Genomic DNA, 67,438 nt, shown 5'->3' with positions numbered 1-67,438 from the left:
TCCTTTAGCTTAGCTGGTTGCTAGTGACAACTTTGGCAACGGCGCGTTCAATGCACAACAAACAGGACTGACGACGGCGTATCCTTGACGACGGCATGTGACTAACTAAAATTTTATTTGCTACCACACAAAACTTTAAAGCAAAACCAGGCAGCTACCAACACTCACACACACACACACACACACACATGAGACAGCGAGAAAGTGTGAGAGAGAGAGAGAGAGAAAGAAAGAGTCTAGGGGTTGTTAGGTGCTGTTGCTGCCGTCATCAGCAACTGTTCCTGTTGTTGTTGTTGTTGGTAGTAGCTGCTAACAACAACTGTGCTGCCCCGTTGTCGTCTTCTGGCCAACCAGCAGCAACCACCAACGGTGCTACCAATTTACCAATAGCCCTACACACAGCCAGATCCATATGCGACCACTCCCTCATACACATTGCAGTTTTCCTCAGTTTTTTTTTCCTGTTCCTTTCATAGCGTGTCTCGGCTAACCCCTAGCCCTATTCCACTCTACTGACTGTGGTAGTTGTTGTTGCTATTTTACCTATACCAATGCCAGAGCGCACTTTGTGTTATTTGGTAAAACGAGATTGTTGATAACGTGCCACAGCAACAACAACTATTAAAAAAAGAACTCGCGGTACATAAAATTCTTTCTGCCGCCAGGTCCTTCTCCTGCTCCTGCTCCTGCTCCTGCTCCCGCTCCCGCTCTCGCTCCTGCTCCTACTCTAGTTTCTGCTGTGTATTGTGTATTTTATTGTTAATGGGCAGCATTCACCTTTCGATTCGATTTTTGTTGTTGTTTTTAGCTTATTCTTGACACGAAATTGTTGTACTTTTGTTGCTAACGGCATTTTTGGCTGGCTTAAAAACACTTTTATAGATGGCTAAAAAAAGAAGAAGAGTTGCAGCTAAGAAAGTAAAACTCAATTCTATATCAATTAATTTGTACATCTATTTCTTAAAAGAAGAACATTTTGCAGCACTGGGGCAGTTACAATATATAGGAATTCAATTTGATATTTCAAAACAAAATTTACTTAAATCTCTAGCTTGATATCTTTCTGTCTCAATATAGTCTAAATTTTGAGAGTTTATAAAAATTATGCAGTATTGATCACGATATTCCATATCAGAGTTACAAAATACTTGACAAAATTTGAGATTGAGTTGCTGTAAAGATACATTTTGAAGAAAATATACGAAATATATTTTTAGAATAAATAATTAATATTTTCTAGAAATGCATAAAAGATTTGCTTAATATTTATATAGAAATTTTGCAACGAAAATGAATATCAAAAATAATATAAGTATTAAATAAATTTAAAAATTATTTCTGAACTATATTTTCCACTTCTAAACAATAATCTTTTCAGCCAAATGCAATGCGCTTGCAATTCTATATGTTAATTTGAAGAAACATCGATTTTTAAAATGTATATTTTATTTTAATTACGTTCCCTTGCAAATTAAATTCTTAAGTTTCCTTGTCCGAATATAATTGCACTCAAATTCATAAAAATATATGGAGAATTAGTAATAACTATGTACTGTATTTATTAACTTAATGGTATGCCATCTTTTGTCTGGACAATGGGACACAGCAATATTTAATTGCATCTTATTTAATAGAAATAATCATATAAAATATATGACTATAGATATAGATTTCAGTTATTATTCTTTATTTTTCGTAGAACTCAACTAGGTATGTTTTCAGTAAGTTTATTATTCAATACGCATACAACTTTATTTATTACTGGGCATAAAAATGTTGTTTGGCTTTAACCGGCATTGTCCGCGTATTTATAGATTGTATTTCCAGTTTTCCTTTTAAAGGGGTTAAGAATCAGGCTTAGATCTCTCTATCTATGCGAAGTCCTTTCGAAATTTTGTTAATTAAAGTACTAAAAATGCAATAATATTGTGATAAATTCTTAGTTAGACTTTAGCTGTTTCAGGTTTGTGCTAGTCTAGTCCAAAGTTTTCCTTTATCAATGGAATAATGTTAAGAAATAATTAAAAACACGCAAGTTGTCAATTTTGGGGAGAATAATTTTGGGAGAACGCGTGAAATTTTGACGCTTTGCCGAGCTGCGATTATGTAAATGATTGATTCGGCAGCAGGTTAGAGGGCAGCCTGTACTAATTTGCAGAAAGTATGGTTAGCTAGGGTTATCTGGGGGTGGGTACTACTACTCTATAAAACCGTACCTGCCGTTGTGTCGTTGTGGTTCAGCGATTTCACGATATGGCACCGCCGACTTGTAATAAACAAACATAATGTTCAGTAATAATGGAAACAGGACTGTCGTTTGGTATTGTGCTCCTTATACATACATACCATATAACGTACATAGGTATATTTATACAGTCTTTGAGTTAGTGTGGGAAAGTGCAGGACTAACAATTGCCTTGGGACGGTGTTGTACGTCGAGTTTCACGGCTGGCAAATGCTTGGTTATTAATTTTTATTTGGATTTTGGACAGAGAAGCAATTAATGCGCACACATGAACAACTAATTGCCACGCCCATCAGACCTGGCACTAAGTAATTTTATATGTTTCGACTCTACGCTCCCATAGGATATTATAGCTCTAATAATTCGATATAATTTTGGAGTGGATACGATTAGTTTGAATGTTCTGAATTATGATTTAGCCACAAATCGATTTGTATCGATTCGAACTTCAGATAACTTTATAAAGAGTATTGTAGCGCATTAAAATATCTGAACTGTTCCATTTTCAATTGTTTCCAACAATTTTAAGAATAATTCGATTTACTTTATTTTATACAAGTTTTTTTCCGAAAAAAATATATTCATAAAAATATGTTTTTATAAAATAACTAATACATGTCTCAATGACTTAGTGTTCCATTTCGAATTGTTTCAATAATTTTTATTAAATCGATAAATGCTGTACTTTTATTCGTATGATTTTTCGTGTCCTTTTCCACCTGTTTTTCTAATATATTATATATGATACAAGTAATTAGTGAATCAGTAATGCTGATATATTAAATAACATGATTTTTTTAATCAGTGTTCCATGTTCCACAGATTTATACAAACCTTGTCTACATCAATCTGAACTCCTTTAGAGCCCATTTTCAACTGAATCCAATACATTTTTGTTTTGTTAAACTTAATTTTGAAATGCTTCCATGATTCCCTATTTTCAATAACTTTACTCCATCAGCGTTTTATTCCCAGTTGTTCCGATTATTATATTTTCAAACATATACTCATGTAGGTGTGCAGTTTACTTCAATCAGTGGGTGGTGTTGACAACCTTCTTAGCCAAGTTTAGCCCTATTATTTACTCACCTTACGTGCCCCCGCCTTATGATGCATGAACTTGAGTGGCGCCACTTGAATTGGTTTGCATGTGTCGCATATGGAAATTTTGTAATGATAGGGGAGTTGCCTGCACAGGTTAATTGCGTTGCAGTTAAACAGAATTTGTGCTCTGTGCTTAACTGATGATTAAGCTTTTATTATGCACGTTGATTGTCCAGCAGTGATTGTGGTTAGCCAGAAACTCCAAATGTCTACGACGGTGGTAACTATTACATATATTAAATATATAGATACTTAAGAAATACTTGATCAACTCTTGTCTAGAAAACAAGCTCTATTGTTGACCCTGACACAGAATTTTAGCTGATCATTCCACATGTGCTGCGGATCTTTTGGCCAAATGTAACGTATTTTTGACGGTTTCCCCTTCCCGCATTAACAACATTCATTCAGGCGTCAATTAGGGGTGAGACATGGAAGCACTACACTGATAAAAAAAATAATTCTTGGTTCCCGACGCATTACATGGACGAACATTTTTACGTTTTTATAAAAAAACAAGTTGGAAATGCAAAAGTCGAGATCCCGACCGTACGATACCCGTTACTTATTTCAATATATATAAATATAATATAAAAGTACTTTAAAGAAATTAATTGTATTACCAGTCTGATCTTGATGCGTTTCAATGGGATACTAGATAATATTACAAGATAAAGTTAATTACTATAAAAACTGTATTATCTTAAAAACTGTGGGTGTGTTGGTTTGTGAGGGCGGAAGGGGGCATGTCGAAAAATTTAATACAAACTTTACCTGCGTGAGGTCTATAGAAATCTGTGTGCCAAATTTGGTAACTCTATCTCTTTTAGTCTTCGAGATCTAGGCGCTCACACGGATGGACAGACAAACGGACATGGCTATATCGACTCGGCTGCTTATGCTGATCAAGAATATATATGCTTGATATATCTTAGATGCCTTCTTCTCCCTGTTGCATATTTTCCAACGAGCACAATATACCCTTTTACCTTTTTTTTAAGTAACGGGTATAAATATTAATCTTAAGCACATTTAGATAAATAATGCGTTGGGAAACTAGTTTAATTATTTTTAATTTTATTTTTCACATTAAGTTGTTATATTAAAAAAAATCAATTTTTTTAAAAAGGATAAATTTTTCTAGAAAATTTTTTTTTGCAGTGTAGTCTTTGACTATTATAAAGGTAGTAAATAATTACAATAGCAGGGGTCACAGACTACAGAGCTGGGTTTGAATTGTTGCCGCTGCCTGCATTTTACCGCGTGCCACGTTGAACGTTGCACGTTGCACGTTGCACGTTGCAGCTGCAGGTGTAGAAATCAACGAGCGCAACGAAGCGAGACTTTAGACTTCGTCTCCGTTCTCGTCTTCGTCCTCGTCTCTGTCTCCAACTCAGACACCGACTCGCAGAGTCCAGTTGGTCATAGCGGAAGGAAGCTGTTGCGCGGGCCAAAACACTTGTTCCCAACGCATCCAAAAGGGAAGGTCGAGGAACCTGTTTATTTATTCTCTTTTGTGTGTGTGTGTGTGTGTGTGTGGTTGTGTGGTTGTGTGTGTTTTCAGGCGCGCAGATCTTGCAAGCTGTTCGATCGGTTAGCAGGTTGTTCCATCAATTTAGGGGTTGTGCCCCGTTAAGATGCCGCCGGCTGTGTCGCGTGTGCATTGACCTGAAAACTGAGCGCGCCCTTTAATGATTGCCAAACCTGCTGAAAGTCAAAGACATTACTTAAATATCTTTTTGTTCATTTTCTGTTTTGGGACGATCTTTATTAATGCGAAGCTGTTCTGCTGGTTTTTTTTTGTTTGTTTTGTTTCTTGTCTTTTCATTATTCTTATTTATTTATAGCTAATTGTTGTTGTTGTTCTTGTTGTCATTTCGTGTATTTACAGCGTGTTCCATTTCTTTTTTTTTTTGTTAATGTTAATAAATTTGCTCAAGTTGTGTAATTAATTTTCTTAATCTTGATTTTTTTTAAGATTTTAAAAAATTGATTTGCTTGCTTTGCGCCGATTTTTAAATAGTGTCAGATTTGTAATTGATCTATAAGAAATCTACTCTATTGCGTGATGAAGTGTGGAACCTAAAAAACATATATCTAATGCTATTGTGACATTCTTATTTATTTAAGTTAGCAAACAATTTTATTTTTTTTTTGTATATTTAGTTTACTTAGAATTAGCTAAGATTTGCTTTCGTCATTTTTGTTTATTATAAATATGTACTTTAAAAATTATTTTAGTGTTAACTACAATAACAAAAGGAATTAACGAATAGTACTATTAATTATGTTTATTTACATTTTGTTCTTCAGTATATGCATTATGCTGTTATTACAGCTTATAAAGCTTTTGCTTATAGTATGGTTTTTTTTTGTATAGATCATATTTGTTATGCCTTTTCTATGTTATTAAGCCACCTGCTCGTAGCCTTTGCTCAGAGTTATTTAGATATTTTAATTAGTTTCCTTTTAATTATTTTGTATTCATATTTTATTTACAATTCTTTAAAAATTGTTGCTTTTTGTTATTATTTATTTCAGAACTATTATTAATTCATCTGAAGATTTATTTAGGTTTTATAAGTTTCCAATTTTTAGTGCAAGGGTATTTAAACACTTCATAGTATTTAAACATAGCTATTATTTTTATTTAATTATGTTAAGTGGTTTTCAAAAACTTAAGACAATTTTAAAGGTTAATACCCGCGCAGTTGTCTTAACTTCTTTTTACCCTGCACCCATTTAATGAATTAAAATAATATTTGGAATTAATCGTTTAAACTACAGTATATTTTTGAGTATAGTATTGCCTTGCTACATATTTTCAATCTATCACCCATTGATTCTCTGTCAGTGTTAATAAAATGTTAAAACATATTAAAACTAGAGATGATTTATAAAAAGTTAATAAATTTCTTGATAATAGCGTTGACCTTAGCTCACAAGATTGTGGTGAGGTCAGAACGTGTAAAGCGAATCGCTACACCAAATTTTGATGAAGATATGTATCGAACTCTGCCTAAATATGTGGTCTCCATAAGGTCGCGTACTCCGCAAAAATACTTTGGCGATAATCATTTCTGTGGCGGAAGCATAATATCTCCCATATTTGTGATAACAGCCGGACATTGTGTCATGGAGTGGGTAAATATACTTGGTTCTTAGAATTCAGGTAAATATACATTCGGCATTTTAAAGTAATCGCAAAATCATGCATCGAAGTCGAGTCTTGTTGGTCGTCGCTGGAACTCCGAACCGACTTAAGCATGTTCTCGGTCGGACTTTAAATGTGCCGATTAAAAAGATACTTGTGCACACAAACTTCACATTGTATAATACAAACAATATTGCGATCATCAAGTTAGCTCAAGATCTCCCCATGAGCAACAAATATGTTGGCATTGTCAAGTTGCCCAGTAGACCACCACACTATGGTAACCTTTACCGAGTTCTGGGCTGGGGACGAGTGTATGAGGTTAACTAATTGCTATGCTAAATGCATCCTCGTATCTTTATCATTTCTGTTACTTTCCGTTTCCAGGGGGGTGCTCTGGCATCCAGAATTTTGTATATCGATGTGAAACTGCTGGAACCATCGGTTTGTCAATCCTTTATTAAATATTTCTCGACAGAGATGTTATGCGCGGGTAATTTTAATAAGAGTGACGAAGATCCATGTCCAGGCGATTCTGGTGATCCATTCCTTGAGGGCACAACGCTCTATGGCATTGCTACCTATACTATTGGATGTGGTAACTACGACCTTCCCTCGGTCTATACGAATGTGTATCATCATCTCGACTGGATTAATGAGATGATCGCCATGAATGTCAGTCAGAAAAGATTTGAGCAATCTTTGTGCATATTCATATTGCTAAATATTTTTATACCATTTACTACTTTTTTAATCGGATTTATGTGAAATTTGTAGAATAAACGATTACAATTAAACTACTATAGCAAAAATGTCTTTGAAAAGAATTTGTAAAAATGTATTTTACTTCATGCAAAATGGGCACAGGGTGTGTGAAAACTAAATTTTATATTGCTTTCATTTAAAGTTCGTATTTATTTTTATTTTCAGCCAACTTTTCAGTCGTATTCAGCACTTCCTTTTCGACAAGTTCCATAAAATAAAGTGAAGTATACTTTTAGGGTTGCCATATAATAAATCGACTTTCATTTAATGCTTTTCCTTAAGTATGCCTTACAGTTTTAAATGGAAGTAATTCGAAAAAGTAATCAGGTGTGTTCCACAACCTATAACTGCGCTAAAGCAACCCAAATCAATTGTTGATGTTCCTGAAAATAAGAAACCATTGCTTTCAATTGTCTAAAAAAATTCTTAAGAGATTTGACAAAATTAGGTATTTATTAAATTGAATGAAAATATCTTTCAACTGAATAAAAATGCATAAATAATACGTTCGAAAATATGAAATCTCTAAAATTTTAGGAACAACAACACTTTGAGCGGTTGTTTTTAAAAATTTTTCTCTTCAAAATCTCTAGAGATTTCTGGAACACACCTGAATACTAAACATGGCTGGTTAATTCTTTTTGTTAAATATATTGTATTTTATTATTATTCAGGTGTGTTCCAGAAATCACTAGAGATTTTGAAGAAAAATATTTTTAAAAACAACCGTTCTAAATGTTGGTGTTCCTGAAATTTAAGAGATTTTATGTTTTCAAACATATTTTTTTTTGCATTTTTATTAAATTTAAAGATATTTTAGTTCAAATTAAAAAATATTGAATATTGTCAAATCTCTCAAGAATTTTTTAGACATTTGAATGCAATGGTTTCTTTTTTTCAGGAACACCAACAATTGCTTTTGGATTGCTTTAGTTTTGTAGAACACACCTCATTGTAACTTTTATTTGATTTACTGTCTTTTTATTATAAATATATCTTTAGTGGTCTTTGATATTTGATTAAGATTTTTGGTTAGTTTTGTGAAGCTTAAATCAAAATATATTTAAATAACAGAATTGATCTAAGACTTTTCACCACGAGAAACCAGTTAATCTAATGCAAAACTTTTACATGCTGCAATAAACTTGTATATGACAATATGTTTTAAAGAAGGCACCTTCAAATTGTTAGCGGCTTAACATTAAATTAAATAATTTTAAATTTAACAGTTACATTTTCTGTAATATCATTCCCAATCGATCTAATGTTTTGTACATTCCTTGCATTCATTGGCACTACATTTTACTGATTTAATTCAAATGCCGTTTTCATTTTTCTTCAAAAAAAAATAATTTTAAGCAACAAAGAATTCATACTTTGAAAGCTGCTTTTTTCTATATTTATACTCTCTTATGGGACGTGAAAAAGTTTCAATATCTTTTATATTTGAATTTTTTATTAAATAAATTTTCAGCGACGAAACAATTTTATTAATTTATAATATTTTTTATTCATTTTAATATCTGTTTTTTATTTAAATTGCAAAAAGATTGTCCATGTCTTTGTTTTCATTTTAAAATTTTGTTCTTGTATTTTATTATTGTTTTTATAAAACAAGAGAAAATTTGCATAGCTTAAAATATTTTTGCTTGCAAAATGATATATGTCCTCGTTCCGAATTTCCCTTTCAACTCAATTCCACATTCATCAACAAATAGATGACAATGAATATTTACTGTAGAATTGATTCGAAAGCAAAACTCAAAATGAACCCTAATAATTGAACAAATCTACGGTTCTAGAAATATAAAAATTGCAAAAAGCTTTATATACGCATTCTGTATTTGTGTTATATAATAAATATTATTTAAATAATTGGTAACGGTGGCCCTCATTAACCTGCTCAATTAATTAACTGTAATAAATTTGTATGCAAATGTTTTTTTTTTTTATTTTATATATATGTTATTTTATCGTTTTAATATATTTTGTTTTAATTAATTGTTTTTGGTTGTGTTTATCACAAGACTTTAAGGTTTGATTTGGTTTAGTTATTTTTTTTTTAAATATAGTTTTAGGTGTATTTTTTGTTTAGTTTTGGTCTTCTACATGCAAAGTTTGCAGGGCGTTAGTTGCTTTCGAAATAAATTGTATCTAAAATACTTGGGCGTTTTTTCATAGTTGGGTTGGCATAGCTTCTCGAGTTTTAGTTTTTTAAATTTGTTTCTTTACATTTAGATTTTTTTTTATAAGATTTTTTCTATTAGCTTTGATATGTTTCTCAATTAAATTGTTTAATCCAATTCCTGCTGCTACATAGGTGTTACAAATTTACTAGTGCTAGCAAATCAAATCAAGGAATTGTATAGCAATTATTAATTATTAACTAAAGATGTATGCGATATAATTATATAGGTTTCAACTATAATTTTATTTTAATTTTCAATAAATTTTACAAATAAAATAAAGTTAAGAAAAATATCCAATTACTGAGAAATTCATACATTTAGAATCGTCAAATGTACACGGGTCAGATCTGTTTTTTAATATTTTTGAGCAACATAAAATTATTATGATAATATTTTGACATATTTGGAGGCATTTTGAACTAAATTATTTATAATATTAGACTACAATTGTTGTAAATAGATGTATGTATGTATATAACTTCAATATATGTATTTATAAATATGAGTTTCGGCATTCATTTTGCTCTTGTTTTTAACTACGCATAGATAAAGCGGTAAAGCTGATTTGTGGGTTGCGTTTTGTGTTGAGTTTTCGATTTATTTATAGGCTAGGTCTTTTGTTTTAGATGGTGTTTCATTTTGGTACATACTTTCAGCATTACTTTTTAATAAATCGTTTATGTATCGTTAATTAATGCTAAACATTCGCGTTTAAATTTAAATATTTAATGCATTTGTCGAGCAATTTGCAAGTTTCGTAATTTTAATGTAGGTTTTGTTTTTAAAAAAAGGCAGTCGAAAATGTTTTCGTATATTATTAATTTTGCATTAATTTAATTCTCGTAAGTATTTAAATATTAACAACTTATGTTAAACAATTCGTGTGTATATGTGTGTGTTTGTGAATTAAATATTTTAGCAACTCATTCCTTTAATTATTTTTATCTAATTTTTTTATTATCACTTGTTTTGCCTTTTTTATTTTAATAATGTATTAATTGTTAATTAAATTACTTTGTGTTTCCCTTTGTTACATTAAAGTTAAATGACTTTAGCAAGGCTTTAAGAACTTAAAAAACAGCAATTATCCTATTTTCTTTGCGTGATTTTCTCTACAAATTAATTTTCTTTAAATTTGCTTATGCTGTTTTTGCTTTGTTTTTATACCGCTCGCCTTTTGGTTGTGTTTGGTTTGCATTTGTTGGTTGCTTTTAGCTTAATCTTACGAAAATCCTTTATAGTGTACAAAAAAGAATATCAGAAATATGGAATAAGCAGTTGGAAATGTTATTCTAGCAATGACATCGATCGTCTTTGCCACACGAATCGGATGCGGTGGCTCTTTCTTGCGCACTTGAACGAAGCAGGTCTGAAATAAAGAAGAACTATATTAGTAAAGATTCCTTATTATGTAGTACACATAAAGATAGTATTGTTATGAGTGGTAGTTCCTGGGCTCACCTCCGTGGCGCAACCGTTGTTGGCCGAATGGGTGCACGGGCTGTTGCTTCCGCCGCATGTGGTGCATGCCACAATCTCGTTCGGTGCGCCGGCGTCGCGTCGCTTCTCGCCCTGATAGATGGCGGTAAATTTAAAAAACTAATGCGTTAATTGTTGGGTCACACCAAAGTTTATTACAAAATGCATAAAGTTAAGTTCGAGTAGGTAGAAAAAAAAGTAGAATACAACGTTATTATTTACACACGGACACACACATACGCATTCGGTTGCACAACAAAAAGTTGGAAAACGAAAATTGTTGCAGTTGCAGTTTGGTTGCATTTGGTTGTTTGCATTTCGTTATAAAAACACAGCAAAAAGCATTGTTTATTTAAGTACGAGTTGTATATATATAAAAAATAGAAAAAGAACATATTTTCATTAACGGTTTATTGAACATGTGAAGAGTTAATTAAAATAAATCAAAGTTTAACTACAAAATTTATATTTGGTAAAAAGCGCTGTCAAATTGATTTTAAGACTTTTAGCATCATTTTTTTTTTGTAAACTACAAAATATATTAAAGTATTTTTTAAAATGTATTACTCCATACTTACGGGCTGTAATTGTTCATAAATTTTGATAAATAATTTGTATTTTTGAGGCAGCATTTAAAGAAGTGGAAGAAGTAGATGCATATTTAATACGGCTGCTCAAATTGATGGATCAATTCATTAATTTGTAATAGTAATTTGCTAAGATCTTTTTTTTTTTTTTTGCTGATACAACTGTAAGTTTTTATTTTATTTTTATAGTATAAGCTTTGGCAATTGGTATAATTTATTTATGTTATGGCTGACATGGATAATAATGGCATGAGAATTTTGCTGTGGGTCAATGAGATATATTAATTATAAATTTAATCATAAATAATTCATATTTAATTTAAAACAAATGATTTATTTCGATTATTAAATTTCGTAAAATTCGTGTAATGTATTTGTATTATAATGAAATGTTACTGATTGATTGTTTGTGGGATTTGTTTTCGGTTCATAGGATGTGCTGTTTACACTAAGCAATGGATGTTTTTTATATTAAGCGTGCTCAACAAATTTACATAGATATTACGAGAACGGTACACATAGCTAGAGGAAAGAGTTAAAAGTTCTCTTCAACACGATTACACAGGTGTTTCTTTAAGTTGAATTAAAAATAAACATACACAGACACACATAGAATGTAATTGAAACAAAGCAATGTGGGACAGTATAACTTAAATAACTTAATTATAATACTGACTATCTGTTCTGTGATCAATGTCATATAATTTCAAATAGGCGAGAATGTGCAATAGTTTAACTTAAAATTAGAGTGTAATTAAAATTTAGAACATGACTATTTTATTTCCTAAATTCGTTTTTTGTTTGAAATTCCATATAGTTATGTGTTTAATTAGCTTTAGAGTTTGAGTTTTATTAATGATCTGGTGAAGTCAGAGGTGGCAGCAGTTACATAAATAAATCACATAGCTGTGAGGTAGTTGCAAATATATTGCAACTACTGTGGCACGTACTCTGTTTGGACATGATTTTAAATGAAAAAAACGTTGCAGTTTCCTGGCTTAAATAATGTCCAGAGTCAAAGTGAAGGAGTGAGCGGGAACTTAGAAATAGAATTGGATTGCAGTGGGTGTGCCTGGCTGATTTGTCTTTGTTGTGGGGCTAAAGAATGTAACTGCACTCGACTGACCTCATTAGCTGCGACGTGCTGCCGAAAACTTCAACTCAGCACTTGCAGAAAGCTACTTAAATTGTTCAAATGATTTATTTAACAATAAATGTGCGCCAAAGAGGGGTTTGCTCTTATTTTTCTTAAAACCAATTGCGACCCAATTAACTAACTTAACTTAATCAAATAAGCTATACAATTTTTTTTTTATACAGAATAAATAAGTAACAAAAACAATAACAATAAAAAATATATAACTAAGCAATTCCATTAAAATTGTTGTGACATATTTTTCTGAAAAGCTTTTTTTATTTTTAGGTCACTTTTATAATTTTAAACTACTCCCTGTGAAACGCATTAAATTATAGGTATTGCATACTTTTCAGCTGCTTGAAAAATGTTCCCTCTTTTTTTTAATCTAAGCAGTACGCTTTACACTTTTTCCTAAAATACACTCGAAAGTAAAATTCAGAATGTTGCTCTAGATAGATTTCCGAGTTTCGGGTATGATCTATATATTAAAATGAACTCCAACTCCAGAGAACTTTCAAAAAACAGCCTATCGAATCACTGGGGAATTTGTAACACTTCTCATCCCGACATAAACTTAAACAACAATTTAATTTTATTAACACAATGCCTGGTAACACTTGAAAAATGTATGCCAAGTGGGATATTTTTGCACAGTGCAATTAGCACTGACAACATAACTGTGTAGAGTGAAGTACAACGAGAAGTGGAGAGAAGAGGAGAGGAGAAATTGGTGGTTGTGGCAGAACCTACATTCAAGAATGTTTGCTGTCAGCTCAATTCCCCAAAGATTTTGTTGCCTATGGAAAGTTGTGCAAAACTTTGTGTCGTTGACTTTAAAATGACTCGCGAGTTGCTTAAAGTTTTCTCTTAAACCGGGTACGTCTTTTTCGGGGTAGTTCTCATATTTTTTTTTTTTTTTTGACAATTATGATGCATTTAATAGGAATGTATCTTTTGCTTTTATTTAGCTCTTTCCACTTTCTTCACTCGTTTGTCTTCCATTTTGTCGTTTTCGCTGTTTTTGCTTCATGTTGTTTTTCGTGTTGCTCCCAGGCTCATTACGGTATTTTCCACTTTGGGTACTCATGAATAATTATGTTGCCCTGGTTCGAAGCGACTCAGACAACATTCAAGCGCCAACTTGCCACCTGCCACCTGCCTTGGCTGCCGTGCGTCAATTTAAACGCGTATACCATTTTTAATTTACATGTTAATGGCCGAAGAGCATTTCTCGAGCCACCTTCTTGTTGTTGTCCTTTTACTCATGTAATTGTTGTTACCAACAATCCGCCTCTTCCCATGGTTGTTTTTGTTGTTGTCGAGTGTCGGAACTCGTCATGGCATGCTCTTCAAATGGCTGCATTTTGCGATATGCTTTTCATCACGTTCAGTAATTGTTCTGCGTTTTCTTTTCCTTTTTACTTTTATTTATTTTTGCATTTCCGTTGATGATTTCCTTTCTTGATAGTGTTCTCTAGCGATTTCCTTCCGTTTGTTTTTTGTTTGTTTTCTTGTAGTTTTCGTTCTTAAAGCTTTCAAGAGATTTTATTCACTATTAAAAATCGTTTCTCGCAGTAAAGAAGTTTTTGGCAAAAACTTAATAAAATCTTATATAGATCTATGAAGCATTTGTAAGTGCTTGGTTCGGTTTTAAATTTCGTAGGGAAAGAAGAAGATCGTTTTGGAAAAAAAATTTGGTAAAACATTTATATTATCTAAATTTGTATGGCTTGATTTCTAATTGAATTAATATTTAAATAATGCAATTGGTCTAAAGAGACAAGATAGAAATATTGTAAAATTGCTTGAAAAATATTTGAAAACAATATTGTGTATTTCAAATGTATAATTATTTATATACTTTGTAATGATTTTTGTTTAAAATATTTATAATTTGAATAATTGAAATTAAATTAAGTTAATTTAATTATCCCAACATGTCATTACTTTGCCTATTTTTCCAAAATTAAACTTATGTAATTGTGAAAATGTTGTAAGAACGTTTTAACAAACTTTGTAATCTGCTACAACAATCATTTAATTTTAAATGGAAATTAAAAATAAAATTTGATTAATCTTAAAATAATTTCCAATTTATTATCAGCATTTATTACTGTTAAATACTGTACTGTAAACACTTTTGAAATCAGCGCAACCTAAGGCGATTACTCAGACCCCAAATGTTTTTTCTTTTTGCTGGTTTTTCATTTAAAGTTCAATTGCAAGTTGGAAAAAACTTGGCTGTGTATGAGTGTGTGTGTGTGTGTTAGAGAAAATTGCAATCAAAATAACCGCAAGCAATAAAGTTTAGTGGGCAAAGTGGTTTGGCTGCTTTGCGACAAAGCCAAACTACCAAAGAACTGCGAACTGAGAATTGAGAACGGAGAACTGAGAACTGAGAATGAAGAAGAGTTTCCCTTATTGCTGCTGGGCTTTGATTTCGCTTTATCCAAACTTGTTAACATTGTTATAGTTAGTTATTAGTTGTGCATGGGGCAATTATAACAACAACACCAAGAACAACAAGATAATGGAGGGTTAGTTCGGTTAGTTTGTTTCTTTTATTTTCTTGTACTTGGGTCTGTCGTTGTGTCGCAACTACTCACAGTTTCCCTTGTTCTGGTTGTCGTCATCATCGACTCCTCATCCGCCGTGTATACATTGCTCGGCGAATTGGAGCGCGAAGATTTCCTGCGTGGCGGTTTTAATGGCAATGCCAATTGACATTGATGCTCGGCCATTTCGATAGACTGCAGTGGCTGCTGCTGATGCTTCTCCTCTTCTTCCTCTTGGCCTGCCTCTTGGTCGCGCTCGATGCGCACGGCCAGAGCTGGCGTGCTGGTGGCAACGGAGCGACGCAGCGTGGAGGAGCTGGTGGAGATTACATCCTCTTGTTCATCCTTAAACCTAACACGCGTGGCAGCTACAGTTCCCGTTGCCGTTGCCATTGGCTCCTCATAGATATGCTCGGCAGGGATTGGGGCAGATTTCACACCTGGCGATGTGGATGTCGATGACGGGCTTCTTGTGGCTTCGCGGCCGCTTTTACGTTTAATCGAACGTGCCCGCAAATTTTGCACTGCCGCACCAATGATGCCACCGTGCGCCTCCTGCCACCGCATGCCGCCGCCAAAGGGATCCTCCTCCTCCGCCGCGTGACGAGGTGTGCCCGGCGTTGCCGTCGATGCGGCCGTGCCCATGGAAAGCGGCGTATTGGCCATGGCCGGAGTGGCGACGGCGCTTGCCTTTTTTGGAGTAGGACGACAAAGCAGCGTGAAATTCTCTTTCGATTACTTCCTATATTGGATGTGTGGATGGGACAGTTGGGTGGTATAGTTTTGTACTTTATCGGTTTTTTGATTTTTGATTTTTGATTTTTGTTTTTGAGTTTTGTTTGTTTTGTTTTTGCACATTTGAGAGACAGAGAGAGAAAGAGAGACATATGTTGATGTTGAGATTGGAGAGAGTTTTGTCTTTTAGTTAGGATTTTGATTGCCGCATGCTCGATATAGCTTTTTTGGTTAGTTTCAATAGCATTCGATTACATTCAGTTGTTGTATCTTCTTCTCTTCATTTTTTTACTCCATAAATGCCGAGATGTTAATTGCAAATCTCTTTAGTGGGGATGGATTGTGAGGGGAAGGACAATTATGAAGATTGCTTTTAAGTTTGTAGCTGTTGTTGATATGTTAGACTCTGAACAACATAATATTGTTAACATAGATTGTTAACATTTAATTTCATAAATGTTAATTTTTTACTGAACTTAATGGTACATATAACAATAAGTTAATAAGTTTTGTTCCATATCGAGGTGTTTAACATTAAACTGTTATATGACGCTCAGTATGGAATTTGTTATGTTAGCATACACCATTATAATGTTATAAGTATTTGAACGCTGTTAGCAAGCAGTTGTCTGTTAATTAACACATTTAAGAAAGTTCAGTATTATCTAAACCTCACAGCCATTTTATGAAAAAATGTACATAAATATGAATGTAAGTCACTTTATTCAAATAATATATATTAGTTCATATCACATTTTCTTATTTATAGACATTATCTTCATTTGAAATCGCAACTTATTTAAGTAATAAATACACTGAAATTGGTCATTCTATTAATTTATGGCTACATATAACTTATATTCCCGCAAGCTATGTATTAAACTTTTGATTACTCTTTTGAGACAGTTCTCTAAATAACAAAATGCATTCATATCTGTAGATACAAACACCCTAGGCTAAAAAGTCGTTGCCCAATAAAACACAATAAAAAATTTGCTAAAAACAAAGATGAAACACGCACACAATATATATACAGCTATGCTTATAAGTACAGGTATTTTTATAGAGTGAGATTATTATTTCTTTTTTATAGAATATATAGAGATCGTTAGAATGCACAAAATGCACTAAACTCTAATATATGACCACTTAAATTGGGCAAGTGAAAAAGCTTTCAGGCATTGGGCAACTGAAAACCAATAAAATAAAAAGTATTTTATTCCATGTTAGTTCTACAACATACCTTAAAATGTAAACTATAAATTCGAAGTACAATTTTCAAATCGTTCAAAAACAAACGCAAGCATTTTTGATACCCTTTCAGCAGTTTTTTTTTATTGTTTGCAATTTTATTAACTTTTGATTAAAATTGCAGCAGAATCTGGCCTGTTTCCAATTTTAATTTCAAAATCTTCAATAGATTTCAAAGCATATGGACTACTCCAAAACGTTGAAACATGTAATATTTAAAAAAAATTGGAATTCGGAACAGTATTGTGTAGTTCTGCAAGCGTTTTGAATCTTCGGCCAAATCCGTGATTAGCTTCTTCTTCAAAATACAAACGAAAGCGTATTTGCTAGTTGATGTTTATAAGGCGTGTTGTTAAATCATTAACAATAGAACGAAACTTAAAACGAGATTAATTAAGTAAGCAAATATCTTTAATAAATAATTAAACTAATAATATGCTGAATATAAAGTTTAATTTATTGCTCTTTTCGGATTTGTTAATTTTTGTTTTTGTTTTGTAATTACTATATAATAAAGAATAATTTTCCATATTTTCGCATTTGTCGAGTTTCGCTCGTAACATTTTTCCCAATTGTAAGTGATCTTAAAGTGTGTTTTATTTGTTTTATACTTTTTCTATGGAATTTTTTTTATTAAATGTTGTGGTTGTTGTTAATATTGTTGCTGATGATGTAGGTTTGTTAGTTGTTTATTTTGTAGTAGCTATTATCATATTTCAATTTGTAATATTGTAGTTTGTTCAGACTGCTGTGTAGTTTGTAAGTTTTTATTATGATTAAAAAAACAAGTAAAATTTAAACAAAAATAACAAAAACCGAACAAAAATCAAAACAATTAAAGCGTGCTTCTACATTATGTAATTTATTTTAATTAAAGTTATTATATTATTAATTTGATTATTATTTTTTTAAATTTAAATTTATAGGCTTCAAAATCAAATCGAAACACAAATTCGATAAACTAAAATTATAACTTTCTCAAATGCATTTTAAAAGCGAAATTCACATGCCATTTGTTAGATTTGTTTTTCAATTTCTGATTTACTAGTTTTTGGGTGATCTTTTAGTGGCGAAGGAGGAACACCTTGAAAGGGCGAGAGGGGGGAGGGGTAGGTGGGGTGGTTGTGTTCGGTTAAATAAATGTGTATTTCAGTTAAGTTCTTTTCGTGTTGTTGTATTTGTTGGCTCTTCGTTATTAATTTAGTTGATTGAGAGGGGTCGGGCGGGGGGAGGTGCATGAGTTGTGGTTGATAGCTTACCAAAGGACTTGCAAGAATTACTCCGATCCTGCTTAGTACCGCTGGAAGACGCTGCAAAAATGTACACAAAATAATGTTCATACTCGAAAACACACTTTAAGTTTCGATTGTTTGTTGGCTTTTGTTTTTGAATTAATTTTTGGGGGGTTTTTTGTTTGATTCTGCGTTATTTGCGACTTAGTTGCTATTAAGTAAGAAATTCTCGAATATACTTATATCACATATCACAAAAATTGGGAACAATGTTCGATTTTTATTTGGCTTACGCAATTTCTGGTAGAACCCTTTCTTGGTTCATTGCTGTGTTTAAATTAAATAAAATTTAAAATAACTTTTATTTAGATGTTAAATGTATTAAGTGGCATATGACTATGTATTCTTTCATTATTTTGATTTTTATTCGCTTGAAAATTATGAAAATTTGACAACATGTTAGATTCAAGATTTATTCTACCATGAGCATGAGAAAGCGGTCATAAAAATGCAAAGAACAAGTCGAAAAATATATACGAAATACAGTTCTTAATTATCTTAAGCATGCTATTATTTCTGTAATTTTTCTTTAAATTGAATTTCGCACAAGCTTGTTTTATTTATGTTAGCAATATGCCACTTTTATTGTCGGTCAATTCATATGTTAAATATTTTCTTAATGTCAGTACACAACATCCAGGAAAATGCTCAACATGCTAGACTGAGTTTTATTTGTTTTGAATTTTTATTATAAATAAATTAAATAAATAAATATACCTACCTAATGGCATGTACATCAATTAACATCTAATTATTATTTAATTTATATATTTAGATATATATATTTTTTAAGTTTAAATACGGGAACTAAATAAAACGCATTTGTTTGAAATAATCTATTATTGTATTATACAACATTTATTTTCGAAAAACAAATAAAACGATTAACAAAAAAGCAACATGTCAAATATGTGAATTTTCAATAACGAAAAAAAAGAATTTCATGTTTTCATCATTAAAAAAAATGCAAATAAATAAAGGAACTGAGCATTAGCACAATAAATACACATACATAGATAGACTACCCCTCATGTCATACTATATGTAAGTATGTTGAGTAAACATAAAAATTAGTTGAACAAAAATCAAATTGATAGCTTATGTTTACTTTGAGGACATGTATTTTTGTATTTAATTGATTCTTACAGAGGACACACAAATTTACGTCTAATATATTAGAAATTTATAATACAAAATGCTAAAAAGGAAGGGTTCATTTTCAGGGTGGGCGGGGTTTACTTTTTGGGGGGAGCATAAACACAAGGTGAATTTTTTAGCGAGCATTTGTTTGTTGTTTTTGGGCATCGTTTATGTACTTAATGTGTATGTTTAAAACTAAAAAATAATAAATGACAATTTGTTTGGACAGCACAGAGAGATAGAGAGTGACACTAAGAGATACAGCATTGAAGTTTGAAAGAGAAGAAGAAATATTTATAGTAATTTGGTGGAGAAACAGAGAGATACAGAGAGAGAGATATATATTGAGAGAGAGAGAGAGAGAGAGAGAAACAGACGCAACACAATGACTGAAGTTTTTGGGATTTTTTTTTTATATTTCTGTATGACTTTTGCTCAGGTGTTTGATATCGTTTCATTTTGTTGGTGTTAAAAAAATGTACAGGAGGGCATTAAAATTTGTTGTTGGCTCTTTACTGTTGTTGGTTTTTGATGTATGTGTTTTGTTTGTTTGGCTATACGCTTATGTAAAATTTATATTTAATTGCTTAAAATGCATAATAAATCAGCCACAGGCCTCTCGAATGGCCCAACAATTTCATTTGTTATTCTTCATATTTTCTTGACTGTCTTTGCTTGCAATTTAATTTACCTGTGTTACGGGATTTTCGCCGGGCCTATAGACGACGTTGTGCAGCGGACGCTTACGGCCCACATAATTGACGCAAACGAACTCCAGCAAAGAGGCATAAATGAAGCACATACAAACGCCGTCCCACACATTCATCGCCGTTAGATTGGAGACGACGGGCAGGGTGCTGCGGAAACCGTTCGAGGTAGTGAAGAAATTCAGCATTGTTGTGACACCTAATTGTTGCAATTTGCATTCAAGAGAAACAGAAAAACCTTGAATTAGCCATTTGGCACGTAATTACAACCAATAAAATATGTTGCATTCCTTTAGGGGCTAGTGATATGATGGGGAAACATGTTTCATGAGACACTTCTCAGTTCAAAGCAAGTGTGTATAATTTATTTGATTGTTCAGTTTTGTTTTTAATCAGTTTTGCCATTGTTTTTATTTACGTATATATGTACAGAAAAGTTTGTAAATTAAGTTTAATGGGCAGCTTTTTTAGCTGCTTTGGTTATGTTTGGTTTGTATTTAATTTTGTGTAAAGCTTACATACTTAAACAGCTACAAAAATTATAGGCGTAACCACTTTTATTAAGGGAAAATCAGTACAAAAAGATGCACTTGCAACACAATGCATTTTATGGTTTTTCTATGTTGCACATTAAAATTAAAATGTTTTGGTTGTTTGAGCAAAAAGAGTTTGAAAAAGTTAAGGATAAATTTTAAATATTTGTAAAAGTGCAAAAGCTTCTTTTTTTATTGGTCGGACTTGCATTCATTTTAATGATATTTTAATTTGGTTGATTTTTATATTTTTTTTAAATGTTATTATATAGTTACGTTTTTTTAAGTTATTTTTCATTTAAGCATTTTTGTCTTTAATTATCATTTTATAATAATCTTTACTTTATATAATTTGGCCAATATAACTTAAAATTTTCAATGTTATTTATAAAAAAATTTAACTAATAGATAATAATATGTATTTAAAACCATTATAAAATTCTACTATTCTCTTTTTCCACATTTTCCATTAAGAGAAATATTTAGTTCAGTGCTAGACTAATTTCATATTAAATAAATATGTAAGCACGTAACTTGTGCTATTAAATAATGAACTATTTAAGCTTTGCCCTTTTCTTCTATAATTTAATTTATTTAAATGGCTTTTATTGACACACAAAGCGAATTGCATTGAAGTCATTTATCTAATTTGATATTCCCTCGACCTGAAAATGCAATTTGCAGTAGAGCATAATCAATCTGGGCTGTCTAATTAGTTGTGTCAACAATGTGCTAGCTGCATTTGCCAGTAACAAATTTAACTATTTTGGCAGCATGCGAGAAGTATTCAGAGCTCAGCATTCAGCACACAGGACACAGGATGCAGGACTCAGCACTTTCATCGATTTTCAATTTGCCAACGCTGGAAACGAAGTCAAAATCTCAAAGTTGCACTCAAGCGAAATGTGGCAGCAACACAGGCAGCAAAAGCAGCTCAAGAGCTAAGCAGCTCCCAAATGAGGCACAAAGTTGGCAAAGATGTGGCAGAAGAGGCAAGACGCAAATTGCTAGGGGTTGCATTTACAAGCAGCACATTTCGATGTGACGCAAAATTGTTGCTCGACAAAAATCCATCAGCAGACAGCGATTTGGCTAACAAAAGGATAACGTTGACATTTCGACATTAAATTTGCTGAACTAAACTGAGTCGTTTAACTATTTAAAGCATACTCCAGCTCTTTGCTGGCCAGTTGCTGTGGCTCTTAACTCCAATATTCATAAGCCAATGCTGCTACAGCTCTTAACGTGGCTAACTTACAGCATCAGCTGCTCAACTGTCGTTGACAGTCCACGCACAGAACGCGAGAGCTTGCCTATTTGCACATATGGCTGCTTATGCATAAATCATCATCTATAACATGCCCAAGTCGACATGATCATCATCATCATCATTATTATTATCATTATTATCATTACTAGCATTGCCACAGCACAATCGTGTCCATGTCCAAGTGTTATTCTCCCTTTCCCTTTCATTATCCCTTAAGCCCAGCTCCTTAGTTCCATTTGTTGTTGTCGACTTTGTTTTTGATTGTATGTGTATGTGTGTAAATGTGTGTGTGCATGTCTGTGGCAGTTGCAATGTCTGCCAGTGTCACTTTTGATGATTCGGTGTTGACATTCGGTTGTCGTTCTGGGTCTTTTTTGGTATCCGTTTCCCTTGCATTCCATTTTGAAAAGTATCGCATATTCCATAATTGCATTGCTTGTATTTTCCTTGCTTTTGCAATGCTCTGTTTTGATGTTTTCATTTCTTTTTAGACAATTGTCATGCCAGTCGTCCAACACAACAGCTGCCAAAGACATTTTTAAAGGCGAAAACTTGTTAAAATTCTTAAAGTGAGTTCAATAATATTCTCTGCAGTATAATGAAAAATTATTTTCCCCAAAATTCGGACTATAGACACTTTGTTGACTTTTGAAACATTCTACATTACATAAAACATTAATGATTTAGCATGTTTAATGTGGTTAAGTACATCACAATATATAATCCATAAACTCATATATATTTTTTTAAATGTATTTGAAGAATACTTAAAAATGAAATTAATTTGTGTTGTGTTTTTAAAATAATTATTAACTGATACTTTGTTTTTTTATTTTCATATTCAATTATATTATTTAACATATTTATACATTTATTATTTATTGTTAAATATTATTTTTTTATATTTTTATTATATATTAGTCATAAGTTTCTTAATTTTATTCATATAAAAAAAATTAATTATATTTTCAACTATTCAGGATGAACTAATTTGGGTTGATGCTCTTTTCAATTCATATAAATGACTTTTTAATAAGTCGCAAAGAGAAGTTTAAGTAAGTAATAAAGAGTGACATGCAATGGAAAATTTCAAGAATTGATGATTTGAATAAAATTGTGCAAAATTTAAAGTATTTGTTAAACTAAATATAAAGTAGTTCGAGCTATCCAAGTGATGGTGAAAACGGAAACATAAGGAGATAATGAGTGTATTAAAATATAAGAAAGTCTAGCACCTAAATATTTATAAATATATTATTGGATGGTTATCATGAATTTGATGCAATAGGTGGACCTCAGCTGGAAACTAAAGTAGCCTATAATAAACTGTTGATTTAATTATTTGCCAATTGTGTTTATAGCCTGTTGGAAGAGGAGAATTAAGATTGAAATTTGGACAAGGACTCGCTAGGATTCGACTAGCTAAGCTGCGCCTAGGATGCCGCTACATTAGTAATTGTAAGACTACGATTTTTGGTTTGGTTTTTCATATGATCAAACTCTGTTGTACAAGTAAATTTTTCGTTTTTTTTTTGCAGTTAAAATTTTGTTTTGTTTTTATATTGGATTTTGATTTACGTACCGATCATTACCCGGGCTGGCACTGCATTCCATTCCAGCCAAAATGTGATAAACGACGAGGTGACCAATATTATGCCAGGTATGAAAACGGTTGTAAAATAATACGCACGATCACGGGTAAATGTCAACTCGACCTGTAGGCAACTGTAATTACCTTAAAGTACAAGGCCAAAATCGTTGAATTTGGCACACAAATTAAAAATCTCTTAGCACACAAAGAACTGTTAACGGCGAAGGACGCAGCACAATATTTAGACAGAGACAGTGACAGAAACAGAGAAGGACAGAGAGAGAGAGACAGAAACACACATAGACTTAAGACCTAACCTAGCCTAACCTATTCACCTATGGTAAATATTCTCTAATCTAATCAGTTCTAGTATTATATGAGCTATACTTATAAGGATCAATAAAAAACATCAAAAAGTGTTAAAAATATTTGTGTTTTGGGTTTCTGAAATCCTCGGTTTTGAGGGGAATTAAAATTGGCATACAAAAATCTACAAGTAAACGGAATTCATGCAGCAATCCTTACGAAAAAACGATATATATTAAACTGTTCAAGAACTAGTGTCTCATACTTTTGCTGGGAAGTGTTAACGCATTTAAATCAAAGTTTCCTAATTGGTTTTCGCATTGTGTATTTAGTTTTGGGTATGTGTCAAACTACTTGATAAGCCGGAAATTGGAAAAACATAAATTATTACGCAATCGAAATGTGAAATAAGTATTACAAATTACGCATGAAAGGGCAATCAAAAATTATATTTCTACAAAGGCGATAGAAATCAATTCTCAATGGCGTATGCAAAATTGATTTATTTATATTTTATCTGGGTTTTTTGTTTTCGTTTTTTTTTTTTTGTGTGAAAGAGCGAGAGAGGATAATTTTGATATAAAAACAGATATTTAGTTAATGGTATCATTTGGTATTTTATATTTTTTTTTTGTTTGTTTGATATGTATTTATTGGGTTGGTTTTTGTTTGTTACCTATCATTGATCTAGCTGGCACGGCATTCCATTCTAGCCAGAATGTAATAAAGGATGACGTCACCAATATAATGCCAGGTATAAAAACGGTGGTGAAATAGAATGCACGATCTCTGGTAAAGATTAAATCGACCCTAAGACAGCTGTAGTTCCCTATGGAATCGATTTTTCGGCATTGTATTGTGTTCAATATATTTTTTTTTGTTTTTTGTTTGGATTGATATTTTGGGAGATGGCCAAGTTGTTGTTTGTTGTCGTAGCATTTCAATCGTATTAACGTTTTGATAAAGGGTAGACAAAGATTAGACCATTAGATAGACGAAAATATTAAAATTTATTTATTTTAATTGAAGCCAATAAACCAAGCTTCAATCCAGATTACAAGTAAAACTTACAGAAAATACCGTAAATCAAGCCAACTAAAAACTGCACTCTAAACTAAGGAACTAAGAAACTGAAATTGTAGCTGCAAATGTTGTTATTAATTTTTTTTTTTTGTTGGGGCTGCTCAATTTCTTTAAAGCTGCTGTAACTAAGTACGGAGTATAAGACGAAATTAAATATCGGTATAAAGTATTTTAAATACTAATCAAAATCATAGAGACAGCCTTGAAAGCATTACATAAAAATCAAATAGACACATCCACATCAAAATTAAGACTATTAACTGAGGCATAACTTACCTCGCCAACTGTTTTGATCACAGGGCGTCGTTTGATTCTTAATCAAATACGCATTCAATGTGGTCAACGAGGGACTTTTGCGCAGTGTATCCTCATCATTCTTCCAAACGTACTTGATTTGTGCTTCCTCGTAGGAAACTGAAAGAGAAAGAGAACGAGAAAGAGAGAGAAAAATAGAATCAGTATAAGTTAAAGCTATTCAATGCTTGACTTAAGTCAGTTTTGTCGTAAACAAGCTCACGTACACAGCACACGAACGCGACTTTTTGTAAGGATTATTCTTAACGAAACTGTAAGAAAGCAGAAGAAATGTCGATGCACTAATACACGTTGAAAGTTACTATGTGGAAAGCATTACAAAAGGTTTTTGAATCTAAAAATAAGCTAGATATCGATTTATCTTCCTTAGGTTATATTAAACTTTATGTGTGAAAAGTAGTTCAATATTTAATAGAGTCACTTTGAAAATTCCATACCAACTTAAAGAAAGCATCGGTTTTAACATATGTATAAAATCTAAATGTCACATATTTTTTTATTGCTGAGAAGTATTGAATCAGGATTTCGAAGATTTTTGAAGATTATCAATCACAATTTTGTGAATTAATTCAATATTTTAACAATATTTTGATATTAAATAAGTAGTTCTTTATATTTTATAGCCAACTTAGTTTGTTGATTTGCTGTAAGATGTTTTCACTTCTTAATGTAAAACTATACCAAAATTTAAGTTTACATTTTATACTTACAGCTACATCACATTTTAAATAATATGTCTATTTGTTAAATGACTTTTTTTGGTCAACAGGGCTAGCTAAATCGTTTGCCCTTGTCTAATTAAAGGAGTGCAAGCTTTAATAAATCACTTAATCGGGTATCAAATACTCGGAGATTCACACAACATTTGATAAGTCAATTGTGGCAATTAATTAATTTGGTTTTATGTTGGTTGGCGATAAAATGTGTAAATACGTATACGTAATATTCTCTATGTGCTGTGAGTTGCACGACCTTATTTGTTTTGAAATTACAAAGCGGTATTTGTCATAAATTGAATCAAGTCATATTTTTTGATAAAAAAACAAGAGAGACAGGCAACAATAGACGGGAAAAAACACTTTGAGGCCCCCATCAAAGATGAAAATCTCAACGACAGCGCACGTCATATAACGGTGACTTTTCTTTCATTTCCACAAAGTAATTTATGATGTTGTGTTAGCGCTATTATTCTTGTTGTTGTTGTTTTTGCCTTGGTTGACTGGGTTAATAGACATAACGCGCCTATGTACGGGTCTGTGGCAACAACAACTTTTCGAATATAATGCCAAAGACAAAAGGCTAGCACCATGCACAGTGGTGCAATGACAGTAATGAAGACAGTCAAAACTAAAAGAATTACAAATATTAATTCAGTATGTATTTCAATAAAAATACTAGATATTTGATCCTACTGTTTTTAATTTAATAAAATGTTTAAAACCACTTTATAAAATAAATATAAATATAGTGGTAGACAATTAACTGTTAATTTTATTTATCGCACATTTTATTATTATTACAAAAATATCTTCTTAAGTGTTAAATTTCTAGATTTTCGCTTTCAAACCATCAGCTTAGAATCAATGTGCAGCAACGACAACAAAGCAAGGCATTCAGTCAGAAAGCCTGCCAGGCAGTCAGGCAGCCTTGTTAGTCACTTTGTCAGCTTTGTCGGTTCAGCTTCACACATACACACGGACACACACACACACACATTTACTTATACGACGCTACGTCAACACATTTACAGTTACAGTTACACAACAATTTCCCTCGAGTGGCAGTCAACACGGTTGTGCCTCGTTCTTGTCATCATCTGCTTTCATCATCAGCAACATTTTTCATACATTCTTCAACGTTTTCAACACTTTAGCATAATTCGCATATTGCTAACAGTTTCTTTTTTCTGAATATCCCTTTTGTATTTTTAACTAATTGCTTTATGAGCTGACATTTATTTATTGTTGTTATTAAGTTTTATTTGATTTGATTATTGACAAGACTTGTACTTACTACTTTCCATTGAGAACGAGCACTTTGGATCATCGAATGGAAATATGTGCAGGCTGCCCTGACAGGACAATATCAAGTGTCGTCTGCAAACGTACAAAAGAAGTAGAATATATGCATTAAGCAATTTCAAATTAATATTTCATTTTTTTCTTTACAAAGAAAACGGAATTTTCCAGTTGAGCTATACTTTATCCATGTAGAATATTAAAAATGTTATCATACCATATTTATAAATATAAGAGATATTTTTCTAAGAATGTTTCTGATTAAAATTGTAAAATTAGCCTTTTTTTTGTGATAATCAATATAAATTTGAAAACTTTTATTAATTTATGCTAAATGCTCTAATTATTATTATCTCGCTTTGAATTTAGCTCTTTAATCTATACACAGTATCAATTAAAAATGTGGATGTATCTATAATAACGTATACTACTTAATAATACACCATGTTGTTCTGTGCCATTTCATAATTTATTTTCTACAAGCCTGTGACAGTATTCTTCCCCTACCTCTCCCCATATCTCTCTGTCCCGTTAAAAGTTAAGCCCAAGCTTAGGTGCTCTGACAGTTTGAGTCTGAGTTGTCCTCGCTTCGTTCCGTTTGGCTATGCAAACAACAAGACGTCAAAAGACAGAGAGAGAAATAAAAGCGAGAGTAAGTAAATGGCAACTGCAACTTATTTTAATTGCTGGACGACACTTTTACGCTATGCAGTCAATTGGAAAAGTTCTGTTGAATTAAAAAGCAGACAAGCAATGGCTTCCCGCCTCCCTTTTATTTCCCTTTTCTAGCCTGGTCTTGGTAGTAACATGGCATCATGGCAAGATGCGGCAACAGGAATGCTCTAAACGAGACGAGAATCAGCCATGTTGCAACTCGTTGCCATATTGTTACATGTGCAAACTTTGTTTCTGAGTTTTTGTGCATCTGAGTGTCTAGCTGTGTGTGTGTGTGTGTGTGTACAGGTGTGTGTGTGTGTGAGCAAACAGTACACGAGTGTTTTAGTTTTACCTGGCCAGGAGTTGAGTGCACACATGGATCGTTGATAGCCCGCCAGCTTACCCAAATATTTGTTGCCATTTTTGCATTTTTTCATTTTTTTTTCTTTTCTTATACTCTTACTGAAAGAGTATTGTGCCTTTGTCAGAGAATCTACAAAAACTATAAAGATTTTTTTTCAACTTTTATAGTCATCGAAATAAATGTAATAGGCTTTTTCCACGTCCACTCACATTTGCCACATTTGCTCACATTTGAATGTGTCAGATTTTTGGCTTTCCACGACCAAATGTGAAACTGTTAAAGCATTTTCCATTCACCCGAAATAAATCAGCAGTTCGATTTCTGTGCAAAAATTTTATGCTTATTTACTTACTTATTTATTTGTTTTATTTGTTGAACAAAACAGCTGGTTAATTGCTTTTTTCACGATTTTATCGATAAACATCGCGTGTTCGATAAAAAAATACTAAAGTTCGCTGGGGTGAATGGCAAAAAATCTTAACATTCAATATGAATGAGCAAAAATTATCATTCGAATTTTGTACTGAAATGAAGTACACATTCGGCGCGAATGATGAAAATGGAGTCGAATGTGCCAAATGTGCTGTCGGGTAAATAGGCTATAGACTGATGTTAATTGTAGAATTCGAATTAATTGAATTTTCGATGGCTAAAACTGAAATAAAGTTTTCGGATTTAAACTTGATATTAATTTATTGAGATCCGTATCCTTCTAGTTATAGCCGCTAAAGCTCAGTTTGAAAAAAACTGGTTTTGTTATTCTAAATGTGTTTTCAGTATCTTTGAAAAGAAACGCATTTCGCAATACAAAATATTTAAAAAAATATATATATTAATCATTACACAGAACAACATAGCAGTATAGTATACAAGTCAGCATGAAGGACTTTGCTGCTCTGGCTATAACTGTTCATATTGTAATTTAAGATTTATTTCTAAGATACAATTATATAATTTAATAAGTAGTATAAGAGCTTTCAACCCAAGTTGTAACTTTTGAAAATACAAGAAATTTCCCAACTTTTGGTTTAGAATTTATGTCTGAAACTGGAAACTACTTTTGGCTGGTATAAAAATGATTAACACATACATTTTTCAGCTGCCATAAAAGAGAGTATTCTTTATTTGACTTTTCATACACCTTCATTTTATTTTTTTTCTCCTATTCTCTTGTATTCATCTTGTGCTATTTTTCATTACGGCCCCATGTTTGCCAGCTGGCTCACATTTCTTCTCGACTATTTAATATTTCACACTGTCCATACCGAAGAGAACAAAAAATTTAAATTGTACAACGTTGCCCTGGAACTCATCTAATGAATATGAACTTTGTAACATTTGCATATTTAGCGGCCCCCCTTTGGTCCTTTCCCGCCCTGTTCTTTTTTAAGTTATGCGACAAATCGCATATAGCGTAGACATAGGGAATAAATTTATTCATATTTAAGACATAGCAAAAGAGACATACACACCTCATTGCGTACGTAATGGTCCCGTTCCGAAATATTCTTAAAGCGAAATGCATTGGTATGATGGGATCCTTGAAATCGCCATGCATAATGAAGTACGTGTCGGGCGTCCAGATGCTGTCATGATGGTGCAAAGCATTTAAGAAATCATAGTGCGACTTATTGCCATATTGCAGGCGTGGATCGTTCCATTGCTGATTCAATAGAAATTCCACTTCATATTTCTGTAAAAGACAATTTAAACTTGAATGGGCAACCATTAAATTGTTATTCCTGAACTGATCTTACCAAGCTGCTCTCATCGGGCGATGCTAAGCTCAAAAGCAACACATTAACATTAACTGTCAGCGTGCCTGTAAAATTTTATTGAAAATTTAAAAAAGGGCTTTTAATAAATGATTAATCTGTAGTGCTTAAACCAAAGAAATAAAATATATGCAACTTTAAATAGAAATGTAAATATAATATTATACTATAAATACTACAAAAATAAACTAATTCGTAAACTGTGCTAGCTAAAACATAGATATATTAAAAAAATAACAAAAGCATCAACTGTAAGGTCAGTTGATCAGTTTAAATAGTTTGATAGTTTTTGTGATTTGTTTAGGACATTTCACCAACCGCGATTATGTGGTCTCCGTGCATTTTGATTTGTAGCCATATCGGGCGATTGTAAACCACAGCAAAAGTCTTCATCTGTAAAATTTAATGGAGATGGGGCTATACAATCAGGCCGTTAATTTTATAAATTATTAACAAAAGTAGTTCAATTTCCATTTATACTTTAAATGGATTTAAAAAGGCTCACAAGTTGTTGAAGTTTTACATTTATGAATTTACATAAATCCACTTTAATTAATTAAATGATGATTATGCTTTGTTCATAAAAATGCAATTATAAATTCAACTATAAATGGAGAATTAAAAATATCAAACTATATACTTTTATATTAATTTACGGCTTTAAATTAGTTCTCTGTCTTTTAAGATAGATGTGTATAAAGTTTACGTAATTTTTTTTTTTTTTAATTTTATTTCATTGGCATGAAACTTTGAATATTTTATTGCATCGTGTTTTACCCTTAAATTGTTTGTTTATCGGTCTGTAATGCCCTTTAGAATTTCAATTTGCATATCAACAAGTTGTTTTGAAACTTTGTTGAATCTATTTTAAAAACTCATTAAAACTACAAGACTTGTAAAACAGTTTTTCTTTTAGTATTTTGCTTTTTTTAAAATGTTGGAGTATATTAGCCGTTGATAAAATAAAGTTTTTAAAGTTCAAAGTAACTATTTAAAACACGTGCTTTTATCTTTATAGAAAAATACGGAAAGTTTACTAGTTTTTGAATTGAATATGAAACATTAACTTTAAGTAACTTCTTCTTTTTCTACAAATTCTCCTGTCAATTGGTATTAAGCTCTTCAGTTGTACAGACCGTCATAATGGTTACTCGCAATATATAATTATTGTGATGCACATAAGCACACAGCCCGAATTGTAATTACGTACACTTATGGCCAGGCCAATGCAACCACTGACATAAAAACACTCGAGTCATTTTCTTAGCTTCCCACTTGCGAAAACGTTCTAAGAAAATTGCAAGCGTTCTTTGTGCACTCTGGGCCAAGTTGGCTATTAAGTTTAATTGATTTTACAGTGGCAATGCGTTGTCTTTGTCATCGTGGCACTTTGGGATCATTCGGAACATTGGGAACATTGAAATTCCTTCGCTTAACCCGGTAGTTGTCCGTGCAACGTCATTCTTAATGACGTCAGAGACAAAAAACAAAAACAAAAGATAAACGAGACAACTTAATAAGTAGAAGAAAGAACAATGCTTCTTATGGCAGTTGTAGTCGCATCGAAGACACTTAGTTAAATTGAAAATTTAAAGTTGAGAAAAAAGGTTAAAGATGGAAAACTTTGTAAAGTTTTTCTTACCATTTACAGGCGGCAGTAATCGTTTATCATAGCGTTTCTTCTCGAGTAATAAATCTAATATCTCCTTATCAGAACTGGATTCATCGAATCTATATAAGTGGGAATAGTAAAGATTCAATTGTAATTAATGGCTTATCGCAGATTTCAAATAATGTTAGTATATCTCAACACAATAATAAATGTATTTCTCATGACAACAGTTGTGTGTGTGTGTTTCAGTAAATATACATTTGCATCATTTAAGAGAAAGATTTCATGTTAGAATTTTACTAATCATTGTAACAATTGAAAGTCAAGAGAAATTTAAACATGGTATAAATGGAATAGTTTAAATTTTAGAAACAATATTAGAGTTATTGATTAAGTATTGAGGAAGTGATAAATAGTTTTAAGTGGGTAAGTTTTAATTTAAAAAATAGCTGCAAAATTTCAAACTTAATTTTTTTAAAAACAAGAATTAAATAAATAGCAACCAAACAGTGCAATTAGACTTAATGCTATTATAGGTCGTAATAACAAATAGTTTTAAAATACATTCGTTTTTATATTTTCATAAATATATTTATACACCATAAAGTAAGAGAATATTTTTTTAAAGATAATCCTTTTTTTATTAGAGAATATCAGTTAGCATTTGTCTATTGAATTTTATGAAAACTGCTGGCGATGCAGAAAAATAACTGATCTTGTTAGAAATAAGTATTTCGCCTAAAAAATACCTTGAAAACTAACTGAAAGCATTGAAAATAAAAAATGCATGCAATTCACATCAAAATTAGTATAAAATTATTTTAAAAATAATTAAATTTGTGTGCCTTTAGTCTTTTTTGTATGTTTTGGTGTTGGTGCAATAACTTACTTCGACCAATCGATGCCATGACTGAAAGAATTTTAAAAGAAAATAAATAGAAAATTTCGTGTATAAGGGTTACAGGCAATACAGAGATACAAATACAGATACAGATACATTTACATATTTAGATACAGATAATATACAGTTGTAGATAGGGATTTTGATAGTTAAAGAGAGACAGATAAAGAGAGATCATAGATACCGTGTGTAAGAGTGTAAATGAAAATAAAAAAATAAAATGTATTGTCTGCTTTTAGGCTGAGCTCAGCAAGGAGCATATGTGTAGGTAGATATGTATTGTTGGGGCACTTACATGGGATGCTTGTCAATGGCACCCGTCTCCGATTGTGTGGCAGCGGCCGTGGACGTGGTGGTCAGATAGCAAAGCATCAGTATGACACTGGATGCCGCATAGAAGCTGAACGATTGGCTATAATGCTTATAATGCTGGCCCAGATACTGATAAGCGGCAGCCGAGGTGGCGCTCAAATTGGCTAAAATCGCGGCTGACATGGTGGCGGGAACGAAGGCGCTGGCGACATTGTCCGACAGACACTGCCAGGTCCGATAGGCAAGTGGTTGTTGCTGTTGCACCACGACATTCTGTTTCTGTTTCTCATTCTCGTTCTCGTTCTCATACTCTTTTTCACTTTCATTTTCACTTTGAATTTCACTTGCCACGCCCACTGCTCGTGGCGTCGCTAAGGCAGCTCGCGCATGCAGCAACATCTCGTGCAATCGTAGACAGGGTATAGGCAATGCTGTTGTTGTTGCCACCGCTGTTGTTGCTGCTGCTGCTGTTGCTGCTGTTGCCATGCCCTTGCTTCGACGCCCACTTGCCACATGATCTTGACGCCTCGAATGCCTGCGTCGACGTCGTCGCTGCTGCTGCTGCTCATCTCGGTTAATCTCTGGGCTGCGACTGTAGCAATTGTTGCAAGTTAGTTGCAAATCGTTTCTTGCCTCAATATCGATCGTTGTTGTTGTTGCTTCGATTGTTTCGTGTGTCGTCGCCAACGCGTCCTTGTTATCCAGCGCCACTTGACAAAGCTGTTGTGGTTGTTGCTGTTGTTGTGGTTGTTGCTGTTGTTGTGGCTGTTGTTGTTGTTGCTGTGTCGCTAAAAGCACTTGAGCTGTCGCTTTTTGATGTTTGTCGTTCGCTTTTTCTATTGCCGTTTGCGTTTTATGATTTTGTTGATAGTTATCCTTGATTTGTATGTCCTCTGTTTCTCTGCTCTCAGCTGCTACTACGAGTATTGTTGTCGTTGTCGTTGACGTTGTTGTTGTAGTTGTTGTACTTCCTAGTGTGGCTGCTGTTGTTATTGTTGTTGTTGGGGCAGCACATTGATTTCTATTTGGTTGTTTTGTTCTCTGCTTGGGCTGCTCTTTGGCTGCTTCAAAGGCGCAGCCCATGTTACGAGAACTGCAAGAAAAAGCAAATACAAAGAAATGTAGCAATACTTTTTTAGCCCATTAACATTCAAACACTACATGCATAAATATTTTAAAACTGCATAGAACATTTTTCTATAACATTTGTATACAGAAATAAGATTTGTATAGAAAATGTAAATAATATTTCTTTGATTATTTACACAAATAATTCCACTTTAATTTTTAAAGAAAACTTTTTCTCTGTATAAATTAATTGATTAATGACTGTTATTTCTTAGTTAATTATTGCAACATACTGTTGAAATTTTCTTATTTAATTTATATTTATAGAGAACTTTTTCTTTATTATAATTAAATATTTTTCAAAGAAATTATTGCAATATTTTGTTGAAATGCATGTATATATTCTAGGGCATAGCATATTTCAGCATCCTCAACTCATATTCAATACTAGCTTTTATTTAGTATCATTTGAGACAAAAAATTTGATAGTAATAATCCATCTTTGGTTCAAATGGTGTCAACTAAATATTTAAATAGCTAAATATGTTCCAAAAAGTCCATGTTTTTTTTTCCAAAATGCTTTCAAGTGCTTAGTTCAAAAGACAATTTAAGCTATGTAGAAACCTGTTAAAAAGTTGTAAGCTCAACGAGTTCAATGTAAGCCGATTAATTTTTAAGCTACATAAGTTATATCTCCTATCCTATACAAATAATACATTTCTCTTTCCACAGCTATATGTTTGTGTGAATCTGTGTGTTCAGCCAATAAGGAAATTGAATTTTGTGGTTAAAATCTTGTGGTAGCTCTAAAGACTTCTTTTTTTTTTTTGCGTGTCAAAAATCGAACAAAAAGCAAATCGGAAAGCTCTGATATCAAAAAAGGCGAAATATTCTATTTTCTATTCACAGCAGGGCATGAAAATTGCATTGTCTGTGAACATTTTGTATTTGCCATGGCCGCAAATGACAACCAGTAACAATAACAAGAACAACTACAACAAGTGGCAGAAAACATGCCACAACATGCGATCAGAATACAACTACTAAAATCATTATAAAAATGTTTTGACTGACTGACGACATTTTTGTTGGACTATTGGCTCTGTTCTACAAAAAAACATATAAACAGATACACATATATTTATGTTAGCTTGGGATTGTAGAACTCCCTTCGACAATTTGGCACGCAGCTGGGCGTGGCCTGGGAGTGGGTGTATCGTATTGCAATTGCTTTTTAAAAATGGCTCAAGAATTCTCAGCACATTTCTTTTTAGCCAAAAGCTCATGTGGCAAATGGCAATTGAGTTTCTGATAGTCATTGAAACTTAGATTTCGAGTGTACAAAATAAGTACGATTTTAATGGAATTTAGTCTATTTTAATTTGTGATAGTATAAGATACAATTGAGTTTGAGTTTTTATTGGTTTTGCGTGTTTATAAAACTTTGAAGTCTTAAATAAAATTTTCAGATATAATAAAATGTACTCAGAAAATATTATACTAAAATTATAATATTTATTAATTAATTAAAAGATAACAATAAATGAACAAGTTTTTTTATTTAATTAAGATTTATTTGAAATAGTTTTTAGAATAACTTTTTTGTTTGCTTCCAAACAACTGACTGGTTAATTTTCTAAGAATTCTTAGTGAAACTAAATATATATTAATTCAAAGCTTAAGCTTAAACTTAATATCCGTTCATTTCTTTTAGATGCTCATTCCAATACTAACCACAAAGCATGTAACTTGTTGTGGTTTTTTCACTCACAACTTTGGCATGTCCCTGGGAAAACACGAGCAGATAGAAAGACAGACAGACAGACTGACAGATATGCGAACTCACATAAGGGTAAGATAGCTTGAATCCACATCCACACATCCTGTAAAAATCCATTCCGGCAATACTCGATGGCTGTTCAGTGGCTTTGGTACTTGCTATACGCTATACGCCATTCGCCATTCATTATACATTTATTTGATTCTTACGTGACTTTGGCTATAAAGCACAGAAATAAACCAAACGACTCTTGAGTAAAAGGAGCACACCAATCTTAATATATACCCCGTATTAGCCACAACAACATCATGGCTTCATTCGGTCTATGACTACATATGTAAATTGGTAGTTTCCCATCGTTACCCACATGTCTCCCTCAACAATTATTGACCTCAATCTATTTTAAGCGTTTGTAACAAGCAGGAAAAATAGAGAAGAAAAAAATGAAAAACATCCACAGTTGTTGTTGTTCGCACCGTAAATGTCAATTCACTTGACTGTCATGCCCATCGCCCCTTTGAACTGTTGAAAAACTTTTGGGCCTCTGCTTATTGAAGAGGCAACAGACAAAACCAAAACTCAAAAGAAAAAAAAGATAGCCAGAAAAGTTGACCAGAGATCGGTTGAGGCAAGCATCCTTCCACAGCTCCTGCTGCCCCTGCGATTGGCCTACCCCTCGCCATTCAGAACTGTTGCTGCTGATATCCTTTATGCCTTCCGGGCCTCGTTCTAGTTGAGGCGCATAAATTTGCACAAACCACGGGCAACTCGACGGGGCAACTACGACTGCAAGTTGGTCAAAGCTAATCCGTCGCCAGTTGGCAGGAAGCGGCGCCACTGACAGCCAACCAAACAAAACTAACCAAAAAGCCAACTCGCAATGTCCTTGCTATGGTGTCCTTTTTGCTTTTGTTGTCGGACTTGTCTCTAGTTTGTTGTGCATTTCATTTCCCGCTTGGGGCAACTTTTCATATTTTATTGTGGCAACTTTATCAGCCTTTCTCTTTTCTCCTCTTTTATTTTATCCACACTTTTATATTTCATCTTAGCAGTTCCAGTCAATTTAATAATTTGTTACAAGTTTATTGCACAACTCGAATTAGTTGTTGCGTCTTTTTTTTTCATTTCTCATAATTGAGTTGCAGTTTTGTTTTCCGAATGTGGCTTAGTGAAATTCAGCTGTCATTTTACAGTTTGTGGCAAGTTTAATGACAAAATTACCTGATATGAAATTTGGCAAAATCCAAACTAATTAGTAGAGAGATTTGAATATATATAAAAGAGAAAGAGAGAGACAGAGGAATGTTTTTAATTGAAAATTCCATCAAGTTGCTAAGGTCTTAAACAATTTAGTAACCGAGTAATTGAAATTTTGTTTGGTTGTTTGGTTTGGTCGTAGGTCAAAATGAATTCTATGAATAATTAGAAGTGAAAGTGATACAATCAAGGTCTCTTTTTTTTTGCTTAAAAGTAAATAATTATCTATTATAATAGACTAAGCTGAAGCTGTATTAGTGACCCTGTAATTATGCCCTGCTCTATTACAAACGCTGACCTTTTGCTAGTCATATTGATTTCATGTCTATGCTCTAAAAAAAACTTGAAAATATTTTAATTTGCCATTAAAATGTCGGAATACTCACAATAGCAATAAAAGCAAAAAAGACTGTTCTCCACACAATAACAACTATTTGTATCGATTTTCCAGTAGAGCAAAATGGCGAACAGCAGCAAAAAATGAAAAAAACTTTGATTAAACTCAATTAAGCGCTAAAGTTTCATGTTTTTGTAGGAGTGAAAGCAATTTTAAAATATTGTGCTAAGCTTTTTGCAGCACTCGACTTCAATATGTCACCACAAAATGCATTATAAATGAGAGTCCTTGTCATCGGTGGTAATAGAGCTTATTGAGATGTGGATGGAATTATTGTAAAACATAGTTAAGCGACCGGAAATTTTATGTAATGCCCGGATAATTGAGGTAAGCACTTGACCCAGATTCAATGAGATTGTGTTCGATAACGATAAGAGAGACATTCGAGGGACTAAACAATTGGCAATTGCCATTACGCATACGCTCCGTTGCACTTTGCTGTGACGCACTTTCAATGCACTTTGAAGCAGCTGCAACTCCTATGCCTAATTAAATAACTCGACTCGATGTCAACAGTTGGCTATGCGAGTTCATTCGCATTTCAATTAGTGCACTGCACTCTCGATAAAAGACATAGCAATACTCCGACACACTCAGCAGAGGCAACTTAAGCCCTTTAAGTCGCAGCTTAGGCAACAAAAAGTGGCACAACGACAACGGCGACCTGTTGGGGAGAGTGCCAATAATTGAAGTCGCATTGCATTAATTGAAAATACCAAAGCACCTGACCGACAACTGAGAAAACTCACAGCTATGCATTTCCCTGCTCGAACAAAATGTTAGTCGATTGCAGTGAATGAATGAATGAGTGCATGAATGATATGAGTGCAACGCTTCTTTAGGAATGCGTGAGTTGCCTTGGCTAATTGCACGTAAATTAAACAGCACCACAACACATTTGACAGCTGACAGTTGACAGTTTGCGGTGCAAACATTTGCACCAACTTAAGAGTACACTGACAGAAACAAGGGAAAATCATTACTTAATAGTTGATTTAAAAAAAAAATATATAATTTATATTACAAAAGTAAATAAATAAATTTTTTTTTGAGAAAAAATGTCTCTAAATTGTCAGTTTTCGGAGATCCTTGCAAGAAATATTGAATAAATTACAATTTGTCTATACCCCAGACGTAAATATAATTTTTTTTGTCTCAGTTCATAATTTAATTTTAATATTAATATTAATTCTAAATACACTTTTTTGTCTTATTTTGTATATCCAAATTTTTTTGCCGACTGGTTTTAGTCGTGTATTAATAAAAAAAATAAATAAAATAAATAAATAAACAACTGTTAATAGTTTTGAACTATTGCCTGATTTCTTCCAGTGCATCACATAGTTCGTGATGGGTTTATACTGTTTACACTTAATTGGCACAGTCATTGAGCTGGTGACGTAGCTGCAGCTTGCAGTCCAGCTTGTCTCTGCCTCTCGGCCAATGTTCAAATAAAAAGACAAACTTGCCCCTTCAGCCCCTCCTTCTGCAGCATGTGGCACGTTTTGTACGTGAATGCAGCTGTTTACTGTTAGTATTACATGCTACAGCTTCGGGGCAACTTGCAATCGAACTTGCCCCTTGCTGTTGAAGATATTTCAGAAATGTAAGCACAGCTGCAACATCAACTGCAACGCCAACTGTTCAACTGTGCAACATCAGCAAAGTCACTTGATGTTCATGTTGCTGGTTTCGGTTGCAAGATGGCCAACAGCAGGCGCCTGTGTGGTATGCAACACTTTTTGTAAAGAGATTTTTCCCATTTTTGCAGCTACAGTGAAATGTCGCTTATGTGCAACAAGAGCTGCTTCAAATGACCCAAGTGTCAGACAAGTTTTTCAACAGGATATTGATTACATTTCCAGATAAGAATTGCAACAATCGTTTAAAATTTGTATGCAATTTTAGTGCCAATAACCAATATATTTAACTGTGGTTTGTTCATTTATTATAGTTACATAATTGTTTTAAATAATTAAATTGCGGTTTCAGCTAAAACCGCAGACAAAAGTAAAGTGCAAATAAATTGTTAATGTCGCAACAATATTTATATTATTCACATTTAACTTGAGGACCAATAAGCTCTCGTATCATTTATCGATTAGCTGAGTAATTAAAAAACTTTTAGCTTAAATCCAAAAGGCAGAAGAGAACAAATCAGATCAGGTTCTTATGTTGATAAAGTTGTAATCACATTAATCCCTTAAGGGTGCATTTTCGGTTCCCTTTTTTTTTATGTCCTTTTGTGTCACATTTTGACAGTTTTGTGAGCCTAAAATATTAAACATTGAGCGACATGGTGGTTGCGCCCCTCTCTCTTTACTCTTCACTCTTCTCATCTGTCCCCTGTCCTCCCCTCACTCCTCTTCTGTCACAGCCACTTAAATTCCATGCATCATGGGAAATTTATGTGAATAAATTACAATAAAAACCTGGCACACTGTAATAATTCAGATTAAAAAGTATTTATACACATGACAGCGACTGCACGTGGAGCAGGAGGGATTGTCAAAATGGAGGCGAAATGAGGCGTGGCACATCCTGCTGGTCACGCGCGTGTCCGTATATGTGTGGGTGTGTGTGAGTGGACAGCGCTGATTTCACCATAATAAATTGACATTTTTGGACTGAACATTGTTTTCCCGAAGTTCTACGCCATCGGGAACTGAAATTGTCTATCTTTCTGTCAATTCACTTTATTTTTACTGCAGTTTATTTTGTCCATTTCACAGCGACATGTCCAGATTTTTTGAACAGAAAGTTTATAGAGTAAGCTGCTTATAGCTGCATTTTGACAGAAAATAAAGAAAAAGACACAGAAGGAAATAAAAATCCTACAAAAATTCGGCGATTTATAGCATTGGCAAGTCCTGATGAATAGTTGAGCCACAAACTAAAGTTAGTTTTATATTCATATGTATATTATGAGAAATCGGAGAATAATATGTTCGGTCAGTCCTGAAGTGGATTTTTTAGCAGACTAAATAAATGAAGAAAATATATAATTATTTAACAGAGATTTTGATACCGGAAAGATTTTATATGATATTATTTTTTGCTTTTTAGCCAATCATATTTATTTTACATTGAGATATTTTTGAATTTTAGCTTTATTTCTATACATGTTCCAGCAAAATATCTCTCAATTGAAAACAACTATTTATAATATTTTAAATGAAACAAGGCTGCAAACCGGTTCTGAGCCGAGCCTCGTAGAACCGGTTCGGTTCATGGTCTTAAGCAGCCTGAACCGGATCATGAACCGAACTTTTGAAATTATTTGCTTTGCGAACCCGAACCTAAACCGAATCGCTTTCTAAAATAAAAGGTTTGGTTCGTGAAAAAGAATAATTTCATAAATTTTATGGTTCTCTAATATTGCGCAATTATTTGAGACTTCGGATTAAAATAAGTCATAATTAAATCTTCAAATAAATTCAATTTATCATCAAAATTTGATTTCTTTAAAAAAAAAATTAATTAGTTCAAAATGTAGAGAAAAATCTATAACAATAAACAATTTTTTTTTGTATAAAAGTGAACCAAGGTTCGAACCCAAACCTTGGGTTCCGGGAGTATATAAACCAATACCGCCGAATCGAATCTTTAACAAAATTTTGGAGGTTTGCAGCCTTGAAATTAAATCGTTTCAACATTTGTAAAAAAGTATTTAAAAGCAAATAATTAAAGAATATAAATTAAGATATTGTGATTTTTTTAAAGCCTTTTAAATAGGACAAAACGTTTCAGCAAACATGATAACAAAAAAACTGCTATTTTATGATAGGATTACACTTTTAGATTGAAACTTTATTTGTTATTTATTTTAATTAGGACAAAACGTTCCAGCAAACTTGCTATTTGATGATAAGATCAACCTTTTAGATTGAAACTTTATTTTTGAACATTGACTCTACTTTCCTTGGGTTTTAGAATAGAGTTTAAGAGTACTTTACACTTCATGCCAATCTTAGCAAATAAATATGAAACATATTTTCGGCAGTTGCTTTGGCATTTCTATAAGATATAGAGTATTTATTGGTTATACCTTGAACTATATCTAGTGCTAGCATTTAGCATAAGCCATAAAATCGCTTGGTTGCCTAACAACAACAACAGCAACAATGACTGAAGAAGTGGACGGAACAACAACAACAACAAGAGAGTGCGGCAATAAACATTGAAATAACAAGTAGCAAAAGAACAGACAAGAAGCAACGACAAATAATTTGGCACAAAAGCAAATAAACAAGATAAGCAAACAAACACTCACAGAGAGAAAGAGAAAGAGAGTGAGAGAGAGAAGACAAGACAAAAATGAAAGAATGCTACAGAAAGCAACAACAACAACAACAACAACGACAACGACAACAAACAGCTTGAATGATGACGACGACAGCCAAAACGTGGGACGACAACAAACAGAAGAATACTACGACGACGACAGCGATGAGAAGACGACAAAACGAGCCGAGTACCAAGCACATAATGAGCATAATAGCTGTGTTAGGGTTGCCGACGGGCCAAAAGGATGTGGGGCAAGGGTTAGAGGGGAATATGTGTTCAGATAGGGCATCATGTTCCATACGAGAGTGCCAAAGAGCTTTCTGTACCATGCACCCAAAGACACTAGCCAAAAATAAATAAAATGAGTTGTATAAACTTGTGCTAAAATTTGTAACAGGCAGAAAAAAATCATATTAGACTGGAAAGAGTTCATGTTTTTGAATACATTAAAGTTCTTTTAAACGACCATAATTTATCATAATAAAAATTGTTAAATTTAAATTTTTTTTGGTCTAAAATAGAAAAAACTTAGCTAGGAAATAGGCTGAGGCAGGCCTATTCAAAAATCAAAATTGTTCGTCTGACTAGTCTGGAAACTAGATATAACAAAAGAGAAATCAAATTTTCTCTTAATTTTCAGTGCAAAAAATATTACAATTCATTGCCAAACTCCCAAATATTTTACCTATTCACATATGTTGAATGCAGAGTATCTCACAGTCGAGCACACTACACTGACAACTTGTTACTTGTTGTACGTAGTCATTGTGGGTGAGTGCATGTGTTTGTGGATGTGAGTACGAGTGTGTGTTAAAATAAGCGCCACTTTACATGCATACAGACACGTCCAGTATGTGTGTGTGTGTGTGAGTGCTTGTGTTGGGGCGACCCTCGATGCAACTGGCGTTACCCTCAAACAAGTTGCAGCTGCTTTTTCGCTCGAAGCGCATACACAAAACGAGGGCAGACGCACGTCGCCAACGATTTAAACTAATCTTGAGGCGGTTTATTTATGTATCTCAAGGGTCGCTCCAGCTAACAATGGCATCCTTGAACAGGATATACATATACGATGTCGTGCCTATAGCCTTATATACATTAATATATAGCTAAGCACAGGTAAACTGCACAATTGGGCTATCTACCAAGGGGGAAAATTAGTCAAATCCAAGTCGAGACTTAAAGGCAAAAGGGGTTATAAATATTTAGATGGATTATCTTTACCATAAAATGTATACAGAGGTCAGAGTATGAGAGCTGGAAATACTAGGACATTCACTGTATCTGTTTTTATAATTATTATTTGAAATTTCTAAGGCAATTGCCAAATCTTTAATTCTTTTTGCTATAGTTTTCCAATAAATATATGGATAAGAGTGGTGAGATTAGAATTGAAACACAGTGTGAGGAAATATATACATATTTTATTGAATTTCTGTGAAATTATTGTACTCCAGCTTCTTTCAACTATATTTCGAATTTCATATGAGGGTAAAAGTACAATTATAGCTCAAAACTTGCTTTAACTGCTTACTTTCCAATTATATTACAATTTAATTGAGTATTTCCATGGCTTGTCTATTTAGCTAAGTTGTAAGTACTTTTGTTAATGCATCAACTGTTTAATCTGTTCTCCATATCATATTTGCAGTATCTACCTACTGTGGGCAATTCAAAAGCTCAATGCTGTGGACACGCTTCAGTTGGCTTTGCGTAAGTAAGTTCGCATTTGAGAGTATTTAATTTCAATATAAATATTTTGCTATTGGCCACAAATCTGCGGGTCATAAAGCCGCAAGGACAACGCGACAGGATACGACACGCAGCAAGCAGCACAAGGAACGAACAAGAAGCTCACCAGGAATGCATGCCTGAGTGAATGTGTATTAAAGCAACCGGAAATTAAGCATACAACAGTTTTCTAAGACTCTGCAAACACTCAGACATATACACGCACACACACGCACACACACGCACACACACGCACACACACACTTGCATATGCAAGTGCTTGTTAGTGCTTTGCATTTTTGTGGTTGCTTCTCTTTATTTGGGGAGGTTTTTGAGGGGAGAAGACGCTGAAACTTTATCAAAGCTTCGTTCACTTTTCCATGCATTTCAAGTGCCCGCTTTCAAATTTCGTGTTTTCTGTGAATGTGTGTGTGTCTTTTGAGCTTTTGTACCATGAATTTTGCATGTCAATTGGATAATGTAAGAGAATACTCAAAGGATCAGTTAAGTAATTTAAATATGTAAGCCATAATATATGAGTTGAAGTTGAAACTCAGCAGCTAAACAATTCTTACAATTTTGTTTACTTTATTAATGTTAATAGATTTAAATACATTAGGGTTTTACAAAAATTACTTATAAATATAAAAAACAGTTCAGATTTTTAAAAACTCTTTTAGCCACAATCCACAAAAGCAGAAGATAAGCTCAATAAACAAAACTAATTAAGAAATTAAATAAAATTGGATGCTCTCCAAGCTCTAAGCCCTATTTATTTTTTTTGTGGAAGCTCGAAAATTGTCCACAGCCCTATTAATCCCTTAGTGTGTACAGAAACACAGACACACACACACACACACACACACATACATGTAGTTGCCACTTGGGGCATCACGTGAGGCGTCAACTCTTAGACAAAAATTGGTAGGGCCTTGATGATGTCCCTGGGATTGGTATTCCCCGGCATGTGCCGTTTGCTTTTCTGCCTCAAAGGCGCAAACGATGGAAATCATTTAACAAAAAGGATGACGACAACAGCGGATCATAGGGAGACAGCAACAATCTGTTTATCTTTCTCTCTCTCTCTATCTCTGTCTCTGTTCAGCCTGTCTATCTGTCAATCTGTCTTGTAAGCCTTGTTATGCGTATGTGACTGGCTTTTCAATGAGCTGTTGAATAATTACCGTGAGACTTTGTGTAGGATTTGTACAAATTGATCTCTAAACAAAAGACCAACTAAGTGTTCAGTTAATTAGATTTATAAAATAGTTTTGTTAGGTCAGATTTTTATTATTAACTATAAATAGATAGCAATTGCTCTCCAAATTGTTAATAAATAATTCAAATTGCAGATAAGTTAGGCGACATCTGTTTAAATGAGCAAGTGTTAAACTAATTTAAATTTGTAAATAATTTACATCATAATCCAAACAAATCTTAATCATTTAATTATGACATATTGTGTAAGGAAAACTGATTTATTCAAGCTAAGTATTTGTGTTAATATAAATAAATAAAAAAAAATTACAGAATTGATGAACATTTCATCCAATTTCTAAATATTTATGGTTTATAAAATATACTAAACATTTTCTAAATATTTTGTTTAGTTTACAAAATTGAATATAAATTGCAATTAAATTATTTACTAGCCCAATCAAATATCCATAAAATATTTTCAATTACCTGCTCATCTACGTATGTGTAATATTTTGATAATATAATCATTGCCTGTTATAAATGCTATCGGTTAACTAACACTTTAGACTGCTTTGCGTGCAGATAACCTTTACTTATTACCTCTGGCTTGACTTGAGCACACACACACAGGTGCACACACACACACATCATCACACACACTCACATCCTTAGGGCTAAGATATAATCCACAAATCACTTTAGCACTGCGGAGACCTCAGCAAACGCTTCCTCAAAGTTCAATCAAACGAGTTAATAACTTCCGCAATGTGGCCCAAAATTAACCATAATTTTCTGCAGACCGCAGACTAAGCTGACCCATTACCTTACCTTGCCCCCTTTCCGCAGTGTTCCCTGGGCGATTTGGTTTATGCGCTTCAAAGGGTCACAGTCCGACTAAGACCAAGCGACATGAGATGTAAGACAGTTGTGCCGAAAGAGAGAGAGAGAGAGAGAGAAAGAGAGGGGGAGAGGGGGAGAGGAAGGGGAAGCTTTATTGGTTGGGTAATATGGTAATTTTAGCGCTTATCTCTCCCGGGTATATACGTTGTAGCGACAACAACAACAAACAACAATCAGCACACACACGAAAAATGCTTGGAGCACATGTCACATTTGCCACATGAGTTGGCGTAGCTCATTTATCATGAAGCTGCCTCCTGGCGACAGGACAATCCGGGTGACCAGAACGAACTGAGTGAACCACTCTCGCTCCATTCTCCGTGTTGCAGTAGTAGAAGTAGTGGTTCAAGGATACCAAAGGCAGCCTAGTCGGTTGGCTGCCATTGTGCGCTCGTTTCACCTTCTCCAGGATCTAATTGTAGCCCAACTTTAATTATACGTTCAACTTGCGAGCCACCGATGGGCATTTTGTGTATCACAATGCAATATTTATTAGTGAGAAGGCGGAGCAGGAGGAACAGGAGGAGCTTCGGAGCTGGCAGGCACAATGCGTGTCCTGGTGCCCCATGTGACCTGCACATATGTAAATAGACGGCCTGACTTTACTTTGCCTCTTGCTTGGCCTGAGTCTGGTGTTATATGTCGCCCAACTAAATTTAGATATGCGAATCGATAAAAACCATGGCACGCACACATTTTTAGTGCCAGTTTCGAGTCGGATCGGATCGGTTTGAATCAAAGGAGTAGTTCTGGAGACGGAAATACACGTTGCCTGGAAAGGTCGCCAATGGAAGGGGTAAGAAGCAGCATTATTGTTGCGTGAGAATTTCTCTAAAGAAAGGAATCCCAGATACGAAACTGGGTCTAACTGATAGCTTAGGTCATTTGTTAACAAATTGTTGGTAAGAGGGAGAAATAAATAAATGAATAATAATACCCAATTTACTTATTGTCCTGTCAATAGTTTAGCATTGTGGGAACTATAACTTTTGTTACACACTCTGACTTTCACTTTCTCTGGCTCAACAATTTAGAATCGCATTTGGGTCTTTGTAATATTTATGACCATTTATCGATTATATAATTAGTCAACCGCCATGTATTTATAAAGGATTTACATACTACAATTACAATTAATATCAAATGCAGGCCAACATTCATTTTGCCGTTTCCATTCAATTTACTTGCATTTGTTACAATTTGCAGCTTTAGTGCACTTAATAAAGCAAATTGCACTGACAAAAAGCTTGTCGAGTCGCACAATTCATTTAAATTATTTATGCCAGCAGCAACACTGTTTTTCCCTTAATTTTTTTTATTACAGACTTAAATCAGGTTGTCGGAATTTACTTAGCATGGAAGGTTTAATTGTAGACTATTTAAAAATAACGTAATAAAGTATGAAAAATCTGAAGCTTGGAAAATGTTCAGAATTGGAATGAGATATTAAGAACGCTTGTTGGATCTTTTATGTTCTCAACTAATAATAAAATGAATCAAGCAAGAAATCTTAAAAAAATAATAACTTTTTTTATTTTGCTTTACATATCTGTCAGTATGTAAACATATTTTTCTTTACGCTTAAATCTAATAATTATACGAGGCAGTCTTACTACATATTTGTGAATTTGAACTTATCATCATACAAAAAAAAAATAAACAATAAGTTGACAATTTTAGATTGACATCAAAAGATGTACTCTGATAAATAAATTTTTATTTTATAGCTTTTCGATAATCAAATTTCGATTTGAGCTTTTAAAAATTCTGCTGCAATAATACACATAAATTTCAAAGCTAATGTCAATGCAGTTTATATTACTAAAAATAAGACTGAATTAGTTCACTAAACCAACTTAATAAATTTAAAAGTACATGAAATTCGATTATTAAAATTTGAACTATTAACAAAAATTGAAAATCTAATTACAGTCATTAAATTGCTAAATAATATTCCAGTTTAATGTATGCTAAGTGCAAATATTGTGCACAATGAAATATTGATGGGATTGTTGGGGTGTTTATGAGAGCGCTGGGAACCGGAAATGCGCGCGATAAAATACACAAAACAGACAAACATGTGTTGGTATTTTTATGCATGTGTGTTTTAGTAGGATATGGCTAACGGACATGGTTTAATCAAGCTAAACAAATAACTGTGGCCTAGGAAAACCTTCATATACCAGTTGGCATTTCAGTTAGCACTCTATATTGGTTTTAGCTGTCATTGATTTGGCTTGCATGAACTCTGGCTATTTTTAAACTGAAAATTCCACTGCGTGTGTTTGAATTTGATTTTATGTGAAATGACATTTTTTCTCAATTTAAATCCAAGCGCATAGCATTTTATTTAAACTGTTTAGCGTGTCTATTTTGACCAACTCTTAATTGGCCCAAGGCTCTACAGGTATTTGTAAACATGTTTTGTGGGCAAATTATATGTAATTACTCCTTTTAGATATTTACTAGATCAATATCTATAACGAATTAGCAAGTGAGGCAAAGAGGTCATAGTAATAAGGTATCTCATTCTTATTGACATGTTAAATTAAATAGTCATTTAAATATACGCTTCCAACTTGAATTGAAATTATTTGTTTCTCCAGTAAGTGCTGCATATTTATATAGTTTTTTATAATCTATCTGGCAATATAAAAGATGCCGTCATACTTTTTCAACGGATCGCTTGCCGTGCACAAGTATTTCGTGATCGAGGTCTATATTGCAACATGTGACCCGCATTTCAGTTAATTTACACCACTTTCTCTCACTTTCTCACTCTTTCTCTCTCTCTTCTGGCTTTGCACAACACACACAGTGCTGGTCAAAGTGGTGCGTCATTTAACAATTAAAGTTAATCCGAGCACACGCAAGGATAATAGTAGGGATGACACGTGCTCAGTGCTGCCATTTTGGCTATTTTATGGCAACACTAAACTGTTGTTTAATTGCAAAAGCCAAACAATTTTAAGAAATGTTGTAAGCTAAAATATTTGATTACTTTTCCAGATTGCCAACTAACTACAATATACTGTAGAAAAAATATATTCAATATCATGTTTTTAAAAACATTTGCATGTTATTAATACATTTTTTAAAGTTATATGTACTTATTTTTTCAATCAAGCTACTTTATTCCTTGGTAAAGAGAGTGCTCTGCACTTAACGTATACGTAATATTACAGTTTATTTTTATTGCATATTGGCTGCAGGGTAAATTTCAATTTTTAGCCAACTACTCGTAATTATAGCATTTTGATCATTTTTTATGAATAATAAACTCTGTTGAAATGTTTTGGCAAGGACAACGAGGGGTCGAAGCGCATTTAAATGCTAATCATAGCATGTCCTTTGTACATTTTGTAATGCCTTTCGCAATGCTCGTGTCAAATTTCAACAATCTCAGTTGTTTTTTTCTTGCAACTCCAAATGGAGTTTCAAGTGTGAAGGAGACCAAAAAAGGCAACGACAACAACGGCAACGTCACGCATGTCCTTGCACGAAAATGTATAAAGTTTTCTACTCTATTTTTTTGTGGGCTGCTCTTGGTTTTATTTTTTTATTTTGTTATAGCCGTGCTCCGCATGTGGCACATATTTCTTTTTTTTTTTGTGTGCAAACAAAGATTGTGCATAAAAATAATTAAGTTTACTATTTGCACGCACGGTATTCTACGAAATTTGTGAGCTGTATACATTCTCTTGCTCCAAAACAGCTTAAATATTTCGCTCCGACTAAGAGAATGCGTGGTGAGTATAAAAATAAATTTGTAAAGGTCGACTTAATTGAAAAATATATCAAACGAGCTCGATTCAGCAGAAACTGTCCACAGCCAATTACATTTAAAACATTTTCTCTTAAAATATGATATATCAGTTATTGTTTACCATTATCAGTTGCCACGTCCCGCTTTTCCCGTTCGCCCCCAGGTACTTGATGCGAAATAATCTGTAACTGTCGTGGGGCTGATTGAATTTAAATTAAAACACACGCAACAGACAAAGCAGAACGTCAGGCGGTCGAGTTGGTAATAAAGTCAAACGGTTCATTACCATAAAAACGTCGTATTTGCCATTAAAACAATTAAAATACAATGTGTACGTCAATTAAACACGTTTTCGCATTACATACTATGGAAAATAATTAAAAATAATTGTGTTAAATTAAATGACAGAGGGGTATTGATATGTCAGCAGTCAGAGCAAATAGTTTATCGATTTGTTACAGAAAGAAAAGATTGAAAAGTTTATAAAATAATTATTATCTTAAAGAATGGTCAGAGAGAGAGTTTCAGATCCGAAAACAGTTTCAATAAAAATCTTTATGAGTTCTTAAAAGACTTTCCTTACATTTTTTTTTTTATGGGGTGTAAAATATTCCCTAATTATAAGCAATATTAAAAAATCTTTTTAATTCTTAGTTTTCTTCAACTTTTATTAAACTTTGTTAAGTTTTAAAATATCGATTGAATTCCAAAAAGAACGAGTATTGAAAATATTTTTGAAAAATCTAATGTATAACGTAGCTATTTTATTTATTTCTTCGGATTAGTTTAATTTAAAATTTGAAAAAAAAAACGGCTTACTAAATTTAATTCCAAACTTTATCTTTATAAAGATCAATTGGATGAATAAATTGTTTAATTCAAAGATGTTAGTTTGTTTCTTGTTATTTAATTCATTAAACCTTATAGCACCAAGAAAAAGAAACTATATAAATAAAGAAAATAAAATAAAGATACTCTTTATGTGTAAAGAATTTTAAAATTAACTTATAAAAACGTTACAAGACATTTGTTCCAAACTACATAAATATTTTGTCTGTTATACTTTAAGGCATCTTCAGATAATTTAATGAACTTTATTATTTGCAGCTGCGCATGTAACTTGTAAAGATGCGATGTGTTCCGGCGGAACCGTTATCTAGAACTTTTATCTTTGCCCTATGCTACTCGTAATATCCTCGTGTATGCACTTACTTATTATCATATAATTTATCAAAGGATGTTTGCAGCTAAAAAACGATGCTGTTGCACAGCAGGTGCTCTGTACTCCACAAATCTTACGAGGGAGCTCCCTACAGAGGGCATATTTAAGTTTCTTGCTGTTGTAAACTCCTGAATAATCTAATACATATGTACTCACACACATACTCGCACACACACATTCACATACGCACACTTACGTTTGTATTATGCATGTAGATGAATCTGTATTCTTATGTGTAAAGAGTGTCGGCAAAAACCAAATTTGTTGTATTGAAAGCAACGCGTGAATTTCCATATTTTCCCTGTTGACTCTTTTCATCCTTAAGCAAAAATTCTGCACACGACAGGACACCTGACCCTGTCCCTGACCCCGCACGACAACAACATCTGTTTGTGATTTGCATGTGCAATGAGTTCTTCGACTGTTGCTTGAATGATTCCTCCTATATCTTATGGTATCATATCCGTATGTGATGCAATATTTCAATAAATGTCGCTCCCTTCACTTTGTCAATATGTCGCCTGTCAAATTGGCCATAAAATGACAAACCCTGTTTTCAATCCCCACTTAAAAGCATTTTTTTATGCACTCCGAGCAATTTTCTCTTGTTATTTTTTTTCATTTTTCCATCAGTTTTTCATCCTTTGTTGATTCCTTTGATCCATCGAAGACACCTCATAAGTTTGCCTAGTATGGTAGTCGGTAACATCAACTCATTTAACTTCTGACATGTGATGTCGCTGTCGTTGCTGCCACTGACGTTGACGTCGACGTCGACGTTGACGTTGACGCTGGCAGCGCTGCATCAAATATGTCTGCCTTGTTACTGGCTGGAATGGCTAGGGTGAAAGTTTTGCATAATTTACGATGAGCGAGCGCGCGAAATGTGAGAAAATTCTGTAGTTTTTTCTTATTATTATTTTTTTTTTCAGTTGCCCTCGTTTGGGGTCGCGGCAGCGCGAGCTCTATAACTAAAGAAATGGGGGCTTCTTAGAAGTATTTGAGGGGTGTTGGGTGCTGTTGCTTTTGCTGCTACATTAATTAAAGTTATTACGGGTAACACTTGAAGTACTCGCTGTCTTCCCCCGAATGATTTGTGTGCTTGTTATTGTTGCCACGTAAGTTACTGTAATTTATAATTAGAACTGCAAAACTGAAGCAGACGTGAAGTATTCAAGGAATATTTTGATGAATTTTATGAAGATTTTAAAATTTAAGATTTTTAAAAACCAAACCAATAGATTTTTTTATATTGAATTTTTAAAAATTTAAAGTTTAAAGCGACCAGACACCCCTTAAAAAATAGAGTAGGAATTGATTTAAAGATGATTAGTTAATCTGTTGTCATTTAAGAGATATTTCGGTGAACTTAAGGAAGAATTTAAATAAGTTTTCAAAATGTAGCTAAAGTTAATTTAATATAATTTTTTTAAGACCTAAAGGCTGAAAGAAACTATAAAAATAGAGCTAAAACTGATTTTAAGATCATTGAACTATAGGTTAGTGAAGCCGTTGTTATTTTATAGAGTTTAAGTAAATTTTAATAGATTTTTACGTATTATATTATGATCCTTCTAATTTCTAATATATTGTGCTCATTTCTTTCCCTTTGACAATATTTTTCCAATGTATACAGCTGACAAGCCGTCAAAAGTACTCTGATATATCAACATATCAAATACATGACACATAGACGAATATTATTTGAAATCACTGTCAATCTTTAGAGAAGCAACTCTCCTAGCCTTGCCCGTACGTATCTGTTAACGTAATGGCAACTATTCTCGCTCTCTTTCTCTCGTTGGCCTTTGGCAAAAATTGTATAAATATATGCAGCAAAATCCAAACAGAAGAAATCAATTTCTGTTTGACCTAACGCTTCAGTGAACCGCACCGTGAACTAAATGCAAGCGGCAGCAATCTATGGAATCCTCAATACCAACAACACCTTCTGTCACTCCACCTTTCCTCCTCTAACTTGGCACTGTGGGTAGAAGCTAAAAGAAAAGAGTATAAATTTTCTTACTATAAACATCAATAAATACTAAAATTAGAGCTAAGAGAAATAATTTTAATTTTAAATTTAAATACCTACGACATATTATATTTATATCTTTTTAAATAAATCTATTTGCTGATTTGTAAATATAAATTTGAATCAGTTTGATTGTCAATTTGTCCCACAGTGCGCTGTCTGTAGCTGTTTATGTTTTTTGCTACCTGCAAATAAAGTTTGGATTTTTATGTCCTGCCCCTGGCACTGACACTGATTGCCTGTGAGCCGAGTTAGTCGTGAAATACGCCTCACTTGACTGCAGTGACGACGGCCATTATTCAAGTGCACTCGGCCTAAATCGAAGACCAAGACCTGACCAGGCCAAGAACTTCAACTTGCTGGCTGATCTGCTTCTTCTGCTGTTGCATGCGAGTGTGTTTGTATGTGTGTGTGTGTGTGAGTGTGCGTGCTTGTGTGTTGTGTGTTGCTGTATTTTTGGTCAGTTTAACGGATTTGGCCAGCGTACCGGATGTCCTGGCATTTCCGCTAGCTAATATGGCGTCATGAGTCAGCCATGGCCGCCATTGTTATTATTGTTGCTCTTATTGTTGTTGTTGTTATTGCTATTGTTGTTGTTGTTGTTGTTTCTTCGCTTTGTTAGAGAGTTGTGGGCAGTTTTTCATTAGCATTTTCTTTAGCAGCGCTTAGTTTTGTCGCTGTGGCCCCCATTGGGCAATAATGTCGTCAATTATGTTATATAAGCCCAGTACAGTTCCTTAACTCACCAACAGCAACAATAAGAACAACAATAACAATTCGAAAACTTTGTTTTTGGCATTTGTTTTGGGTTTTCCTTTTGTTACGCATATTATGCCCGCAAGTCACATTACGCTTTTCCTTGCTGCGATTCAGTTTTGCAGAATTTTCCTCATTAATGATGTCGACTTTACACGTGCCTGCCATCCATTTAGAGCGCAATCTATTAAGGAAAGCCTTACCCCCGCCCGCCCTTCACCACCATCTACCTGTCTACCAGAGAAAAAAGTAGGGGAATCGAAAAAAATTAGGTTGAATTTGTATTGAGGTTAATTTTTTATATGTTAAGCAAGACGAATGAATTCCATTTGGAAACAAACTAGAACTTAAAGAGTATGGGAGTGGCTTACCATTAGCTTGATAATCATAATTGATTATTTTAACAACGGATACGCAAAGTAAGGTCAAGTAAATAGGTCTGTGAAGAGTGTGTTGATTTTTTCGCTTGCGATAAGTGAAAAGATTTAACAAATAAAATAATTCCTAAATAAAAAGTTTTTTAAATGGTTTATTTTACTATAATATATAACATGATTTTTTCGAGCTATTAGAATTAATTTTCAAAATACTAGGAAATTGTCAAAATAATTGGCATAGACTTCTCGCTGATCCTATATTTTAAGAAAACATTTTAAATATTTAAATAAAATGTGTTTTTTTTTTTGGAAACTGCGGTGTTTTCCAATGAAAAAATACTATAAAATTGAAAGGCTATTAAAAAGAAATCTTTTTTTTTTATTTGTTTTAGCAAATGAAATAATTAGAAAGGAGAAATTTAATGGGACTTGAAAAAATCTTGCGTAAAGTTATACGTTACGTTATTATACACTAATAAAATAATAAATAACTTCTTTTAGACAAGTTTGTTTCTTCAAAATATTTAACTTAAGCCCATCTTAACCTTCTATTTCAAATGCCTTTGTCTCACCCCACTCGATCAGCGCATTATTTTGTCAAAGATTACTTCATAATTCCAGCAATTTTCTGCTCACATTTTCTAATCTCAGCTTAAGTAGACACGCGTAGACAAGGCCACTTGGCAAACATAAATCCGTTTAAAAGGTATTTGCTTAGGGTCTTCGTGAGACAACGGCGGCATATTGCGTATACGCCTTGCGATGCTAACGACTTGAAAATGCCGAAATATGTCTCCATTTTATGCGGAGCAAACGCTAAAACAACCACAACCACAACAGCAACAAAATCCATCAAAAATATATTCAAAAGCAATTTTCATACTTTATCTAAAAGTCATTTTAATGCAGCCTTGCTGAAATGTACAGAGTGACGGAAAAAATCCTTTGGCACTAGAGAAGCAGCCAAAGAGAGGTAAGAGAAAGAGAAATACAAAGAGAGTATGAAACAAATTCAAGTGGCAAGAGCACATGGCCATGTAAACACCCATACTTATTCATTTTTACACCCACTTGACAAAAAAAATACATTATAACAAACCTTTTTTGGCATCTTCTATATCTCTCTTATTCTCTCTCTCCGTTTCGCTCTGTCTCTGTCTCTGATTTTGTCTATTCTCTATGCTACATTTGCATACATTAGTCTCATTTTAGCTAGCATCGTTATTCTTTTCGTTTGTTGTTCTTGCTCGTTTTGTTGTTATTGTTGCCCATAAAATGAGTATGTGCAAACTGTGTTTATGTTCATAATGTTTTGGCAATAAATTCAGCTTCATTAGCAAAGGCCAAATGCGCCAAACGAGCTGCCCAGAAAGCAACTGAAGTGTAATGAAGAAAAAGAACTACAGTCAATTGGGTTATGTCTTCATTTTAGATGCTATTTTTTGCTTTTTCTCTTATGTATTTAATCTATAATTTGGTTAATTTATTTTGTACAGTTTTGGTTTATAAATGTGTATATATTTTATACAGAGTATATTAATATTTCTACACCTTTTAAATTTCCTTTCTTTACAGACGCCTTAACATACTAAAAAATTGTTTAGTTCTGATCTACTCTTTATTTCGCTTGCATATATTTTCTTTAGGCCTTTTCAACTCAATCCTTCTGCTCTGCATTAAAAAACAGCAGTAATAGTATTTTCACAACTATTTCTTTTAGGATAAAATGCTGCTGCAGCTGCGCAACTTCAATTGTCTGGAAAAATTGTAGATTAATTTGTATGTTTGACTGCATTGCTGTTTTGTCATGCTAATCAGAGACAAATGAGAGAGAGATACAGATAGTTGAGAAAGAGAAAAGTATAAATGGAGGCAAAAGCAGTAAGTAAACAAATGTCGCATACAAATAAATTTGCATTTATATTTTGGGGCAATAATCTGAATTCAGCATCGACAATTTTGCAGTCGTTTTGTCTCGTCTTTTAGCCTTGAAGATACTGCCATTGTCTAAGAATTTTTGTTGTTAGTCTTTATGTGTTTAGTACGCAGAAATTTGCACAAAGTCGTTGTTTTTATTTTGACGTGCTCTGGGCCAACAACGTCCACAAATTGGCCAATGCCACAGTCAATTCGCGAGGCATCCCAAAATAGCAGCATGAATTTTTTTTACGTTGTTGTAGATGCAATAAAGTTCTACATATTGAAACAGTTTCAAACTGGGGGATGGCACAGTGACACATATGACGAATAGTCGCAAGATGTTTTTAGTATTCAGTCTATTTCTACATTTTTTTGATATTTTTTTTAATGAAACGCTGTCATAAATCATAGCAGATAGTAAGAGGAGGAGTACGCATTTTTGGGTGAACTTTTTAGAATAAATTTCAAGTCCTCTATTTAATCAAAGTTACTTAATGAAAATCGACGGAATGTTTTTATTTAAATACTTCAGCAAATAAAAATGATTGTGAAATGTACTTGAATTTTAGTGGCATACTGTGTATGTTTATTTACTTTGGTAAATTTTTTTTTCATATTTAAATAGACTTTTTTCCTATTTTGCATTTGCATAGATATGGTTTTTATATCAATTGTTTTTGCATTGCAAATTTGAGGTTTGTATTAGCTAAAACATTAAACATAGCCAATACATAAATAAATAAGAAGACAATGAAAATTTAACAATTTTTATTAGTTCCCCAACAACTTTAATTTGCTGTCAGTTTTATTATATTTGGGCAGACAAAGCTGAGCCAATTATTTAGTTTTTTATTAGATTTTTTGTATGCTGGCCAAACAATTTCAAACAACTGCGATAAGATTTTGGCTCTGTTTTTTTTGGCTACAAGAATCTAAATCGATATTAGAGTTTCAGAGCACGCACTTGTCTGGAAATGTGTTTGAATAAAGACTTAAATAGACTCTTTCTGAAAGTGCCTACATATATTAAAGTTGACAATGCAGGAATAGGAATAAGAACAATAATTGAGTTACATTTTCAAGTATATTTTTCGCTAATTTTTCAGCACTCAATTCAAAGTAGTAGGTCAATATAATTTAGTAAAGATTTGATATGATTTAATCTGATTTTTCAGTCTCATGTAAAGGAATTGTATATGTATTGAATTTTGTGTGGGAAGCCTGTCCTATTTATCAATCTTTGGCTCTGCTCAGCTCGACCAATAACCATTAAATCTGACCAAATGAGACACAATCGACCCACGCACTTGCCAAGGCCATCAATGAAATAAAGTCGGAAACTCAGCGCCAAAAATCACCCGTTGAGTTCTGAATGAATAAAGCCAAGTGAAGCCAAGATGACCGACCAACAGCTCTAAATAACATTCTATTTATCATCCATGTGCGCGCATCTTTCAAATACTTTAAATCCGTATCTGTAACTGGGTCAGCTGAAAGCAAAGCATCGACTCAAATGAAACTTATGAAATGTGGTGACGTGTTTTTTGTAAGCTGCTTAAAGCGTTTCGCAAACAAACAGCCAAATGAAATCACAAAAATTGTTTGACTCCTCCTCTTATCATTGCAATGTCTTCTCTTAACCTTGACTCACAAAACCCAAGCGAGAATATAAAAAAGTATAGCATGCTTTTGGGCTGGCCATTGCACACACACACACACAAGCCACACACACACACACTCACATCTATACACATATATAAATAATTAAAATGACCTCATAATGTTTCGATTTTATATCCACAGCTCTGAGCCCTGAGAACTGTTCTCTTACATTTTTTTCTGACCTTTTGCCGCAGTCATTAATGTAATGGTCTGCATTATTTGTGAACATTCGCCATTGAGTAAGTGTCCAGCCTTTTCTATATCTCTGACTTTCTTTCTCTTTAGAACTCCTTTTGGACTTTTTTTTTATTTTGCTTAGTCTAACCAAATTATGAAAGTTGATTTGCAATAGACACGCATACTCTATCCTGTGAGATATGGGGTTATTTAATTTTTCCATATTATAATAATATTCAAAAATATAATTGTAAATGTAAAAATTAATTAAAGACAAATAAATAAAAAATATTAAAAAAATATATGCATATCCAAATTGATAACTATTTCTATACTATATGTAGCTCAACTTTGTCTATCCATTCACAATCTGAAAGTTAGCTCCTGTTTTTCTGTTTTCGTCAGCACCTTTCTCTCTGTTTGGTTTTTGCACATTGAGTTGGTTTGCATTTTACTGCTGTTCGCTTTTATTTTTCTTTGTTGTTTTTGTTTCTCTCTATAGTTATTCGTATATTTTGAGTTGCCACACTCAGCGCATTTGTGCTTTCCTTGGCTTGGCTTGACTTGGTTGGGCTTTCCTGCCAAATCGTCTGAGCCATCAAATTAAATGACAACTAAATTGGCGCACATTTTCGCTATTTGGCAGGCTTTGTCTGCACTGTGTCGGAGGTGGCTTTATATAAGCAACGAAAGCAGCTCTAACAATGACAACAGCTGACATTTGATGTGGGTGACAAGAGCACATAGAATAATGTGACGGGGCGTATGCGTAATCTAATAAGAATCATAAGTGGCGGAAACATCAGCTGATTTGACACTGAGCCGCTTACTAAATGATAGTAGGGAGATTAATACAAGTTGCATATTGAAATAGAGTACAATGGAAAATCACTCAGGTCGTATGCGTAACATTATTTAAATACGTGTATATAACAATCATACGCAGCATATGCTTAAATTATTTGAACGTAATTAAATTGGTCACAGCTCTCACCTGAAGTTAGACTGGTGCAGCAGGTGCTGAGCTGCATTTCCTCCAGCTAAACTTAATTAGTCAGCAGAAGAAAACCACAGAGCACACAGCAATCTCTTAAAATACGTTAAATTGCTTGAATTCGCTGACAGCAAACAGCAAAAGAAAGCGCAGAATTGCAAGAAATGGCTAAATTGAGTGCACACAATGCCTGGTCGCGTACCAAATGCACTTTTCCTGCTGCCCAAAGGATATCACATACAAATCCTTAGACGAACTCGAACACGAACAACGCAAACAAAGCGAGAGAAGCGGCAACTGGACTCTGAACTACATCTCATATGGCTGTTAGTCCGTCCATTCTGTCCGTCTGTTTCTGCCAGCAACAGGATATTTTTTGTTAAATTCAGTTGAAATGGCTGAGCAGGCTGGGGCAATTTCTAGGCGCAGTTATGACAACAAAAGCGTACAAGCAAACGGCATCCGACGACTCTATGTTAGTTGCACCCTCAGGCAGAATTCGAGAGAGATACAGGGACAGCTTGCAACCGGGCTTGTAGATTGCCTTGTGGACAACTGGCCGACGGTCATTCAATTGTTCGCTTGATCCCGGTAACAGTTCCATCTGCTAAACTAACACCCTCCCCCCCAGTATCTCATCTCGCTTTATAAAGCCTGTTTCCAGTCATAGTGTCACTCGGAGTCACTATTTGCCCGTTGGTCATTTAATTCTTTGTTCCTTGACTCTCTTTCCTCCTGTTGTACATTTGTTGGGACTTGCAGTTGTCCTGGGCCATGTGCTTTGAATTTAATATTGACTAACATTTTGGCTTCAGGTATTTAGGTCACAAATGTACATTGAGGCTGTTGCTCAAAGGGAATTGCACATTTTTATGCTCGTCTACCTTCTCTTTCTTCTTATCAGTATTACGCATATGCTTTGTTGTTTTAAAAGCGAAATAAATGTAAATAAAATCATAAATTAATGAAATAAATATTTTAAATATTATATATGAATGCACTTCCATTAACTAGTATTCTGAAAATAATGCAATGCTAAATACAATGAATTATTCGGATACTTGTTATGCACAAATAAATTAAGTTCATTACTCTTGTGTTGTGAAAGTAATTTCTTATGTTATGGAAATTCAATTTTCATGGCAATTTGAAATGAAGAGAAATCGCTCGCAGCTGTCGTCAGTTAGCTGAATCATTGATTAGCTGCTGACATCGCTGCAAAAAGAAATTTGATGTAAATCACAAAAAAAAAAAAAAAATATCGTTGATTTCACTCGGCAGTTTCAGAAAGTGTGCTACACTTTTTTTTACCGTTTAACCCGCATATGTGCCGCGGGGCAAGACCCATAAAGCTGGCACACTTTTTGTGTTTGTGACCAGGCTCATAAATGCACAACGTGACGTATGCGCGATATTTGCGATTTTTTGTTTCTTTACTTGTACTGCTGCTGAGCGTCGAGTGGTTAGTGGGAAGGTGGCAAGTAGCAAGTGGCAAGTGGCAAGTGGCAAAGGGGCAAACTGGGCACAAATTGCCATAATTAAATGAAATGAAATAATGTGTAGAGCACGCAGCACACACACATACACTCACACACACACAGACGAGGGTGCTAGGACTTACCTAATTAGCGACAGGATTTCCAGCGGCACGAACTCTTTCGGCTGATTACTCTGCTTCTTCTTCTTCTTCTACTTGCTTGGCTTTTACTTTCTTCTTTTTAACTGTTGCTTTGGATGTGCATGCCAGCGCAACAGCAGCGCCACCTGGCGTCTCAGCTGCCCAAATTGACTGTCCGCTTGAGTATGTTGTTGTTGTTGTTCTGGCAGTTGTTTTTTTGGTTTGGGGCTATTGTTGTTGGCAATCTGGCAACGCTGTGCTCGCACTTACAATGTCTTCTACTTGTGCCCCGAAATTGTTGCAACTTACGTGCTGCACTTGCCGTTGGCTAACTGTGCAACTAAAGAGAGAGGGAAAGAGAGGGGGAGAGAGAGAGAGCAGGTGAGTGTGGAGGGGGAGCTTAACCGAAAGTTGCAAGGACACGCGACGTCGGCGCCTCTGACGAATGGCACACACACACAAACACACACAGAGAGCACAACACGTAGTGCGACACTTTGAAATGTATTTTGTGATGTTGTTGTTTATACTGTTGTTGTTGCTGTTGTTGCTATTGTCGGTGTTGCTGTTGGTGTTGGTGCGTTCGAAATTGCCACACACGACGACGCTGGGCAACAACAACGGGGCGTTAAGGCGTGGCAGGCATTTGATGTGGGCGCAGTCGGCCGCTTGGGGCGCTACACATCCACATTTTTTTTATTATAAGTTTTTTTTTTAACTTTATTTTATATTTATTTGCGCAACTTTTGACGTTTTATATGTTTCGTCATTCGCTTTTGCTTTACTTTAGCTTTTGTTTATGTTTTTTGTTTTCTGTTTTTTTTGTATTATGATGATTCTCGTTTTATTTTGTTCTTGCTGGTCTTTTACCTTACGCTTTTCTTTTATTTTGTTTAATGCTTTTCATGCTTGTTTTATTTTATGGGTTACTTTGAAGTTTCCACAGTTGTTTTGGGGTCTACGACGATCATTTGGCGCCAATCCGAGCTACTTTTGGCTGAGTAACTTTTGCTAAATCGTTTCCCAACTTGCCACAGTTTTGGTGACAGACCTAAAACTTATGTAAGTGCCAGAAATTTAACAACTGGGAGCAGCATCAGCTGAAGAGCAGGTGGCTAAGCGAAGTACACCAAAAACTTTTACAAATTATAGTTATGTAAGGGACAAAAAGTTAAAGCGACAATTAGCGTTGTTCAACGACTATAGAAATTCATAAATTAATTAAAATAATACGTTCAGACTTTTCTACTTTTGCTAGTGAATAACTAAGTCGAAACGAGAATTAATCCAGAAAATAATTTTATAATGAAATCTGTAGAGTATGTGAAACATTACCTAATTATCTTTACAATCAGAAAATAAAACTACAAAAGAAACAAAATCAGCTACCTTTTTTATTTCCATAATTTAAGTGCTTTTTTTTAGCAAAATAAAAAATTCATAGGAGTTATTTTGATATTCTTGTTGCTTATTTTTTTTTTTCTTTAAGTAAAATAGTTGGTAGTTGATTTTATGAATGGAATAATGTTAGAAATATTAATTTTAAAGCAAAAACAAAACAATAGAAAAACATGCTATGCACAATAATTAATTTGTCGATTTTACGACAAAAAATGACAAATTTTATTTCTACTTAAATTTTTCCATGGAATTAGAAGGCCACTGTTATTGATTTAATTTTTGTTATTTGGATTTACCAATTTACCAGATCAAAAGTACTATTTTCTATATTTTTATTTTATACTACAAAAATCTACTTAATTCTATATCATATCATACATCATCATCATTGACACTTGTTCTGCATGTTTGTCTCTTTTGAGGGGCAATATTCATTAATGAATGTCTTTAGAAATGCAATAACATTGTCTCAATGAACTATATTTATATTTATTTATATACCAGATTATTGCCCCGTTTGTCTATTCACACTCGTTCTCTGCCAATTCGCGCTAAATAAAAATAATAAAAATAACTCAGCTGCATAATTTCTATTCAATTTACATTTACAAGTAATTAAAAACAGCAGCATATATATAAATGATTTTTACGCTCTGCATTTATAGCGCAATATCAAAAATTTATTTGTCTACCTTACGGAAACTGTGAAAAATTATATTGGAAAGTGTTGGAAATGCGAGAAAGAGGAAATGCACTAAAAGCATTATATTTATATGTTATGTTAACTTTGAATACTATGTAAACAAGTAACGAATTGGCTGCCTGGCAACGACAGCAACAACGACAATCAAAAGAAAAACCCGTTGAGAAAAATCAACAATGTCAAACAAAAAATTTTCACACGCTTTTCAAATGTGTACGAATGTTATAAATAAACCAAAGCAAAATGCGAAACATCAGAGCAAAGCAAAAAAGAAAAGGGAAAACTAAATGGAAAAAATGCTAGACAAGCTAATACCCTGTTAGACCAATAATAAATACAAATGTAACATTAGTAAAAAGTGCCACATTAAAAATTAAAAATGTAATTTAAATCTGAAAATTAATGCAATTTAAACATCGAATTTCTTGAAATCAATATTATCATATATAATGCGAATATATCGGTTAAAGTAGATATAGAACTAAGTCTTGCAGAAAACTATCGATTAAATAAACTGAAAGATGAATTGTTATTAATCTTCTCTTAAATTCTTAAAAAGTAAAATTATTACTATCATATATTATTAATAATTGTAATGAAATTGAAATTGTCAACTACTGAAGTTCCAAAAATATAAAGTAAATACACGGGCGACCCTTTTTGACTTAGTTTTCACAGACTAATTGCTGTCAAAAGAAATTAGGAGAGAGTCCCAATAAAGGAGAAGATAATGTTCATTATTTCTCTGGCTGGTGGTCAAAATTAAGTGGCCACAACGAGGCGTGGCAAGGCGCCCTAAATTTAATTTAATGTATAAATGTTAAGTGCACTGTTCTTTACTATACATACGAAGTAGTACTACCAATATGAGCATATAGTATATTATATAGTATTCGTATTTAGTGTAAACATCTATTTTATTGTCTGTTTAGCAGTTTATTACTTGAGATCGAGAAATGTCTGTTTGCTCAATCCTTAACATTGAATCTACCGAATCATTGGAATGCATCGCATTCTTGTCTCTACGCCAACAACAAGCCCCAAAATATGCAATATATACATCTATACTGCGCGTGTATGGCAACCATCTACTTCCCCCACTTAGTCTTAGTTCCTCCTTTCGTTCTCCGTTCGTCTTTCTATTTACTGTTTGGTTGTAGGCTCCACCCAACACGACACGCAATGTAAGCGACACGGCGCTGACTCATAAGGCTGTCCATCAGACAAAACCTTTGCCTAATGATTGACTGACTAAGCGAATGACTGACTGACTGACTGACTGACTGAGTGACTGACTGACTGGCGCCTGGCCGGTCTCAAAACCAAATGTGTGCGGCTTTCAGTTCGCTGCCTTTGCGTGTAGCTCGTAATTTAAGTAATGTGGGTCGCCTGCAAGCTAAGCCTTGTGCTCTCTGCGTATCCTTGCCTTGACGATACACTATGTTTTTTTAAGAGATACCCTGTAATGTTTTTATAAAACACTTCTAAAGTCAATTGTTAAGATCATTAAAAGATTGTTATATTTAATACATTTTATAATACTTTTAATTATAATCAAAACTATATTCAACTTTTAGGTGAACTAAAAAGTGTTTCCTTAAATTTTACTACATTTTTCATTCTTTGGAATACCCTTTACATTGCAATATGAAAAAGATCGTTTTTTTTTAAATTTATTATTCTAAAGAATTTGATACAGTTTGACAATATATTATATTAAAACATGTTGGAATACATAATAACAAAACAAAAGTCATTTAAATCACTCTCAACAAGATCATTACTTAAATAAAGATCAATACTTTAAGATATTTTTAAATTTAATTGCTTTATGTGGACCTCAGACCAAAACGTTTTTAAAGAAACACCTCAATGGTAATATTCAAAAGGAATTCTAATTATTTAGTTAAAAATTAATCTTAATTAATTCTCTATCTAATTCATTAAGACATTTCTTGAATTAAACGACAATTTTCTAATGAATAAGTGTTTTTGAATATTTTAAGTTCGCATTGTATGCACCTTCAATCTTAACCATTTTTCATTGCATACTTTCTGACAAATATTGGAGTTATTGTTAAACATTATTACAGAGTAGTTGTTAGTTGGGCTAGCTTAAGTTCCTAGCTGTTACTTGACTCTGTGTTGTTTCTTCTGTTGCTAACGGGATTTACTTTTAAGTAAAACACGTGCTAGCACCTTTTCCTTGTCCTTCTCTTCTACCTTTTGACTTTCTCCACCCGCCGTTGCTGTCCCTCTCTGTCCCTCTCTGTCCCTCCCACAGTGGTGGTGCCTATCGCTGTGGTTATATCCGCCTAATTGTCATTGAGCCAGACCGAAACACATAAATTCAATTTCTTTTTGTTCGATGTGACAAGTCTTCTGTTGATTTTCTTTCAATTGTTGTTGTTGTTGTTATTGTTATTAGTTTTGATTGCCACCTTTTTTCTTGCTTCGGTTTCGGTGTTGGTTTTAGTTTGGGTTTCGTCTTTTTATTTTTTTTTTAATTTGCTATGTTCGCCACATTCGCCTTAACTATTTTCGTGTCGTTTTCGCGGCTGCCGCGAGATGTCTTCGTTTCTTGTTGTTGTTGTTTGTTGCATGTTGTTGTTGCCATAGTTGTCGTTGTCGTTGTCGTTGGTCTTTGCCTGGTCTCTCAGTGCACAGTGTGCACCTTGACACTAATATTGAAAGAAAAGTGCAACTAAAAATAAATATACAGTGAGAGAGACCGCGAAAGCAAATTGATTCGCATAGGGTGTAAGAACTCCCCAGCCCCCATCCCCCTCCCTCTACCACCACCTTAACAGCCACTTGGCGTTTTTATAGTCATTTGTCTAACAAGTATTCGTGGCGCTACTTAAATGTTATTCATATTGATTGAGTGTATGAATTGAGTACTGAATCCTCGACATTGACTTGATAAATCGCTTGATTATTATCGCAAATTCAAGTCTTTGCCTATATTGTTTAAATGTATTAAATATATTGCAGTTGCTTTACTTGCTTGCTTACTTCAATTATGTTATGTTATAGGAGTTTCTTTAATTAATCTGTTTAAAATTAATTTCGTTATTTTTACATTATTTTAATAGTGATTTTGTTTAATTTATAAATTTTTTTCAATTTTTCCAATTTGATTTTTATGTTGTTTATAATATTTTTTGGTTTAATTTTGAATTAGTTAAATTGTTTTGTCTTAATTTTTGTTTGTTAATTTGCTTATAATTTGTTTTTGTATGTTTAGCAATTAATAATTAATTATCTACAGTTTAAACATCACTCTTACTTCATAATTATTAATTGGAATACTTTTGCCAATTCGCTTTTATTATTTTAATCGCATAATTGGTTGACCATTGTTGTTTTACACGAACTTCATTGTTGCTGTTGTTGCATGTTGTTGCTGTACTTCTCGCCCAAACGCCACACCATGCCACACACCAACACACGCTTTACATAACTCACTCAATGCACACTCACGGTAGCTGCATGAAGTTCCCGATGTTGGCAACAACACCAAACAATCCAACAAAACTCCCAAAAAAAAAATACAAGGAAAAAGAGAGCACGTTAATAATTCAAAACACAAACATCAATTATTTTTTAGGATATGTTTTCTTAACATTTCTCTTTGCACTTTTATTATAATTCGAGTATAATATAATTTCAAATATATATATTTATTTATTATCCGTTTTGGCTACCGTTTTATTTTGTTGTTGTTGTTGCTTTCCTTTTAGCCAATTCTCATATATATGGCGGATATATACTCTGTACCATATACTATATAGTGAGAGAATTCTATAGTCGATATTACTCCGATGTGGCTTATTGTTGTGTTTGCCTTTACTGAGTGTAAATTATTCGTTCGAATATTTTGATTTTATTTGATCCGTTTTCGCAGTGCTGTTGAATTGCAAACCCGACCCGAACTGAACTGAACTGAACTGCTGAAATGACCAAGTTTTCCTTTTCATGCAGCGCAGCTGGCACGCATTTTCTTTCGGTATTGAAAACACACGACACGGGAAAAACTCTGGTGCGCCGCTCGCTTTCGGACTTGCACTGTTGCGAGCTTTTTCGTACTAAAAGCTTCAAGCAGCAGGTCCTCTCACAAAGCTTTATATTTAAAGCTTGATACTTGATTACCGTAAACTGCATGCGTTTGTTGGCGCTCTCTTTCTCTCTCTCTACATCCGTCTCTCACTCTCTTGGTTGCGCTCTCTCAGAAACAGCTGATTGCTTTACGAGATGCCTCCCCAAATGTTTGGCTGTTACGCTACAACGACATGTGGCGGTAAATGACGTAATTTTCCTGGGGTGCATCATGTTCATTGTACAGTGGGACAAGAGCTAGGGAAATCGAATGGAAATTTTCTTTACCAAAAAAAAACTCAACTAATTCAAAGTCATTTGTTCATTACTTGAAATATTTATAATTTTATTTTTAAATTGCAATTACAATTTTTGTTCGCTTTATGTTCATGTTTGTTTAATGTTTTTGTTGGTTTTTCATTTATTTTATGCTAGACTTTATAATTATTTTATATATATTTCACACATTTTGTTGCAAACAATATAAATAATTCTTTTAACCTAATAACAGATGCACTTATTTGGTTTTCATTATGCTTTATTTATTTTATTTTTGTATTTGTATTTTTTCCTTTGTTTTTATATTTGTTGTTGTTCTTTTTTTAATGGATCTCCCTGCCTTCCCCATCAGACATTCACGTTAAACACGTTTATCCCAAGCTTAAATTAAATTTACAATACAGTTTCAACTTATTTAAATATATAAACAAAGCGCACGATGCATTGAACTTAAACATAAAGAACTTGCAAAAATATTCGATTAAAGTATTTCAGATATCTGGAAAAGAATAAATTATCATATAAAGCGTAGTACAATACACAACATTACAGTCTAAGTTTATGTTTTCTTTTTTTTATTAGTTTTTTATAAATATTCAATTTGTTTATTTATAATATAAATGTAAACATTCGCGATTGAAGAAAGCGCTTACTCAGATTTGTATAATATATATTAATATATAGAAATATATATGTATACGTTGCATATCAAATTATCAAATTTCAGCTTCT

At 33.4% G+C, this 67,438-nt stretch overlaps 3 protein-coding genes across 6 annotated transcripts; 1 reads left to right on the top strand and 2 right to left on the bottom strand.

Annotated features, from left to right (window-relative positions):
- The first annotated feature begins 6,247 nt into the window (after window positions 1-6,247).
- LOC117787308 (trypsin alpha-3) lies at window positions 6,248-7,304 on the top strand. Of its 2 annotated transcripts, none has more exons than XM_034625796.1 (3): window positions 6,248-6,489; window positions 6,548-6,824; window positions 6,891-7,304. In XM_034625796.1, the coding sequence occupies exons 1-3, from the start codon at window positions 6,353-6,355 to the stop codon at window positions 7,269-7,271; spliced, it is 795 nt and encodes a 264-aa protein (XP_034481687.1). In that variant the 5' UTR covers window positions 6,248-6,352; the 3' UTR covers window positions 7,272-7,304. The 2 variants fall into 2 exon arrangements, with proteins under 2 accessions (XP_034481687.1, XP_034481688.1); XM_034625797.1 differs by having other exon boundaries at window positions 6,252-6,493.
- Window positions 7,305-10,632: 3,328 nt separating this feature from the next.
- Window positions 10,633-33,309, bottom strand: LOC117789243 (probable ligand-gated ion channel 46). Its single transcript, XM_034628355.1, has 12 exons — window positions 33,062-33,309; window positions 32,755-32,775; window positions 31,896-31,984; window positions 30,236-30,300; window positions 29,951-30,171; window positions 27,453-27,535; window positions 25,401-25,538; window positions 23,727-23,879; window positions 20,326-20,540; window positions 15,268-15,906; window positions 10,919-11,029; window positions 10,633-10,826 (listed from the first exon to the last, which is right to left on the bottom strand). The coding sequence occupies exons 1-12, from the start codon at window positions 33,259-33,261 to the stop codon at window positions 10,680-10,682; spliced, it is 2,082 nt and encodes a 693-aa protein (XP_034484246.1). The 5' UTR covers window positions 33,262-33,309; the 3' UTR covers window positions 10,633-10,679.
- Window positions 33,310-33,441: 132 nt separating this feature from the next.
- Window positions 33,442-66,289, bottom strand: LOC117789244 (probable basic-leucine zipper transcription factor P). 3 transcript variants are annotated; one of them, XM_034628356.1, is made up of 3 exons: window positions 60,229-60,565; window positions 33,826-34,171; window positions 33,442-33,521 (listed from the first exon to the last, which is right to left on the bottom strand). In XM_034628356.1, exons 2-3 carry the CDS (start codon window positions 34,159-34,161, stop codon window positions 33,450-33,452), a joined length of 408 nt encoding a protein of 135 aa, XP_034484247.1. In that variant the 5' UTR covers window positions 34,162-34,171; window positions 60,229-60,565; the 3' UTR covers window positions 33,442-33,449. The 3 variants fall into 3 exon arrangements, 1 of the variants encoding a protein (XP_034484247.1); XR_004617847.1 differs by lacking the exon at window positions 33,442-33,521 and adding an exon at window positions 66,037-66,289 and having other exon boundaries at window positions 33,924-34,171; XR_004617848.1 differs by lacking the exon at window positions 33,442-33,521 and adding an exon at window positions 66,110-66,289 and having other exon boundaries at window positions 33,924-34,171.
- Window positions 66,290-67,438: the final 1,149 nt, after the last annotated feature.

The sequence above is a fragment of the Drosophila innubila genome (assembly GCF_004354385.1).
Source record: "Drosophila innubila isolate TH190305 chromosome 3L unlocalized genomic scaffold, UK_Dinn_1.0 0_D_3L, whole genome shotgun sequence".
In the NCBI taxonomy this organism is placed as follows: domain Eukaryota; kingdom Metazoa; phylum Arthropoda; class Insecta; order Diptera; family Drosophilidae; genus Drosophila; species Drosophila innubila.
This window is presented reverse-complemented; position numbering and strand designations above follow the sequence as displayed.

Bases quoted from the DNA above. Each gene is read 5' to 3' on its own strand.
- LOC117789244 (XM_034628356.1), bottom strand. From the start codon at position 34,161: ATGGGCTGCGCCTTTGAAGCAGCCAAAGAGCAGCCCAAGCAGAGAACA. The intron at 33,522-33,825 runs CCACAACAACAG...CAACAGCGGTGG, and splicing joins AGCCACAACAACAGCAACAA to CAACAACAACAGCATTGCCT.
- LOC117789243 (XM_034628355.1), bottom strand. From the start codon at position 33,261: ATGTCAGCCGCGATTTTAGCCAATTTGAGCGCCACCTCGGCTGCCGCT. The intron at 30,301-31,895 runs GTAAGAAAAACT...AAAATTTTACAG, and splicing joins ATTACTGCCGCCTGTAAATG to GCACGCTGACAGTTAATGTT. The intron at 25,539-27,452 runs GTAAGTACAAGT...TTTCTCTTTCAG, and splicing joins CTCGTTCTCAATGGAAAGTA to TTTCCTACGAGGAAGCACAA.
- LOC117787308 (XM_034625796.1), top strand. From the start codon at position 6,353: ATGTATCGAACTCTGCCTAAATATGTGGTCTCCATAAGGTCGCGTACT. The intron at 6,490-6,547 runs GTGGGTAAATAT...GGCATTTTAAAG, and splicing joins GCCGGACATTGTGTCATGGA to TAATCGCAAAATCATGCATC. The intron at 6,825-6,890 runs GTTAACTAATTG...TTCCGTTTCCAG, and splicing joins GCTGGGGACGAGTGTATGAG to GGGGGTGCTCTGGCATCCAG.